General features: G+C 35.9%; 5 protein-coding genes and 3 pseudogenes across 9 annotated transcripts in view; 4 read left to right on the top strand and 4 right to left on the bottom strand.

Moving 5' to 3' along the window:
• Positions 1-14336: 14336 nt before the first annotated feature.
• Positions 14337-18316, top strand: LOC120114838 (beta-galactosidase-like). Its single transcript, XM_039135619.1, has 16 exons — positions 14337-14508; positions 14599-14694; positions 14791-14903; positions 14994-15297; positions 15493-15581; positions 15672-15777; positions 15869-15956; positions 16055-16169; positions 16248-16413; positions 16513-16688; positions 16776-16879; positions 16960-17064; positions 17146-17261; positions 17342-17452; positions 17543-17748; positions 17826-18316. Exons 1-16 carry the CDS (start codon positions 14338-14340, stop codon positions 17932-17934), a joined length of 2175 nt encoding a protein of 724 aa, XP_038991550.1. The 5' UTR covers position 14337; the 3' UTR covers positions 17935-18316.
• LOC120114839 lies at positions 18313-21185 on the bottom strand. The gene is made up of 5 exons (XM_039135620.1): positions 21036-21185; positions 20656-20845; positions 20157-20360; positions 19563-19859; positions 18313-19483 (listed from the first exon to the last, which is right to left on the bottom strand). Exons 1-5 carry the CDS (start codon positions 21070-21072, stop codon positions 18484-18486), a joined length of 1728 nt encoding a protein of 575 aa, XP_038991551.1. The 5' UTR covers positions 21073-21185; the 3' UTR covers positions 18313-18483.
• A 2677-nt stretch (positions 21186-23862) lies between these two features.
• On the bottom strand, positions 23863-30386 carry LOC120114837 (annotated as a pseudogene).
• A 3203-nt stretch (positions 30387-33589) lies between these two features.
• LOC120114782 (pathogen-associated molecular patterns-induced protein A70-like) lies at positions 33590-33988 on the top strand (the record flags this gene model as incomplete). The annotated part of the gene is made up of 1 exon (XM_039135566.1): positions 33590-33988. A coding segment is annotated over exon 1 (399 nt), but the record flags the coding sequence as incomplete, so codon positions are not given.
• Positions 33989-34484: 496 nt separating this feature from the next.
• Positions 34485-37068, bottom strand: LOC120114763. The gene is made up of 4 exons (XM_039135555.1): positions 36887-37068; positions 35589-35820; positions 35082-35122; positions 34485-34828 (listed from the first exon to the last, which is right to left on the bottom strand). Exons 1-4 carry the CDS (start codon positions 36924-36926, stop codon positions 34554-34556), a joined length of 588 nt encoding a protein of 195 aa, XP_038991486.1. The 5' UTR covers positions 36927-37068; the 3' UTR covers positions 34485-34553.
• An 11769-nt stretch (positions 37069-48837) lies between these two features.
• LOC120114836 lies at positions 48838-56486 on the top strand (annotated as a pseudogene).
• A 998-nt stretch (positions 56487-57484) lies between these two features.
• Positions 57485-61872, bottom strand: LOC120114835 (annotated as a pseudogene).
• Positions 61873-67278: 5406 nt separating this feature from the next.
• The window catches only part of LOC120114832, a 10853-nt gene continuing 6042 nt past the window's right edge, over positions 67279-72089 (top strand). For 2 of the 5 annotated variants that reach the window (XM_039135615.1, XM_039135613.1), the window contains exons 1-6: positions 67279-67399; positions 67736-67908; positions 68475-69012; positions 69081-69360; positions 69935-70233; positions 71777-71959. In XM_039135615.1, the coding sequence (XP_038991546.1) occupies positions 68597-69012; positions 69081-69360; positions 69935-70233; positions 71777-71959 (1178 nt within the window). In that variant the 5' untranslated portion in view covers positions 67279-67399; positions 67736-67908; positions 68475-68596. Of the gene's footprint in view, positions 67400-67716; positions 67909-68474; positions 69013-69080; positions 69361-69934; positions 70234-71776; positions 71960-72089 lie in introns of all 5 variants that reach the window. The other 3 variants (XM_039135614.1, XM_039135617.1, XM_039135616.1) reach the window with 3 other exon arrangements.

The following is a 72089-nucleotide window of genomic DNA, read 5'->3' as shown; positions in this document are numbered from 1 at the left end:
CCAGTTGTCTTTAATTAAGAAACTTGAAAGTTAAATTAAAAGGTAAAATGACGATCCAAGTTGCTTACCTCTGATAGTTTTAATAGTGTAATCTTACAAAAAGTCTCGAAACGTATTAGAGAAGAAAACAAGAACGATTAATAAAAGGACGAAACGAAAATAAACAATAAATATAAAATTAGAGAAAAGAAAATAAAGTAAAGACAAAAATGAACAAAATAAATAAAATGAGAATAATAATAATGACATATATACACATAAATAAATATTAGAAAAATGAAGCAAATAAATAAAAACATATGCCTATAAATGAGGGGAAATAACAATACTAATAGTTACAGTAATATATATATATATGAAGGTATAAATTTTTATACGTATATCCCTAATAATTTATAAACAAAACAAAGAAGGTAACGAAATAAGAATAAAAAAGTATATGTTTATATATAAAGTAATAATAAAATAAATAAATATAATTATATAAAAATAAATAGGAATAAATAATAAAAATAGCAAAATAATGGTAACATGACTGAATTGAAAGGAAACCATGATTGAAGGTCGAATTCAAGAGAATATTGACTTTAAAATCGGATTTGGGATTTAAATTAGGACTTTAAGAACTACCGGGGACCAAGAATGTAGTTTACCCCATTTAAAACGAAAACATGCGGGTCCCTTGCAGGTATGGGTCGAGTCATGGATCAGGCGCGGGTCCTTTGTTATATTTCTTTGTTGTTCGAAAAGGTACAAGTGCTTCCTCTCCTCTGTATTTTTCTAGTACTCTAGTAAGATTTCTGTGGTAATCTTTTATGTATTGTGGATTTTTGCGTGTCCTCTTTTCCAATGGGTTCTGATTACATATATTTATAGGAATAAAAATCCTATTTTTAGGTATTTACAACCGAATAAAACTCTAATGCAATCTTGTTTGTGTTTGTTGGTGATGACCGAGACTCTAGCGCCGGATGGTTCGGTAGGTTGAAACGTGTTGGTTGGAGTCCCACACGTCCACGATCTTGGCTTGGTTTGTTTTGGGTGTTTCATGTGACCACGACGCCGAGAAAACTGGTGTTGTTGAGAGGCGTACGGCTGTGGGGGCTCTCGTTGAAGCTTGCGGCGCTGAGGATGAATCTGCTAGGGTTCTGGAAACCCTACACATTTGGACTCACGCGTTTGGGTTGTGTACAGTTGGGCTTCGTGTAACAGGCCTGCAAATGTAACAGATTTGTGTGTACATACGTATGCACCATATGTAAAAAATATATATATATAAATTATAATGTAAATATATTATATAATGTTAAAGGATAAAATTTGGTGTCTTCAGCTGCCCCTCTTTGCTCATTATCGTGTAACGAAAATAGAGCAAAGATTAAAAGACACAAATTTTGTCTATATCGAACATTCTCTGTCGTAGAGTTGAAATTGTCGAAATGACTCCCTCTCCGTGAGGTTAAGTTTAAACTGGAAAATGCTGAGCACGAAATCCCTCGTCGTGAAGTTGAAAACGAGCTCAAAGCTTTTGACAATTGGTCTCTGAATCGTCTTCTGGCTCAAGATACTTCGTCGTGAAGGTGGAACTTGACCTGAAAACTTCGGTATTGATGTGTTGCAGATGACTCCTTCATCTTGAAATTGAGTCAATCTGTTTGTGAAGTTGGAATTGGCTATGGAATTGAGAAATTGTTTGCTGACAGTCAGTCGTCCCTTAGCTGGGAAGTCGAGCTTGTGCTGTTTTGAGTTCAATATCCTTCGCTGTGAAGTTGAAATTGGCTCTGACATTGAGAAGTTGTTTGTTGACAGTCAGCGGTCCCTTCGTGGTGAAGTTGAACTTGTACTGTCTTGAGTCCAAAATCCTTCGTTGTGAAGTTGAAATTGGCTCTGAGTTGGAGAAAGGTTGGTGACAACCAGCGGTCCCTTCGTCGTGAAGTTGAACTTGCGTTGTCTCGAGTCCAATATCCTTCGTTGTGAAGTTGAAATTGGCTCTGAATTTGAGAAATGTTTGTTGACAACCAGCGGTCCCTTCGTCGTGAAGTTGAACTTGCGTTGTCTGGAGTCCAATATCCTTCGTTGTGAAGTTGAAATTGGCTCTGAATTTGAGAAACGTTTGTTGACAACCAGCGGTCCCTTCGTCGTGAAGTTGAACTTGCGTTGTCTGGAGTCCAATATCCTTCGTTGTGAAGTTGAAATTGGCTCTGAATTTGAGAAACGTTTGTTGACAACCAGCGGTCACTTCGTCGTGAAGTTGAACTTGCGTTGTCTGGAGTCCAATATCCTTCGTTGTGAAGTTGAAATTGGCTCTAAATTTGAGAAATGTTTGTTGACAACCAGCGGTCCCTTCGTCGTGAAGTTGAACTTGCGTTGTCTGGAGTCCAATATCCTTCGTTGTGAAGTTGAAATTGGCTCTGGGTAAAACCTGCAAAGATATGCATATATGCGATGGTATGGATATCATGCTCTTAGGTATGCCTAAAATGTATGGGCAACATATGTTATTCTGGGCTCTGGAGAGAAATCTTGATTTCTGGTGGCCTGTCGTTGTTGACTCTTTGATTTTGAAAGCTTGAAGTTCCGATCTCTGATCTTGAATTCTTCAAATGTTTGAATCTGATGTGCACAATCTGGGTTTTTTTTTTTGGAGATGCTCCTCAACCATCTCAAGCATGTGCATGAGCCTTGATCGGCTTCTGGGTACCTGTACTTTTCAATGAATCTTTGTACAGTAATATGCGATTATCTTTCATAAAAAATAAATAAACCATTAGGTTTAAATCTAATTCAAGATGCTCGAAAGGAATTGGAGGAAAGATGGTCTTTATTCATAAGGGAGGAGAAGAACAAATAATACATGGCAAACATTCTAGAAGATGAATACACAATGATGTGTAAATGAATGTCTTAGATCTCGATAACGTGGGCACTTCTGAGCTGAAAAGCCGTTTGGTGACTTTGAATGCAGCCTTTGCCAAAGGATCTTTGAAAATGCGACAACGTTTGGGAGGGTGCAACATTTCTCCGATTTGTTGAGTTCGTAGAAGATTCATGTGCCGGGATGTTTCCACCGTTAATATCCAAATCGCCCTTTCCGGGTTTTCAACTTGGACCCATCATTGGTTGCAAGACGCCCTTTGCGGGTTTTCATCTTGAACCCACCTTATTTTCTCTTATTTTTTCCTTTTTTTCTTTTTTCAATTTAGGGCGCCCTTTCGGGTTTTCACCCTAAACGTTCTTCTCTTTTTGTTTTTTTGTTTTTTTTGTTTTTTTGTTTTTTGTGTTTTTTTTTCAACTTAGGACGCCCTCTCGGGTTTTCATCCTAAGCGAAGTATTTCTTGACTGCGTCCGAGTTAATGGGATGTGGCAGCTCATGTCCGTCCATTTCAGCCAGGATAAGGGCTCCTCCGGAGAAAGCCTTCTTCACGACATAAGGTCCTTCCCAATTTGGCATCCATTTTCCTCGGAAATCTTTCTGGACTGGCCAAATTCTTTTTAGCACTAGATCCCCTTCATGGAATATTCTCGGGCGCACCTTTTTGTCACGTGCTCGGATCATTCGTTTCTGATAGATTTGACCATGATGAATGGCTTTCAGTCTTTTTTCATCTATCAGATTAAGCTGATCATATCTGGATTGTGCCCACTCTGCATCATCCAGTTTGACTTCTGACAAGACCCTGAGAGACGGAATCTCAACTTCAATGGGTAGCACTGCTTCCATTCCATAGGCTAGTGAAAATGGAGTTGCCCCAGTCGAAGTTCGTACCGAGGTTCGATAAGCGAACAAAGCAAAAGGCAACTTCTCATGCCAGTCTTTGTAAGTTTCAGTTGTTTTTTCCAGTATCTTCTTAATATTTTTGTTTGCTGCTTCTACTGCTCCGTTCATCTTTGGTCTGTAAGCAGTGGAATTGTGATGTTTTATGTTGAACTGTTCGCAGGCAGCACTCATCATCTTGTTGTTCAAGTTTGTTGCGTTATCGGTGATAATCCTTTCAGGTAGACCATACCGACATATAATTTCTTTCTTCAGAAACTTGCAAATAGTGGATTGAGTGAAACTGGCGTATGATGCAGCCTCTACCCATTTCGTGAAATAGTCAATTGCTACGAGAATGAAACGGTGACCATTCGAAGCCTTCGGATGGATTTGCCTGATAACGTCCATGCCCCACACAGAAAAAGGCCATGGTGACGTCATTACATGAAGCGGATGGGGTGGAACATTTATCTTGTCTCCATAAATCTGACATTTATGACATCTCCTAGTATAGTTGATGCAATCGCTTTCCAGTGTGGACCAAAAATATCCGCATCTCATTATTTGTCTTGACATCATATGCCCATTTGCATGTGCTCCACAAACTCCATCATGTACTTCTTCCACTATCATTTTTGCCTCTTCAGCATCGACGCACCTTAACAGAACTTGGTTATGGCTTTTCTTGTATAAAACCTCTCTGTCAATGACGTATCCAGCTGCCAACCTTCTAAGGGTTCTCTTCTCGATTTCAGTGATTTTTTCTGGATAACTCCGATGCTTGATATACTGCAGAATGTCGTAGTACCAAGGCTTAGTGTCTTTCACTTCTTCAATTTGGTAGCAATGAGCTGGGTACTCATACGACTGCATGTTAATTGGCATCATTTCAGACTCCCCGCCAGCCTTGAATGTGGCTGCCAAGGTAGCTAGAGCGTCAGCCATTTGATTTTCTTCTCTAGGCACGTAGTGGAAGGTGACTTCGTCGAACTCTTCGAGCAGATCCAACACTAGTTTTCGGTACTCTAACAGCTTTATATCCTTGGTTTCCCACTCTCCTCGGAGCTGATAGATTACTAAGGCTGAGTCTCCATACACCCGTAAAGTCTTTATATTTTGCCCCAGTGCAGCCCGAATTCCCAAGACACAGGCTTCATATTCTGTCATGTTATTGGTACAATCAAAGTTCAGTCTGCTGGTAAATGGGTAGTGACTCCCTTCTGGGGAGACTAGAATTGCCCCGATGCCATGTCCTAGTGCATTTGATGCCCCATCGAAGTGCATTCTCCAGGAACTGTCCGTTGAAATGCTTGCTTTCTCTAAAGATATGGCCATTAAGTCTTCGTCTGGGAAATCAAAGTCCAGCGGCTCATAGCTCTCATCAGTTCTGCTTGCCAAAAAATCGGATATGGCGCTGCCTTTTACCGCTTTTTGGCTCACGTATTCGATGTCAAATTCAGACAAAAGCATCTGCCATCGGGCTAACCTTCCGGATAGAGCAGGTACACCCATCATGTATTTTAGTGGGTCTAACTTGGAAATTAGCCAAGTGGTGTGATACAACATGTATTGTCGAAGTCTTTTTGTAGCCCATACCAGGGCACAACAAACCTTCTCAATAGGAGGATATCGGACCTCGCAATCGGTGAACTTCTTGCTTAAGTAGTAGATGGCTCTTTCCTTCTTCCCAGACTCGTCGTGTTGACCCAGGACACACCCCATGGAGCTCCCGAATATGGAGAGATACAAAAACAGAGGTTTTCCTGGGATAGGGGACATCAGGACAGGAGTGCGAGATAAGTACTCTTTTACCTTCTCAAATGCAATCTGACAGTTTTTATCCCATGCTCCAGGGCTATTCTTTCGGAGGAGACAAAAGATGGGGTCACATTTGTCGGTTAACTGAGAGATGAACCGAGCTATGTAGTTTAGTCTGCCCAGAAAACCTCGGACTTCTTTTTGGGTTCGTGGTGGAGGTAGATTCTGGATAACCTTAACCTTATCAGGATCGACCTGTATGCCTCTCCTGCTGACTATAAAGCCTAGTAGTTTTCCAGATGTTACCCCGAAGGTACACTTGCTAGGGTTTAGTCTCAGTTGGAACTTTCTCAATCTCTGGAAGAGCTTCCTCAGATTCTTGACATGTTCACTCTCGGTCTGTGCCTTGACAATCATGTCGTCGACATAAACCTCGATTTCTTTGTGCATCATGTCGTGGAACAGGGTCACCATAGCTCTCTGATATGTTGCCCCAGCATTCTTTAATCCGAAAGGCATCACTTTGTAACAGAAAGTTCCCCACATTGTGACGAAAGTGGTCTTCTCCATGTCTTCGGGATGCATCTTGATCTGATTGTACCCCGAAAATCCATCCATGAATGAAAAGTAGGCGTTCCCGGCCGTATTGTCCACCAGAGTGTCTATGTGTGGCAGAGGAAAGTTGTTCTTGGGACTGGCCTTATTAAGGTCCCGGTAATCGACACACATGCGTACTTTCCCGTCCTTCTTTGGCACAGGCACTATGTTGGCCACCCACTCAGGGTATTTGGCTACTTGGAGAAAACCGGCATCAAATTGCTTCTGACTTCTTCCTTGATCTTAAGGAGCATTTCTGGTCGCATTCTTCTCAGTTTTTGCTGCACAGGTTTGAATTCTGGTTTGATTGGCAGTTTGTGAACTACCATATCTGTGTCTAGTCCCGGCATGTCTTGATACAACCAAGCAAACACATCTTCGTACTCCTGAAGTAAGACTATCAGGTTTTTTCTTGCTTCAGTCGAAAGAGTCGTGCCGATTTTAACCTCCTTTCGATCTTCCTCAATGCCTAAATTTAAGATTTCGATCGCCTCCTCATGTGGCAGTATTTGCTTTTCTTCTCTTTCTATCATTCTCAACAATTCGGTAGGCAAGTTGTACTTTTCTTCATTATCGCATTCATCAAATTCCCCAAGACAAATGGTTGATTCAAAATCCACCTCCGGATCAGGATCATCAGTGCCCACATTATCGTTATCTGGGAACCTGAAAGGAGGAAGATGTGTATGTGTGAGAGGATAATATCCCACACGGAACGGTCAAGAACTAACTTTGAGAGTAACTGGAAATGAAGTACTGGAATGAAGGAGATAGATAATGAATAAAAGAAAAATTTGTTTGCCATGGAGAAGAAAAATGCATCCTTTATTAAACTTAAACAAAACATTTATTCACCCTTACAAAAGATCACCTATTGCCCCGGGTATAGGCAAATAGGGATAGTTCGAATATTACTCTGAAAGATTCTTGTAAACCACAGGTAGTTCTTCCACCAACCAACTGCTAGGCACGAACCCATGTGGCAGAAGGCATATCCCGGATCTATCTCCGTTGTCAACATCTTCTGTGGTCACGACATTAACGTTTAGATCTTCCAGAGCCGTTTCTAACTCGGATATGGTGCTCTCAAACACATAACCACCTGACTTGAATGTTCTGAAAAGCGGCGGGAATGTCATGGGCTTCCATTGAAATTCGTTCCCAGTCAATCTGGCCAATCTTCTCTCCCGGTTCTTTTGGATCTCCTTTCTCTTTTCATGATAACTGGGCTGAAAACCGAGCCCAAATTGGTCTAATTTTGAGATAGGAAGGACATGATTGATCATCCCTTGCAAATATTTCCCAAAACCTTTCCCGGTTCTGGCGCCTCGGCCTAGGGTTTGCTTGATCTCCATCCTTGTGCATTTGGAGAGTCGAGGTCTTAGGATTCTCTTTCCTTCCGCCACGAATGTGGCATTCACAAACTCCAAGGAGCGGAACGAACATTCTACCGCTTCCTCGTCTACTTCGATGTATGGAGCCTCCGTGGTCACGCTTGCCACGATATCTTCCTCAGCGTTGATAGTTACTAAGGCTCCGTCAATAACAAATTTAACCTTTTGGTGCAACGTGGAGGGTATTGCACCTGCTTGATGAATCCATGGCCTTCCCAAAAGACAGCTATAGGACGGCATGATATCCATCACAAGGAACTCAACATCATAGGTGGCTGGTCCAATGGTCAATGGTACCTCGATTTTTCCGATTACCTCTCTTTTGGTCCCATCAAATGCTCGGACCACATTCTGACAAGCTCTTATATGAGAGGTATCGATTGGTAGCCTCTTCAATGTAATCGAAGGCATCACGTTCAGGGCTGAACCATTATCGATTAAGACACTTGGTAAAGCGTGCCCCTTACAGTAGGTAGTAATATGTAACGCCTTTGTTCGGCCTCTTCCTCTGGATGGAATCTCATCATCTGAAAACGAGATGAGATTATCAGCTTGAATATTGTTCACCAGTCGATCCATCTTGCTGACTGGTATGTCTTGTGGCACGAACGTTTAATTAAGGACATTCAACAACGCTTCTCGGTGTGCTTCCGAGCTTAAAAATAGTGCTAGCATTGAAGTACGTGTAGGTAAGTTGTGGAGCTGTTCTACAATGTTGTATTCGCTGTGCTTCAAGATCTTGAGGAACTCTTTAGCTTCTTCCTCCTTTATAGGTTCATTGACAACTAGCACATCTTCCTTGAACGGCTCTAGTGGTCTTTGCCCCACTTTATTATTACCTCCTCCGGAAGTACTCACCTGACACTCGTACTTCCATGGCACTTGCCGATTGTCCTTATATTGAAAAGGGCGAGGCGCGGAGATTACCACCTTGGCTGGTGTCGTTACTGTCATGCTTGCCTTAGGGGTAATTATCAAAGGACTACCCCTACCAAATTTTCTATCTGATGATTCTCATGTGGCACAAACATCTGCTTCCAAAGAATCTAGAATTTCTTCGTAAAACTCCAGCTCTTTCTGGTTCATCATGAGTTGGACTAACGATCTGAACTCTGGGCAATCTTGTACTTTATGTCCTTCTTCGTTGTGGTAACAACAATGGTTACCATCTTCATTTTCTGTCGTATCTGGATATGGTGCAAGAAGCCTTGCCTTCACCATTTGGCTCCATACCCAAGCCAAAGGAGATTTGATCTCTGAAACACTCGATTTAACCTTCCTGCCCCCTTCGGTAGTAACGGCATTGATTCCTGTCTCCTGATGATTGGGCAAGGGATTCTGGGCGACGTTTGGTGCTCCGGAGTTGAAAGTGATCCAATTCTTGTTACGCATTCGTTGCACAAGTCTCTTGAATGCGAGACAACTTTCAATCGAATGCCCCTGCACACCGCCATGGTATTCGTAGTGGGCGCTCTCGTCATACCATTTCGGGTAAGGGGGATTTATTGGATTCATAGGATAAGGCGACACTGCATGAGTGTCGAAGAGCTGTTGGTATAATTCTTTATACGTCATGGGAATAGGGTCAAACTGCTCTCTTTCCCTTTCTCTTCTTGGTTCTCTCTGGTTCTGTCTAGAAGTACCGGATGGTACAGCTGCTGTGGAACTTGAGCTTGAGATTGTAACCCCCTTGCTGACACTGTAGGTGTTTACATTGTTGATCTCTCGCTCTTTGTTCTTCATGGGGGGTTTTTTACTGGAGTCTCCTCCCTCAATCTTTCCTTGTTTAATGGCCAACTCGATCATTTCACCGGCCATGACTAAATCTGAGAAACTTCCCGACGTGATTGCTACCAAGTGCCCGAAGTAAGGTGCCTTCAAGGTCTGTACAAACAGCTTTCTAGTTTCCTTTTCATCCAATGGTGGATGAACTTGCACAGATAAATCCCTCAATCTCTGTGCGTACTGTCGGAAACTCTCATTGTGTTTCTTCTCTAGGCTTTGTAACATGACCCGGTCTGGTCTCATATCATTGATGTGCTTATACTGCTCCAAGAAAGACTTGGCTAAGTCTTTCCACGTCTTGATATGAGTTCGGCTAAGCTGGTTGTACCATCGAATAGCTGAACCGGACAGGCTCTCCTGGAAATAATGGATCAGGAGTTGGTCGTTCCCGCCATATCCTGTCATCTTTCGACAGAACATAGCGATATGGGCTGAAGGGCAACTGTTCCCGTCGAACTTCTCAAACTCAGGAACTTTAAACTTTGGTGGAAGCACCAAGTCTGGAACTAGGCTCAGCTCCATTGCATCCACTCCATAATAATCATGGTATCCCTGGACCATCTTTATTTGATCTTCTAATATTTTTATCTTTTCTTCCATCTTTTTAGCTTTATCTTCCTCATCAAAGTCTGGGACATGATAATCATCCGGATGATCATCAGGGACGATTGTAGAAGTTTGCATCTTCGCAGCATGTGCAACTTTCGCTTTGGTAACGAATGAGTCCCCGGGTAGTGCGGCTTTCCCTTTAGTAGCAGATGCGTCCCCGGGTAATATTCTGGGTGAGATAACCACTTTCCTCCACGAATCGGCTGTTTCTTTGATCATCTTCTTATAGCTGTCGCCGTGATACTCAAACTCTGACCTAGCTAACCCGCATGTTGCTGGGACAAACTGACGTGCTCCATACTGTCTAAGTGCTAATAGCGGAGCATACCCGACTGCTCCCTAAAGTCCAAGTAAGGTCACAGTGTCAGAGTCACCACATCGGAAAAGAACGTCACTGAGAAATAGCCAGGGGGCTCTCCAGACAATATCCTGATCCTGAAGATGCGTAAAGACCTTCATCCATTTTTCTTTCGAAGCGCCTTCATGTCATTTCAAGGTGATGAATTCACCTAGAGGTGAATAGGTGGTGCTGAAACGGCGGTAGGCAACCCCGTTAGTCTTCCAGAAGTGGCTGTGAATCCAGACCTGAAGGAGCTGAATACACCCGGTAAATCTTCCTCCGCCAGTTCTTCGGCAATGGTTGAGCGATCGAAAGGTCTCGGCCAAGATGGCTGGTGCTGGGTTAACTCGTTTAGAAAGTTGCTCAAATAGTTCCACCACGGCAGCGTCAATGCACCCCAAAGCTTTCGGAAAGATAATCAAACCGTACAGACCCAGTGCAAAAAGGTATATAGTCTTCCACTCATCAGGGTGGTTTTTCATTAGTTGCTTTATGTAGATCCATTCAATTCCTTCTCCACTGCCTCTACGCTGAGTCCGATCGATTACCCATTTCTCATCTACTCCTGCAACTTTGGCCAGTGCATTCTTGAAGGGCTGGCTTTTGATGTGTTTAATGTAGGCTCGCTCAAGCTTGATGCTTTCACAATGCAGCAGTGTAGTGTATTCTTCGATGGTAGGCACCATGTCCTCTTGGTTAAAAGTGAAGCAACTATATCCCGGGTTCCAGAATTGGACCATGGCTCTGATTAAGGGCTCATCAGTTTTAACATGAAGCAAGAGTGCAATGTCACCGTACCGTTGGCTGAACTTCTGTCTCCGATCATTCTTCCAACTATCCCAGATATCTCGAAGCTCTTGTACATTGTTTTGTTTTAGGCTGATAGGGGTGTAGCGAACCAACTCTGACACATAGCTTCCTTGAAGACTGTCTCCCTTTTCACTTTGAGTCTTCTCGGACCATAGTCGTGCCTCAGCGTTTTCAATCTCTTGTATTACGACACCTTTGTCCATAAATTCAGATTATTTGAGTTTTAATAAACACTTTTTTAGGGATCAATGGCCTTTTGTTATGATGCAAATGCTAAAAACAAACACAAAGGCAAAAAGGTTAGTAAAATAGAAATAGATAAAAATAAATAAAAATAAATGGTAAATAAAAAAACATAAAAAATAAAAAGGTTAGGAAAGAAATGTCCTAGGTTTTGGAATGTGGTTTTGGGGTAGGCTCTATTTATTCAAAGCCTCCTGGTTTGGGTTCTAAAAACGGTACTCGAGTTCTCCTTGCTGGCGCCCCCTTGGACCGACCAGACCCTTAGTCCGAAACCCATCACAGGCTTGTGTGGACTAAGTTAAACTCGAGAGGACTCATTCCCTTATGCCCATACGGAGAATAAATTCACACGAAGGCATAAGGTATATGAATCCCGAAAGCTACTTGCTAGGCCCATACGGTGAATAAATTCACACGAAGGCGTCGCTTTCACCCCCACTTAAAACGGGTTCGGAGCTCGGGTATAGAGCCTTTGGATGAAAAATCTTTAAGGGCTGAAATCATTAAAAAACGGTCAGTACAACTATTTACTCGAAAATATAATCAAAAGTAAGTAATAAGGATCGAAATGTTACCTTAAAATTTAAACTTACCTTTTCATTAAAAAGACAACTGGAAATTACCTTAGCCTGACTCACTTACGTCCCCAGCGGAGTCGCCAAGCTGTCGCAACCGTCTTTCGGTTGGGCCCCGGAATTGGGCTTCGACTTGAAAAATGGGTTGGAGTCGCCACCGATCATTTATTTTAAAACAAATGGGTTGATCGGATACCCTATTTCTTACCTGATCTGCGTCTTACCAAAGATGTGTCGGATTCGGGAGTCGGTTACAACCAAGGAAGGGTTAGCACCCTTGAATTGCCCTTTCGGTACTGTGCAATTTCCAGTTGTCTTTAATTAAGAAACTTGAAAGTTAAATTAAAAGGTAAAATGACGATCCAAGTTGCTTACCTCTGATAGTTTTAATAGTGTAATCTTACAAAAAGTCTCGAAACGTATTAGAGAAGAAAACAAGAACGATTAATAAAAGGACGAAACGAAAATAAACAATAAATATAAAATTAGAGAAAAGAAATAAAGTAAAGACAAAATGAACAAAATAAATAAAATGAGAATAATAATGACATATATACACATAAATAAATATTAGAAAAACGAAGCAAATAAATAAAAACATATGCCTATAAATGAGGGGAAATAACAATACTAATAGTTATAGTAATATATATATGTATGAAGGTATAAATTTTTATACGTATATCCCTAATAATTTATAAACAAAACAAAGAAGGTAACGAAATAAGAATAAAAAAGTATATGTTTATATATAAAGTAATAATAAAAATAAATAAATATAATTATAATAAAAATAAATAGGAATAAATAATAAAAATAGCAAAATAATGGTAACATGACTGAATTGAAAGGAAACCATGATTGAAGGTCGAATTCAAGAGAAAATTGACTTTAAAATCGGATTTGGGATTTAAATTAGGACTTTAAGAACTACCGGGGACCAAGAATGTAGTTTACCCCATTTAAAACGAAAACATGCGGGTCCCTTGCAGGTATGGGTCGAGTCATGGATCAGGCGCGGGTCCTTTGTTATATTTCTTTGCTGTTCGAAAAGGTACAAGTGCTTCCTCTCCTCTGTATTTTTCTAGTACTCTAGTAAGATTTCTGTGGTAATCTTTTATGTATTGTGGATTTTTGCGTGTCCTCTTTTCCAATGGGTTCTGATTACATATATTTATAGGAATAAAAATCCTATTTTTAGGTATTTACAACCGAATAAAACTCTAATGCAATCTTGTTTGTGTTTGTTGGTGATGACCGAGACTCTAGCGCCGGATGGTTCGGTAGGTTGAAACGTGTTGGTTGGAGTCCCACACGTCCACGATCTTGGCTTGGTTTTGTTTTTGGGTGTTTCATGTGACCACGACGCCGAGAAAACTGGTGTTGTTGAGAGGCGTACGGCTGTGGGGGCTCTCGTTGAAGCTTGCGGCGCTGAGGATGAATCTGCTAGGGTTCTGGAAACCCTACACGTTTGGACTCACGCGTTTGGGTTGTGTACAGTTGGGCTTCGTGTAACAGGCCTGCAAATGTAACAGATTTGTGTGTACATACGTATGCACCATATGTAAAAAAATATATATATATAAATTATAATGTAAATATATTATATAATGTTAAAGGATAAAATTTGGTGTCTTCACTAATAATACATAAAATGATAATCTATAAAGAATTATTATTAGATTACATACACTATTAAGGAAACACAACCCATACTTTTTTTCTAAAAATTATATATATATTTTTAATTCAATTGATAATATATTTACAAATTTTAAATTTAAATACGTTTTAAAAATTAATTATTTTTATTATAAAATTTAAAATTATGAATGGAATATCTATATATAATTAAATAAATAAATAATTATTGTCCCCTGTTGGTACTGGGAGAATCTTTATGTCCTAGAGTGAAAGCATCATTTTGATGTCCTATTTTTACACGTACTAAGGTTAGATACTTGCCTTAAATGCTTTCCTCTAGTAATTTTAGTCCATAAATTAAATTAAATCAACTCGAATTCGAATCAATTTGATTTAATAATAAAGGACTAATAATATAAATTTATCAATATCGAATATATCGAATTTGAATTAACTCAAATCTATAAAATTTAAACTTAAAATGATTTGAACTCGAATCGAATCGAATCTAACATAATAATCTGAATAAATAATTGTAAATGACTCGAATTAGAAATGACACGAGTTTGAAGCAATAAGTAGGGAAAAGGATGTTGAAAGAAAAGTAAAAACGAAGACAGATAATTTAAGAATGGATGTTGAAGTTTCGTGTAAGAGCTGAGTCTCCCATTTGATCAGGAATAACCTATAAAAAAAAGTTCCAGAGGGAGAAGACATAGCTTCACTAAAACCCAAAACTCCAAACTCTCCCTCCAATTTGGTTTTTTTGGTTTCTCGAAGACAAGAGACAAAAAGCCTCATTGATTTCTTCGAGTCTTGTTGTTCATGATGTTGTACAGGAAAAACATGTTCGTGTTAATGTTATGGCTGTTGTCTTCTTCTTGGGTTTTTTCAGTTTCAGCCACTGTTTCTTATGACAGCAAAGCTATCACCATTAATGGCAGAAGAAGGATTCTTCTCTCTGGTTCTATTCATTATCCCAGAAGCACCCCAGAGGTATTTTCTTAAAAGCTTCACCCATTTTACCTCTTTAGCTTTCAAGATTCAACCTTTAACTCATCCATTTATGTATGTATGTATGTGCAGATGTGGCCTGATCTTATAGCAAAGGCTAAAGAAGGTGGATTGGATGTTATACAAACTTATGTTTTCTGGAATGGACATGAGCCTTCTCCTGGAAATGTAATACACTTTAAAGCACATCATTCATAACTTTTTGTTCTCTTTTTTCCTTTTCTGTATGAATTTTTGAAAATTTGGTTTCTTTTTGTTTTGCAGTATTACTTTCAGGACAGATATGATCTGGTTAGATTTGTTAAACTGGTTCAACAAGCTGGACTTTATGTTAATCTCCGGATTGGTCCTTATGTTTGTGCTGAATGGAACTATGGGTATTTAATGTTTTGTTTTTTTACCAATCACATCTTTGGTAAATTTCTGCAGATTTTGACTGATATGCTCTGTGTTCTTTTGTGGTTCAGGGGGTTTCCTGTGTGGTTAAAATATGTTCGTGGCATTGCTTTTAGGACAGACAATGGACCTTTCAAGGCTGCAATGCAGAAATTCACAACTAAGATTGTCAACATGATGAAAGCGGAGAGGCTGTTCCAGACTCAAGGAGGTCCAATCATTATGTCTCAGATTGAGAACGAATTCGGACCGGTTGAATGGGAAATCGGCGCTCCCGGTAAAGCCTACACCAAATGGGCCGCACAAATGGCGGTTGGACTCAAAACCGGAGTCCCGTGGATTATGTGCAAGCAAGATGATGCTCCAGACCCTGTGGTAAGATTTTCATGCCGTGTTGCTTTAAAGATTTTGTTGGTATGCCTTTTGGATTGGTGCTATGTGATCCTCCTTTCTTGGTGGGGTTTCCAACAGCGTTTTTGGTTGATTCCTATTCATTTACGACTTACTTAAAGTCGATGTTTCGACTCGTCCCGGGAATTCCGGAAACCTCATCTCTTTGTACTGTCACAGATAAACACCTGCAACGGATTCTACTGCGAGAACTTTACTCCCAATGCAAAATATAAGCCAAAGATGTGGACCGAAAACTGGACTGGTTGGTAAGTCACAACGTTTTTGCTTGTGTTGTCTATTGTTTCTGTTATGCAGTTTAAGTTCACTTAAAGAGTTCCGGGTTGTTCGAATGCTAGGTTTACTGGCTTCGGTAGTGCAGTTCCTACAAGACCTGTCGAAGACATAGCGTTTTCGGTTGCAAGATTCATACAGAACGGTGGTTCGTTTGTTAACTATTACATGGTATATTATGTTTTGGTATCTTTTCTTTTCCTTTCCTTTAAGTTCACTAGGTTTTGTGTTTTTTAACGTTTTCCATACCTTTTTGCGTCAGTACCACGGAGGAACCAACTTTGGCCGGACTGCCGGTGGTCCCTTCATTGCTACTAGCTATGATTATGACGCTCCTCTTGATGAATACGGTATGTAGTTATGGGCATTACAGATTCCAACTACTTAATTCGAGAGCACGCTGTCATACCGTTCGGCTTCATGAATGGTTGTTTTCGTCTTAAATCAGGGCTTAAAAGGGAACCAAAATGGGGACATCTAAGAGATTTGCATAAAGCAATCAAATCAAGTGAACCAGCTTTAGTTTCTGCAAATCCTACTGTGACATCTCTCGGACGTAACCAGGAAGTCAGTGTTTTTCTGTGAACTTAACTCCCCCGTTGTTTCGGTTCCAGAATTAACATTTCGCACAATCGATGATTGCAGGCTCATGTCTTCAGGTCGAGGTCTGCATGTTCTGCATTCCTTGCGAACTACGACACGAAATACTCTGTAAAAGTAATGTTCGGAAAAGTTCAATATGACTTACCGCGTTGGTCTATCAGCATCCTTCCTGACTGCAAAACTGCTGTTTTCAACACTGCCAGGGTAAGGAAAAAACTTTGTAACATGGAATTCAAGCTTTTGTTCTGTTTTTAAGTAGCTCTTTAATGAAAATGTCAACATTTGAACGCAACTGTTGCACAGGTTGGGCCCCCGAGATCTCAACCGGCAATGGTGCCGGTAAACAGTGCATTCTCATGGCAGTCATACAATGAACAAAGCCCCACTGCTGATGATCGAGATACATTTGTACATGATGGGCTCTGGGAACAAGTATATCTCACAGCAGATAAATCAGATTATTTGTGGTACATGACAGAGTGAGTAATCATACCTGAATACGTATTACCATATTTATGTACCTTCGATATCATATTCGATTTCCCTAAAATCTCTCGTTCGACCAGTGTACAAATCGGCCCTAACGACTTGAAGAATGGACAAGATCCTCTTCTCACCATTTGGTCAGCAGGCCATGCTTTGCATGTTTTCATCAATGGTCAACTAGCAGGTAGAGCTGAAAACCCCGGTCAATCGGAGATAATCAAAAGCTTTCAATGAACCTCATTATCAACTTTATTCTCAATTCAGGTACCGCATATGGTGGATTAGACAATCCAAAACTAACATTCAGCAAAAATGTCAAGCTAAAAACCGGGATTAACAAGATTTATTTATTAAGTGCTGCAGTCGGACTCCCGGTTAGTGCAATCAGTTTTCTGATGTTAGCTTCAATCTTTCTTGACTTCCAATGAAATAATGTCGAATTTCGTATGTTTCAGAATGTCGGCACTCATTTCGAGACATGGAATGCCGGTGTTCTAGGTCCGGTTACATTGAAGGGTCTAAATGAGGGGACAAGAGACATATCTAAGCAGAAATGGTCTTACAAGGTTTGTTTTATGAATTTTGAGAATCTGCACCTACAAGCATATCGATATACTAATAGACAATGTTGGCATGATGTTTTCAGATTGGTCTGAAAGGGGAAGGCTTAAACCTTCACACTGTTTCTGGAAGCTCTTCTGTTGAATGGGTTCAAGGAGCACAATTGGTGAAGAAACAACCTATGACTTGGTACAAGGTTAGGGAGTTTCCATGTTCGATTTTAACAGATACCATGTTCGGAAAAGATCGAATCAGATATCAATATTTATCATCTGTTGCTTTCCAGACAACTTTCAATGCACCGGGAGGCAATGAACCATTAGCTTTAGATATGAGTAGCATGGGAAAAGGGCAAGTATGGATAAATGGCCAGAGCATCGGACGCCACTGGCCCGGATATATAGCTAGTGGCAGTTGCGGTGGTTGTGATTATGCTGGAACTTACACTGACAAGAAATGTAGAACTGGCTGTGGGCAGCCTTCTCAAAGATGGTGAGAAACTATAATCGGTTTATGCTATTATCTGTTTTATTGGATTCAAATATTCATGGTAGGTTTTGTACTTACAGGTACCATGTTCCGCGTTCATGGGTTAAGCCGAGTGGAAATTTTTTGGTCGTGTTTGAAGAATGGGGTGGTGATCCATCTAGAATTGCTTTGGTTAAAAGAACTGCTTGAAGAAGCTCAGTTGAAACTACCTGCAACTGAAAACTAAAGAGAGAGATTTGTGGTAATGAAGTTCAAGCTGGTTCATATTCAGTACATACATACAGTCACAGCAAAGAAGATAAACAATAAAGTAAGAAGAGAGTGAAAGAACACAGTCTGTTCGAACAACAATAAACATTGGTCGTGAAATGGTCGAAAAAGAACGTTTTAACGTACATAGAGAGGCTACTATTTGTCTAATACAGCTTTATAAAGCATACTTAGAATCATTAGGATTACTCTAGCTTTTGCTGGAATCATATTATGCATGTCAAGTCTCTAGAGGCAAGCAATTTTATTGCTTCTCTTTGTAAAAGTAAATGTAAAAGTAATAAATCCAAGCATTTCAATAGTTTTTCTCATGATAAAAATTTACATGCCGAAAGAGGTTACCAGGTTGCTGTATAGATGCGACGCCGAAGAATACACGATCCAATCTATTGTCTGCAATTTACTTTTTACAACATTGAAGAACTCTCCCCTTGTAAACATTTACATCTTTATAAAAACCTATATTCATCACAAAGATAGTTTCTGATTCAAGTCATTGATGATATCATCTACGTCTTTCTGAACATGTAATATTTCTGGCCCTTGATGCCTCCATAGTTCCAATCTATTGCGTAGGTCCCTTAACGTCGAAACTCCTCCTTCGCCGATGTTAAGTTGGGTTAGTCTCTTGATGCACTTCATTAAATACTTCCCGGATTTTACTTTCACCTGGTAAATGAAATCTAACCCACTCTCTTCGTTCTTGAAAAAAGAAGCAGATATACTATCAACAGCATCTGTCAAACCAAAAACAGTACAAGAACCTGCTAAAACATCTTTGTCACCACATTTTTCAATCCAGGTAGTTAAGTCATCCCTTTCAGAGTTCTGTTTTACATGTCTTGGTCCGGCGAGCTTAGTTTCCCTTGGCCGAAGAATTTTCCCAGTTGCAGCATAGTGCAGTAGAAGTGCACATCCATCCTCTGTTATGCTACCGGGGGAACCAATCAATATGCCTAATAGGATTCTCCTTAAAAGAACATTTTGCTGTAAGCGAAGAACATTGAATGCATTTAAATCAGCAGATGCAGAACTGTCGATGGTTGTATTACTAGCATATCTAAGGTATATGGTTTCAAATTGGTCAAGCCAGATCTCAATCATATGACAATCATATTCTTTCTTCAGAGAAAAATCCTCCCTCTTGTTATGAACTTTTGGTTTCTTAAGTTTCTTCTTGAAGGTAGATTCTTTGCATTGCGTTGCTAAGTCGAACTGTTTCAGAGCCCAAGACTCGGATATTTTAGTCAAAAAATCAACTAACAAATCCTGATTAGATTTACTAGTGGGGCTCAAAATCCATCCAATATACCTTGCTGCAAACGTAGACAATAATTCCTTATCATGTACTTCTCGGACTTTAGGTGATAATGAGAATTTAATTTGAAAATTCTCTTGGGAACTTTTCCCAGAGAAGAGTAAAACAGAAGCAAAATAGAACCAATCTGGAAAGTCTATTGCCAAAGCCCTGCAAGACAAAGAATTCATCATAAATCTTTTCCAGTTAAGAATAGGGTAGGTAGTAACCACTTAGTGTTGGAGTTTACCAGAGAGATTTGTGATCTATGCTCCGAACTGCTGCTGGTGTCGGCTTGATTGGACGGAGTTGTTCCACACCAAGCGATTCGTGTAAACTTGTGGCATGAGTTAAATGTATAAAGTTCTCGACAGAGAAGGCTCCAACGAGAATCCTCAATAAGTGGTTCTGATTTGGGAAATATGCATCGGAAAATGGTAGCTTAGATCCCAATTCCACAGATAATCCCCACCATGTTGGTCTCGAAATTACATCCAAAATTGCTACCACTAACCCAACCAGAAGCTCTAGCACAAAAGCCAGACCCCTGTTATAAAACTAAATTAATGATGCGAAGATGTTTGTTAATTAAGTTGCACTAGATGAAAAAATACAAATAGTGATATAATGTATCTTACATGCCATCTATTAATCAAAGCATCTTGTCAATGGATGCAGCAAAACTTAAAACGAGTGCCTTGGAGTTGGCCATATATGAATAACATGTTTTCAATACAATACTCAACGTATCATGAATCATGACCATCACAAAGGCGGAAAGAAAGGCACACCAGATACAGTGACAAGAACCCGAAATATGTGAGAATATGAAATGGGAACTCACGTCCTGAGAAACCAGTTATGCAACAGAGCTCTCGTCTCAATAAACATAACAGGAGAAAGCACTGAGCATATTATGATAGCATGCCAATCCATTCTCCGATGAAATTCTTCGCTCAAGCAAAGGAAAGGCCTTTCTCTGGTATCTTGTAGAATCTTTGAAACATCTTGCTTTAGAGTTAGTGGGTCAAGATACCAGAAGAGCAACCTGCTCGAAGAATAAAACATACATCTTAAGAAAAATAACTTACCAAACTCAACTAAAATTGAAACATTTGAGCACTGATAACTTTAAGTGCCTTGGAGTAGTGAAACAAAACCGAACCAAATCTATTATGGAAAGTGGTGAATGCTAATCAAAATTCTATTAAAATATGTAAATCGAGCACCACTATACTTCTCACTCTCCCCCTTTTCCCTTTATGTTAAATTAACAACAGTTAACTGTAAACTAAGTTGTTAACTTCTATATAGCATAGTAGCAATATTTGTTCACAACAAACCTCAATGGTAGTTCTTCATTTTCAAGGGACAGTTCATCAGGCAAATGACAATGCAACTTGGAAACAGCAGCACTTCTTCCTTCAATTGATTTTGCAAGGAGAACCGGTGTATGCGGGAATAAATACCAACAGCAAGATGCCAAAACCAGTACCCTTACAACAGCTCGTAACAGCAAACGAGAAGATAGCCCTGTAAAATTAAAAGAAAAAAATGTCACATGTAATGAAATCCACCAAAATCATTGAACAAACAGGTGAAATATTTCAGTTCCAAATCTAAATAAGGCATAGCCAAAAACATATTATTCAAAAATGGTTTAACTTTACTAACTAAGATTCCTGAAAATTCAATTAACAACAGTGAAGCATAAAAAGGCAACCTTTTCCTTCTAACTTTGCTTGCACATTGTTAAACATTTCTACCAATTCCACGCAATGTAGACCCAAACTTGAGCTACCTATAAGCAGAAACTCTTCATTTTGAAGCCGAAAGACCTTGCAAGTAGCCGAAGAGGACAAGGTGCTGATGATCGTCCTCACCAAATACTCAACCATCGAATCAAAAACCTAAGCAAAATCGCAAATTTAAAACAAAAGGGTAATGTAAACGGAGCATTATCTCCTAAAAGAAACCGTAACAGTTAAAACTTTTGCATACGAATTTACCTGAGGAGCCTTGAAACACATGAGGGAGAGAGCGGAATTCAAAACCCTAAGCTCAGAATTAGGTTTTTCATTGAGGTTGAGAGATTGATTTAATTTCCAAATTGAGAGCTTGAGAGTTTCCTCTTCGTTTTCACGTTCGCTGATCGATAATTGGAGGTGAGAAGCGAGTTGAGCGAAGAGCTCGGTGATTGACGGCTGTGTCCCCATGATTTTCCGACAATAGACGGCTTACAGTGGCGGGATGTTGATGACGATGAATATAACGGCGGAGGATAATGGGATTTCCCGCCATAATTGAATTGGTTCTGGGCTTCCCGTAATTTTAAGTGGGCTACGGCAGGGAGACCCGATTTGGGCATCAGATTATTTATTAATGGGAAAATACAATATAGGTCATTAAACTATATTCAAATGACCGTTTCAACAACCTAACTTTAAAAAGTTATAAAAAATCAGTCAATTTTATTAAAATTTACAAGTTATGAATTTATTTATGTTCTTTTAAGAGTGACGATTATAAAGACATAAATTTTTATATATATACTACATATGTATCTATATATGAGGGATCATTTGCACTTCCATTAAATATGCAATGTGGTATAAGCTTAACTCCTGATTTGGCAACCACCAATAAATGAATGACACTTGTATGAAATTTGTCTATGACTTGTTAGAATTCAACAATGGAAGAAGTGAAGAACAACTAGAATTTGTTCAGCTCAGCTGTCTGGAAAACATGACAAGGCTGAAAAATGGTCATTGGTCGGTCAATACGGCTTTAATCCAAAAGTGATCATTTTGAGTAAAAATGAAAACTTGAGGGTTAAAGTGTTTAGAAAATGGATTAAAGTGACTATTCAAACAAATATTAAGGGTGGAATATAGTTTGCTTGCATAGCACTTCTTCTCTGCAATATTTGATGATTGTAAAGACTTTGTGTATTTAGGTGGTCAGTGGATGGTGATGCACAGTATCAGCAGGTGACTTTGGTAATGGCTCGGCCATTGTGTCGAAATCGGCACCACTCCATCTGACTGCGATGTAACCGTAAGGCCCCAAGAACAGTGGATCACTTCCCCATTTGGTCTTGAAAACCTTACAGATCTCACTTCATTTTCACTACCATTGCAGAATCCATTGGAACCATTCTCGCTTCTCAGACTTCATTTCCCTGTGGGGTTTCGACTGTAAACTCGAAACCATTGTCGATACAACGTTCATAATCTCTTCGTTGCGAAGTGTTTCGAGAACACTTGAATTGTTGTAAATAGGGGACAATGAAGCTGTCCTTATCGACCATTGGATCTTTTTGTGCCTTAACTAAGATTCGGAATGCTGAGACACCATTCGCAACTTGCAAGGAAGGGAACTCGAACTCGGAACGATGAAACACCATATAGCATCTGTCTAGTAAGAAGGCTGGGGAGGACTGAAGGGCATACCTGAATCTTCACCGGCCTCGAATCATCTACTTGTCGATGATGATGATGATTACCTTGTAGTTTCCATTCAATTTTGTCGACTTTGCAGCCTAATTGGAATACACCGGGAGGGAGAACTGATGCAAGATATTCGATTATGCTCAAGTAGCCTATAGAAACGGTGATTTCTTGGAACACACGGTACTCGCTTTCTGCTTCGAAATCTAGATCCAAAAGATCACCCGCTGAAGTCCTTTGTGTGTTCTCAAGCATCGAGGCCTTGTCGAAGAAAAGCATCGACACTTTTGTTGCCGAAGCCGGCATTTCTCGAACAACACCATCTAGCATCCGCTACGACACTTTCTCCGGTAACCTTCCCTTGAGCAAAATCTACCAGATTCTTGAAAATAGTCGATACGGGGTCAACGACAGAAGCGTTCAGGTCGAAACCGCCTTCTGCAATGGTCTTCGGCTCATTGGGGAACCCATCCCCATGGCTGGTCAGACTCCAATGCATTGATTTCTCTATCAATTTGAAAACTTTAATATTTTTTTTTCTTACATGATTCAATCTGCTGTCATAAAGACAGGGCTGTACTTTTGTTGTTGAAACTCTCCACCATCTTCTTCTGGTCACTTGGCCTTGATTCTCGGCAAATAAAACAAATGGTGGAATTTTGGTTTTAGTCCCTGTATTATAATTGCAATTACAACCAACATATTCAAATGGCTAAAATTAAAATTCGAGTGAAATCGATTGATTTTAATTTAAAATATTCGATCTGGGCTAATCAATTAACTGGTCAATAGTTATAAGAAAAAAAGTGTTAAAGAATATTAGAAGACGAATTCAGAAAGATTATGAAAATTCCTTATTATGAAACACACACAGCCCCAACTATACAACTTGTGGTGTGTGGATCATGAAACTCTTCATTCATACAAAAATGAATAATCCGCCTTATGCTCGTCGTGCAGCCGCGCAACGAAAGCTCCTCTGGTTTCGGATTAAGAATCTCACCGCACATTTTTTTATCCATCGAGAGTTTCCATGTTCATTTCCCAGTTCCGAAACCAGCACGACTCTTTCGAGGGCACGCCATCGGTTGCTATTCATGTACATGCATGGAAGAATGGGGTTTTAATGCGAACCTGTCCAGAACCTCATCATAACGCCATGTTCACTGATGCTGCCCCGAGATAATCTTTGCATCTTTTGCCAAAAACGACTCCCCCTCCCCGTTCTCAATGGACCCGAACTACCATGCCTCCTGAATGACTCGGATGACTGCCTCCCGAATCTTGTTGATGAACTGAAAAAATCCGAAACCGAAAGTCCTCTCTCGGTATCAAGACCCGATACATCATAGTTGTGAATGGAATAATGGCTTTGCAATGGTTCACTCAACTGTCCCGAGCCGGTACCGACTTTTCCATCCATGTCAATGGAGAAATCGTCACGACTGGAACCTCTTGAGCCTCCCACTTCTTTAGCCTCATCACATTCATTACATACTAATTTTAAAGCCTGCACAACCTCGCCCATAAAAGGTCGGTGTGATACCTCGGGTTGAACACACATTGAAGCAATCGCTGCTACCTTCGCCACACTATCGAAAGCTACATCAGAGCCTAGAGATGGATCGATAAGTGTTTCTAAGCCTTCTTTGGTTGCAAGAAGCGGACGAGCCCATGCAACTAAATTCTCCTGACCAGGCGGCTGTGTCATATCTACGGGTTTCCGTCCTGTCAGAAGCTCGAGAAGGACTACACCGTAGCTGTAAACATCACTTTTCACAAGAAGATGGCCGGTCATTGCATACTCAGGAGCCACATATCTGGACCAAGTTATTCATCACAAATAAACGTCAAATTACGAATAGAAATTAGCATATGCAACTGCAAGGATAACGATTATGGACATGTTCAACGTACATGCCTCACACATACAACAGGCCAAGCACACACAATAACATGGACCGGAAAAAACTAAATCCAATAGAGTACAGAGATTTTCATACCCGAACGTTCCCATGACACGTGTTGATATGTGCCTGCCTTCCTCATCCATGGCAGTTCGAGCCAAACCGAAGTCGGATACTTTTGGTGTGAAATCATGCTCCAACAAAATGTTGCTCGACTTGAAATCCCGATGTATGACACGAGGGCTTGAATCTTCATGGAGATAAGATAGTCCGCGAGCAGCACCAAGAGCTATCTTTATCCGGGAATCCCAGTCGAGTGGTGCGGATTCCTTGTCAACTCCTGAAAACAAATAAAACAGAAAAAAATATAACCATTTCCTGTAGAATGTAACGCTAGGAATGCTTAATATTAAAACCCAGGAATCAATCAATGGAAAGCACGCAGTTTAACTACCATGCAAGTGAGATTCGACACTGCCATTTGGAATGAGTTCGTAAACCAAACAGCGGTTGCGCTCCTCGGTGCAAATTCCAATCAACTTCACCAGGTTTCTGTGGTGAAGACGGCTAAGCATCTCTACCTCAGCCAAGAATTCCCTGCCACCTTGTTGATCATCTCTCTTCAGAACTTTGACAGCCACTTTAGTCCTGTCGTCAAGAACACCGCTGTAAACACGACCAAATCCACCTTCCCCGAGAATTCTTGAATCATCAAAATTGTCAGCAGCTCTTTCTATTTCACTTGCAGTAAAGGTCTTAGCGGATCCCGTATAGGGTGCAATGCTAGAACCAAATGAAAGTGATATGGAACTTAGACCACTTCCAACCATCGACCCAGCCGAACCTGAAAATTCAACAACATTTTCCTGATTTAATTGTGATATGGAACTAATAAGCCCAAATATTCAGCTAAATATGACCTGAAGGTTTGGCATGAGATGTTAACGGATGCCGTGGAGTTGTCACACGTTGACTAGCTTGATCCCTTTGTTTGAAAAGAAAAACCCATGCAAAGCCAGAACAAAGCACCACAACCACCAAAACGGACAGAACAATTATAGCAATCACACCCCACTAAGCACATTTTTTTGCCGCTTCCCGTGCACATCAACACCGAGGGGCTTTATAGCCCTTGCATTGTTGTCGTTACCCGGATATGGTCCGCTATCAATCATACCAGCATCAGGTGGCAAAGGTGGAGAAGGAGGCAAGCCTAGAAATCCACTGTTACTACGTATTTCAAGGAAAATATATGCCAAGAGTGAAAAACAAAAGGTAAATCCGAATAAACGAGCATGAACATACCAAGATAGCGCACATATAGTACTTCATAATCCCCGAATAATGAAGTTTTTACAGCAACTTGTTTATGCCAAAATCTGTTAAAAGTTATAAAGGCTGTTGTATTATCAAATATTTCACCAAGCGGTACCAAGTCAATAAGGACAATCGTCTTCTCTGGTTGCTCACTAGCAGCATTAGCACCCATGATGCGAACTTGACTTAATTTCATAAAAACACCAGCAGCAATTTCTCCAGCCAACTTGGAAACCAAAGGGAAGAAAGTATATAGTGCAACACTTAGGCGTAATCCAACTTGCATCGGCAAGACACAGCCACAAGGTGATCCAGGAGGTGTATTTGTATAAGGATCCGTGCAAATAGTTGTTGAACAATCTACATTTACAATCCAACATTAGTACAATATAAAATATCTTCGGAAATGAAAGTAGAGCATACACCGGAAACTCGAAATGTGGAACAAAGAAACTAGTCATTAACCTTCATTGGGAGGCGGAGGTGGAAATGCCATAACTTGTGGCAGTGGTGGTGCCGCCTTGGGACTCCTCGGCGGAGAGACGGATGGTGAAACTTTTGGGGAAACATGAGGCTCTATGCAAAAGTAACAAATCATGAATAAGAAGAAAATAGAGAAAATGAGGGGATATCACAAACATATATTTAACAATGAAGCATTTTAGTCTTACTTTTGGTCTGCCTAGATGCAGCCACTCGAGATGGTGAAGGAACAGGAGAAACAGTGCCTCGTGGTGGAGGAAAGAAGGAATGGGAAGGGGACACTGGAGAAGCATAGTGTCTTTGCTTTCTGCCGGGCAGAGATAGGACTGGACCTGCATAAATATTGCGATGGAACATTAACAGGATCTGATAAGCCCGTATGATGTTACTATGGCAGTGGCATAATTTATTAAACCTTGCTGTTTCGAAGGAGGAGGTGAAACCGGGTCTGATGGTGGTGGAGCGGGACTGGTTCGTTCATTTCTTTTATGTTGATGCTTGTGAAACGAGGTTGAAGGAAATGCTGAAGAATTATGCCCTTCGTTCGAAGGAGCAAGGGACGGTACAAGAGGATTACGATGTTTCCTCCTAGCAGTTGGTGCAGGAGGAGATATGGCTGGGGAAGAACCTGGAAAAGTATCATCAGAACGACTGTTGGTAGTAATAACCAAATTATAAATTAGTGTGATGTTTGCAGATTCACGACACACACCATTTTTCAGGGTATGGTTCACAGGTGGCACTGGCTTGTGTATCTCGTTTGAAGGTGACATAACGGGTGTTCCATCATTGCTCGATTGTGGATTTGAAACAGGAGAAATATCACGGTCTGCATTGCAATATGATTAAAAAGTGAGGAAATTAATAGACATGGAAAATTAATCATATGTTCAACTTCCAAAAATTGGTATAATCTTCTAAGTAGAACCTGGTAATGGAGATAGATTTCCTACTGGCACGTTTCGGTGGACAGTTGGTGAGCTACGAGGTGGTTCTCCAAGTGGTGATTTAACTGGAACTGCATTATATAAAAGGATAAGAAACTCTTAACAGTCTCTTTGATTGAAATTCATACAAAATACAAAGTAAATAGACTTACCGGGTGAAATGGACGGTGGCACGATTGGGCGGACAGGTGGTGGGGTCATTTCTACTTTCCTTGGGGGAGATGCAACTGATATTGTGTTTCAAGTAGAGACGGCATTGTAAAGGGAAAGTAGAATGAGAAAAAATAATAAACGTTCCAAAACAGCATTTACTGAAGATCTACAAAATGAGACGTTAAGCCATGAATTATGTACCAGGAATGGGGGGCTCTGGAATCGGAGCACGTGGTGGTAAAGCCGTTGGCCCTTGGGAGCGAATTGGTGTATGGTTTCGTGGTGAATTTCTCGAAGGTGTAGCAACTGGACCTATAAAATAGAGTTGAAGCAGCAACATTAGAACCTATCATAGTGTTAAATCTATGGACACATGACACATCAAATTAATATTTATCCACCAGGAGCGATTGGCTCTATAACAGGTGCACTGCTATTCGATGAATTTTCTTGATTAGAACCTGGGGTTGGGGCCAAAGCTCTAGGACTACTGGGTTGCAAGTGTGGAGAACTTTGTGGTGAATTAATCACTCGTGGTGCAACCGGAGCTTCAAGATAGCAAGTAAAAGCAGCAGTGTTAGAATCAAAGTCGGTTTTAAATCTATCAGGAAATGACGCTTCAATGATCGAACTGCTGATTATATACCTGGAGCAGTTGGGGGGAAAGTGCTTGACCTACTGGTGTTAATGACTGGAGAATTTTGTGGAGAATTTCGCAACGGTGGTGCAACTGGAGCTACAGATTAGAAGGGGGTGTGTGGGATAAGTAAGCTGTATTAGAACCAAACTCAAGCAGCAGTCTAATTATTTAAGGAATGCCTTTAGCATAATATCCAGCTTACTTTGATGGACAACCGGTGAAGTTTCTGGAGAATTCCGTGACGGAACGATTGCTGGTACTACAAGTTAGAACAAGTGCAATTAGAAGTTTAGAACCATACTGAACTTCAAATTTACCAAACTATTTGATGCATTCCTTTAATTAGCAAACATACATGGGAGGATATCCGGTGAATTTCGAGGCAAAGTCCTCGAAGGAAAAGAAACTGGAGCTGCATATCAAACCAAAAAGAGCAGCATTAGAGCAAATGCGAATTTACATTAACTTGAAGGGAACTGGAATTGCTTTTAGTCGTTTACCTGGAGCATCTGGCACTGAGACAGGAGGCTTACTAACTGGTTCCTTTTCCTTAGGAGCAGTCAGTGGTTTTAATGGTGCATGTACCTGAACGAGCGGAGGTGGTGGAAACACCAATGGAGTACTTGGTGCCAAGGATGGTAAATGTTCTTCAATAGGGAATGGTGGCGGAGCTGTATTTTGGGTTTGCACGGATTGAGGAGATGGTGGCAACACCAATGGAGTACTTGGTGCCAAGGATGGTAAATGTTCTTCAATAGGGAATGGTAGCGGAGCTGTATTTTGGTTTCGCGCGGATGGAGGAGGTGGTGGCAACACCACTGGAATGCTTGGAGCCAAGGATGGTAAATGTTCTTCAATAGGGAATGGTGACGGGGCTATATTTCGAGTTCGCGTGGATGGAGGAGATGGTGGCAACACTACCGGAATACTTGGAGCCAAGGATGGTAAATGTTCTTCAATAGGGACCAACAACGGAGCTGTATTTTGCGGCATTGGTTCCACTGAATTAATTGGCGAAGAGGAATGTGCATCCCCTTCGGTCGTTTCAGGCACTGGGACTGGCATTAGTGGTGGCAAAGCAGGAGGAGAATGTAAATCCGATTCTGGATTGTCAAGAAAGGAACTTCAATAAAAAGCCTCGAGAACAAGAAACGTTTGGTATCGCGAAATGAAAGCTACCGTTTGGCTGAGGTGGCGTGCTTGTTGCAAAGCTTCTTTGTTTAACAGCACCAGGGATTCCTTCTGTAGGCGGAAAACTCGAAAACTCTGCTGGAGATGAGGATGCATTGTGCCCTAAAACAAGCAAAAAAAGACGAATATATTCGGCATATATTCAACCAAATTGCATTTCAACATGCAACAATTGGTTTTTACTTATTACATAATCATGACTGAGGATTGTAATCATGAGATCAAATTGCATTTCATCCTCAATCTATAAAACCGATCATGTCGAAAGAACACTTGATTCCACATAACATGGCACGATGATCTTTGTTGCTAATTATGCTATAAAAAAACATTTCTTAGATAAAGCTTCAAGTTCAGTGGATTATGCAGATCCATGAAGATGTTGAATCCAAATTCAGTGGATCTAGAACTCTGGAACTGAGATTTTGCAGACAAAATTCAGCAAAGAAGTAGACAAGATAACAGTCATAGTAAACAACAATATTTCCAAAACATTAAATGTGATTAAAAGATTGTTCACTTGCACAAATTAGAACACAAAACTCATTAAACCAAGTACAATTCAATAGCTTTGAGCAAGAACTGGAAGAAAAAAAAGATGGAATTTTTACCTGAAGATCCACGAACAACCAAAGCAAAGCCAATGATGCAGAGTTTGGCAAGCTGAAGAATCAGTGGCATCAACATCCCCATCCCATACAGCACCAAATCTCACAAATTATCTAAATCAACCTCTCTCAGTGATGATGTTAAAGAAATTTAAAAAAACAACAAATAAAAAATATGGAGCTGTATTATATTAAGAGATGGACGGGTAACTTGAAGCAAGAACAAACGGAAGATAGATTAACAAATAACCCCCACACAAATAGTGCAAAACAAGCAAAGATTGGTCTTTTTTAAGTTGTATTTGAGAAAACCCAGATTTGGGTTTGGTGAAAAAAGAAGCAAACTAGCAAAGCAATATCCTTTTTTTATCTCTCAAATTCACAAAGTTTCTGTCTTTATGCTACCATAAGTTGCTGGAACACAAAATAAAACTGACACACACACACAGATAAAATTAAAAACAAGCAATTGAATGAAAACAAGAAACAAAGACACCTCACAGGGCCACAGAGACAAGTAACTGACAACCTTTTCTTTAAGAGAGATGCAAATTATATATATATATATATGTAATATAAAGAAAAGATTTGGATAGTTTGGTGGATGTTAAGCATGTGAGAGAGAATAAAACAAGGAAAAGAGAAACTTGGTTTTAATATTAGTAAATGGTAGCTTAGTAAATGGTATTTTTAATGGGGGGTTTGAACCAACTTTAATTACCTTGTTGGGATTGAATTTTTTCTTAAACTATTGTTTAATGAAACTCATTTTCTTGCTGATTTTTCTCCACCTGATGTTTGTTATCCAGTAAGAGAAAATGACTCCCATTGAAAGTGAGAGACTTTTGTGACACATCAACCAAATCTTTCTTCTTTCTTTCTTTCTTTCTTTCTTTCTTTCTTTCTTTCTTTCTTTCTTTCTTGATGATCTTTGGGGTAAAGCTAAGGTCCCACCATGAAAAAACAAGTTCAAAAGCATTCAGATTATTGGGGTTTCATTGCCATATTCCATCTTTAGACTGTTGAAAACTTCATAAATTCATACAAAAAAACAACTAAAAAACTGGGTTTTTTTATGTTTTTTCTGGGTTTTTTTAAGCTTTCAAACAAATTCAAAGGCTACCATTCTGTTAGATGAGACAATGGACCCACTAAAAAGATAATGTGATTGACAAGAAGGGGCCTACCAAGCTAGTAATGGGGTCTCTTGTCCCACCACCAAACCACCGTAGCCATGGCCATGGGGTGGAGGGTTTTGCTTGGAACATAGCTAAGGACTTGCAATTTTCATAGCAAAAAGCAATAATGACCATCGCCGAGTATTTTGATAAAATAAAAAGCAAAGAAACTATGGTGCATGTGACTACATAGTGGACCCAACATGCTTGATTCTGCATTCAATTTTAGTTGAATAATTTATTTAACCTAATTATTAGCGATTAATCCGGACTATTACTATTGAGGTTTGTTTTGAGGATGACTTTCTCAATCGATTTTGTTTATTAAAAATATCATGATTCGAGTTTTTTTAATTAATCACTAGTTTCTTATCTATTGATCGATTAATTCAGATATGGTACCGCAGAGACGAGGGCAATCCTTCTAACCCAGTTTGCTCCGTTTACAAACGTAGAGTTCGTTGATTCAAGTCTTTAATCTTTCATTTTTTGACAAATTCTAAATAGGGTATACTACGCATTTAATACCTAAACTATCAATTTTAGTCTGTTTCAGTACCTAAACTTCCAACTTTTTCAAAACTATACATGACGTTTAGTTGTAGTTTCATTTTAGTACCCTTATCGTTAAAAACTTACAACATTTAGTACTTAAACTATCAGTTTTGTCCGTTTTAGTACCTAAACTTTTGAAAAAATCGAAACTTAACGTTAAATTTTAAACGAATACACTAAAAAAAGCTAAACTTTAGGTATAATTTTGAAGAAAAAAATTGAAAGTTTAAGTGCTAAACGGATAAAAATTGATAATTTAAGTACTAAACGCATAATTTACCATTCTAAATATAATCATAATCCAAGAGAGGTGAAGGAGACTTTATGAAAAGGAATTAGAGTACTCCTGATGGGTCTAAAACTCATTACTTAAGAAAACACGAGAGAATAAATATGTGCAAATTAACCAACGGACCAAATATACTTACTCATTCGAACCTTTAATCTTTTCTAAAAAATTTAGTGTCTTATCTCATTGAACCAACTTGTCGTTGGTCATAAGTCTTCATTTTTTATGAGCACTTAAAAAAAGCTTTTAAATTTCTATAAGAAGTCATTTGAAAGTTGAATAATATGATAAAATATATTGAAAGTTATTAAATTATATTTAAACTATCATTTTAGTTATTAATTTGTTATAATTTATGTTAAATTAAAGAAACTATATAAATTTTATATGATAAAAGGATTAAAATTATGATTAAATTGATATTTTGCCTTTTAGAAGAAGTGGAAATTTCTTTGATCTAATAGTTTTCTTGCATAACAATCCTTCCAAATTTTGTTCCCTAACATCCCTACTTTTGTCTGAAGATGCATCCTTTTCATTTTTTGCACCAACACCAAATGCCATAGGGTTGAGAGGCAGGGACCATTAGAAAAGTATAATGGTCATTGGTGGGATTAGATTGAGGTTCTTTACCCACCCGGATTCGATTCAAGTATAACAATTTTTCATCTGTCACTTGATTTGATTCGAGTTTAGAGGAGCTCTGCTAACTAAAAATTTAAATTGATTTTTAGGGTAAAAAATTATATTCGGTCCGACCTGACATAATATATATCTTATTTTTTATTAGGTAAGCAAGGACCTGATTAAAATATACATAAAGACGGATATTACAAAAATTATCCATAAATATATAACGGTAAGTTATATTATTATTTCCGAACTGAGTATTTTTTGCCTTAAACTTGAACCAAACCTCAAACGATCACATCTTTAAAACAACACAATCTGAAATCGTTTAAAAAAACTTGACTAAATAAGCTCGAGTCAAATTCGGGTCAAATGTACATCCCTAACGATAAATAGAAATCTAACATACACATTATAGATTCGTATTAAAAACAACTTTCTTAACTTAATTTTTTCATTCGCAATATAGAATTCAAACCATAAACTTTTTAAAGGACATTCATCTTATTAGACCAACCGATAATATATAAATTCTTTTTAGCAATGTGATTCGTTTATTTGTGCATATATTCTATTGCTTTACTTTACCTATGTTCAAGCCTGAAAAAGAGCAGCCTTTTGAATGATATTCCACCAAATGTGTTTTGGAATTTGAACCCCTTTTACCTAATATAACCAACGAGCAACCTTTCATGACCATATATGTATAACTAATCTTATAATTATTTGAGACCCCATTAGCCATTAATGTCACATTGCCAAAAGTTGGTGTACAAGTAAAATAAAGTCAAAGTGTACAGTACTCGAAACGTAAGGTAAATTACAGACTCTTGTTCAAGGTATAAAAATAGTATCGTCACTCGTTTGGTTCATTTGTTATATAATGGTGGGCATTTTACCTATGTTCATTTGTTAAAGGTAAATTACATGTCGGATTTTATGGCGAGCTGGTTTACGCCGACGTCTCTTTTCCTCCTCCTCAACTTCGTCATCGGCACCGTCTTCCTTCTCTCCCTCCTTACTCCTCCCAAAACGCCGCCTCACTACGGCGGCAGATACCACTCAGCTCCTTCCACTCTCCATCGAGCTCCGTCGCTACTCGACCGCGTTAAATCTAACAACTTCTCAGCCTTCAAATTCGAGGACGTCCATCAACAACATGTGGATAATAACTTAGAGCGAGCCCCGTCGATTCTCGAACGAGTCAAGTCCATTAACTTGAACCTCTACGAATATCCTCCTCAAAACCCAGACCCGGTCTACGCCGAACAACCACCCCTCAACCGGCCGCCGTCGTTCTTAGAGAGTGTTAAGTCCGTCGTTTTCAAATTCATTCAAATATATAATTATTTTTTAACCATAATTTAACCTAAACTTTATTTTTTACAAACATATAATGGTATAACTTGACCTAACAAATATATTAACATAGAATGTGAATACATATAATTTGGGATGAAATTGAAATGTTGAAAATGTTTCAAGACCAATTTAGAATGAAGGATATATTTTGGAGATGAAACTAAAATGTTCAAAATTTTGAGGACTAATTTAGAATGATAGTCATAGTTAAATGATGAAATTAGAACATTTAGAAGTTTAGGGACTAATTTAAAATGAGAATCGTAGTTTGAGGATATATAGTGCAGTTAACTCAAAAAAATCAAAATTATATATGTTTTAAATGATAATAAATATAATTATAGTAACACTCTCCAAGCCATTTGCCGTGTCGAATCAAATACAAGAAAAAGAAGGGAAAAAGACGATAGATTCGCCACACTCTCCCACCAAACATCAAAGGGTACACCAGTGAACAAATTCATAACGTTTCAATACCATTTCCAGGAAACAAACATGACAAGAACCAGAACATGCAACACTTTTTGCCTTAATCTTTCTTGTTACCAAAAGGATGGCATACATTTTCCAGCCCCGCTCCAAGACAATGTCTGAACCCTCCTTCGTCCCTCGACGAGGGATCGGAATCGTTCGATCCGACAATATTCGGCTGGATAGTTCCGATGATGGCTTCGATTTCTTCTTTAGCTCGTTCAAACACGTTGGGGGCTTTTACTTCATTTAGTGGGGTGGTTTCATCTATGTCGTCGTTTCTCCCATGAGTTTCTTTATGGTGATGGTTTGATGATTTCTCATTACCATTTTCTGGCAAACATGAACTCAAAATAAGCACAACACAATGTTCATGCCACTTTCAACTTATGTTACTCGGATTTAGATGTTAGTGTCAGATACGAGTATGTATTAGATACGAGTATAGTTCTATTTTTATAAAATTTTCAATATATTTGAAAGATTCTTGGAAAAGTAACACAATTACTTCATGAATCTTACCCTGAGCTTGGAAAGAAAGATATCTAAGAAAATATCATATAAGAAAAGGAAGTAGCAAAAGAACCTGGTTGGTCATGTTTCGTTTGTTCCTTGTCAGAATAGTCCCTGAAAATTCAATGTGATGTGAAATAAGTATACAAAAAGGCCTTCTGATTGATCCTCATACTCAATTGGTAAAATTGTAGTTTTAGCCCCTCTAGTATGCTCAAATTTGAAATTTAGTCCTTATACTTTGTCTTTGACATAATTGATCCTCTACTTTTATAATGTTTAGTTAACCCAAGTAGTCAATATCAGTTACTATTCTACTTAAAATGTTGGGTTGATTTTTTCTTAAAACTTAAAAGCACCCCTTCCTATCTTTACTTAGATTGGGGTTCGATCGAATGTTCAACGGACACCACATCCAAAAGGTTTCCCAAAAAGGTCGAGAGATCACTCGACGAGAACGTTATAAAAGTAGATGACCAAATTATGCTAAATCGAACTATAAGAACTAAATCCAGACTTCGAGCATAACGGAGAGATCAAAAACCATAATTTGACCAAATGAGAAAAATTAGAATCCAACCTTTCATGATCATGAGCGTGGGACTCTTTCTTTTGATGGATTGTTTCAACGAGAGCCTCAATTTCCTCCTTTACTCTTTCAAACACATTGGGGGCTTTCACATCATCCAGTGGGGTGTTTTCATCAATATCTTTATGCTTTCCATTAGTTTCCTTATGAATCGCGGTATGAATCACAGCTTCAATCTCTTCCTTTGCTCTTTCAAATATATTTGGTGCTTTTACATCCTCGTCTGCTAGCATTACACATAGCACCAAAATACATTTATTTGATCACTCAAAGAACCACTAATCTAATCACACGCTTTCATCCATTTAAAGGTTAAGAGCATGGAAAGCAAAGATTAACCCCATAAAATTGGTCAAGTTTAGTCCCTGCACTTTTTGAATTTTGAAATTTCAATCTTGATCCAAGCAATATACAGACAATACGACTAAATTATAGGGGCTTAAAATATCAAATCAGGGAAGAAGAATTAAATTTACAAGTTTTACATATTATAGGGACTAATAAAATAATATGATCGAAAAAGTACACCCAAAGGCAGCAAAATTTCCAACTTTTACTCAAATGTTTCCTCAGAATTGAGAACCAAATACTACTATGAATTCGGTATATCGTTTCCATTTCTTGTGATGAACTCTCATGCTCAATAAGAATTGAAATACATTTCATTTGATCACTCAAAGTGCCACTAATCTAATAGCACACATTCATCCATTCGAAGGTGAAGAACATACAAAACAAAGACTATAACGCCCATAAATTTGATCAAATTTAGTCCCTGCACTTTTCGAATTTTGAAATTTCAGTCTTGATCCAAGCAATATTAAGGGCTTAAAATATCAAATCGGAGAACATGAACTAAATATTCCACTTGTGCATATTATAGGGACTAAAAAGTACACCCAAAGACAGCAAAATTTCAAACTTTCACTCAAATGTTTCCTCAGCAGTGACAACCAAATACTACTATGAATTCGGTATACCATTTCCATTTCCAGTGATGAATTCTCATACTCAATTCGAATTGAAATACATTTCATCTCATCACTCAAAGAACCACTAATCCAATCCGAAACATTCAGCCATCGACAGGGGAAGAACATGAAAAGAAACAAAGATCGGAGATAAACTAAAGAACCCCATAAATTCACAGAATGACAACATATATTACATCCAAAGATCGCAAAACTTCAAATACTATCACGAATTCAAGATGCCCTTTCCTTTTCTTTCCCGGAATTTCTCGAAAACCAGACAAAAAGGGAATTGATGAAGAAAAGAGAGAATCATACCTGAGGAGTAGTACGATGAATTTGATTTGGTTTCCGCCATAGAACCGGTAGATTCTTAAACTGGGATTCGTCTGAATGCGATGTGAAAGTTGGGGTTTGATTCGACGTTTTGATGAGAGGAGGCGCTTGCTAAAAACCACCGATGGGAATCAGAAGTTTTCTTTCGCCTCCGCAAGACTGGAACTAAGCATAGGCTGCGTTGTTGTTGGCCAACTTGAATTTAATACGGATCATTATATCATCCACTATTCACATGTTGACAACTAAACGTTCATGGGCCAAGGATTGTTTCGAAACTAGGGTAAACTACGCATTTAGTACCTAAATTATAAGTTTTGTCCTTTTTAGTATCTACACTTTCAATTTTTTTTGAAAACATACATAAAATTTAGTTTGTGTTTCATTTTAGTACCCTCGTTAAAAATTTAACTTTACGTTTTGAAAAAAATGAAAGTTTAGGTATTAAAATGGATCAAAACTAATAGTTTAGGTATTAAACACATTAAATTTTTAACGAGTTGGTACTAAAATGAAACAAAAACTAAACGGAATGTATGTTTTAAAAAGATAAAAGTTTAGATACTAAAACAGACCAGACCAAAATTGATAGTTTATGTACTAAATGCGTAATTTACCCTTGGAACTAACGTTGTTATTGACTTATATTATAAATAAAGGTAAAGTACACAATCAGTCTATCGACTATAGGGTATTATTTTGTTGAGTTATCTGGTTATTAAAAGTTACAAATGATCCCTTGGCTATAGGGTGTTGCTTTGTTGAGTCCCTTGTCCCCGACTATTAGAATTTTCAAAATGATCATTGGACTATTCATATGTTCCAAACTCATATTTTTCATTAAAAATTGACAGTAGTGAGCTGGATGGTAACCTGTTGACTATAATAGGATAGAATATAAGTTTAGAATCTCTAACGACTATCATATCTTAATTAGTATGTTAACATCCCAATTTTATTATCAAAATTTGACATGAATATCATCCTTTTACAAAAGGGTAAATTTTAGCTTTGGTCTTTCATATTTTGCAGTTTATGCCATTTAATCCAAATTAGCATTGCAATGTTTTCACTTTCATTCATGGTACTAATTATTTCAATTTTCTCATATTTTGAATTTCGTATATTTATTTTAATATTCGATTTAGTCTACAGTAAATATCTTTTGTTTTTTTCTTAGTTTTCACTATAATATTTTAGGGTAAACTACATAAATAACCACCTAGTTATGGGTTTGATCTTGAAATGACTATCATTTTCAAATATGACCACTTAAATATTTAAATAGTTTCAATATAGCCCCTTATCGTTAGCATTCAAGGAAGTATTTACGTAGCAGTTAACAAATTTGATATAATTAGGGTGTTGGTCCTTGTAAAGTTATGTGTTCTTGGCGCCAGAACCCTTCTTTGTTTTCTTTCATTTTTGTCACTACTTGTATATGAGTTGTTTCCTTAGATTTTCATTTAATGCAATATGATCTTGATTATATTTTTAATTTACCTAATGTCTTAATTTGAGCATTAACTTCAACATCTTTTATTCTAGTCATGTATTAAACTTATAGATTAAATCCCATAGATTTTAGAATTAATCAATTTGATCATCAAGATTAACTTTAATTCTTAATTTTTAATTTAATTTAATAAATTTATTTCTCCAATCAAATTGTGCACATGTAACAATCTGATTAGAGGGTTTTTTTAATTTTAATTTAATTAATTTAATAAATTTCCAATCTAATTGAAAGTTGACACGAATAATTACACCATGATATCAATGTATAACTGTGTAATTACAATTCGTACCATCAAATATGACATAAAGAACTGAGATGTAATCACACCCTATTTGCCAAACATGTTTAAGATATATAATTATTAAGACCGAGGATTTTATATAAAAAATACGAACTTTTAAGAATTTATATTAGAAATTTAAGAGATGAAAAAATAGATATTTATAAAAAAAATTATTAAAAAATACCTAAACTATATTAGAATTTAAAATTTCATGAGATACAATTGTTCATCGATGCCTATTCGATCCATCTCTATATTCGATTCATCAGTACAAATGATGGTTATCTTAGATATAGTATTGGAATGGCTTAGGCTTGGGCTTTCGAGTTATCTTTATTGGCTTAGGTAAACCGTAAACGGTTTTGTTCTTCTTTTTAAAAAATGGTTGTCCCTTGTTCTCATATGTAATAGGGTAAGGGGAGGTAAGATAGTAGGCTGCCCCTAACACCAGGTTGAGAGCAGTTTCCGTAGAAGACCTCCGAATTATGAAATACCCTCCGTGAGACTCGATCTCACGACCTCAAGGTTAAGAACCTTGTGCTCTACCAACTGAGCTGAATAGTCATCTCAAAAACTGGTTAGAGCTTTCCTTGAATTCCTTTGTTGCCTCATAATATCCCCTGTATTCAGCATATCGTTCTCATGATAACCAGAAAGGAACATATGGATATCTGCAACCGTTATGCTATGCTTATTGGTCATGGGAGTCGAACGAAATCTGTTCGGCTAACCTTATAGTATGTCTGAAATTTGGAACTGGTTTTGCTTTATCTATTGTAATAATGCAGCTGCAAAATGGGTACAAAATAAGAAAAGACGAGTTGTTCGGAACGAAGACTCCGGCCCCGAAACGAAAAGGCATGCATCAGCCTAAGCAGTTCCAAAACACCGGTCGTATAACCTGTGATGCAGTTGAAGAAGCTGCACTAACCGCCGCCTATCTGATTGCTGAAGCAGAAAACAAGTCATTTCTTGCCGCTGAAGCAGTTACAGAGGCGGAAAGAGTCTCGAAAATGGCTGAAGATACAGATTCACTGCTACAGTTGGCCAAAGAGATTTTCAAAACATGTAATGTTGCTCCGACTGTTCATTTTTTTACTCGATTACTTATTCCGTAAACATGATTGATCCATATCCGGAAACTTAGCTGATCCTATTCTCATATCTAATGGGATAAGGGGAGGTAGAGTAGTAGGCTGCCCCAACACCAGATTGAGAGCAACTTCCATAGAAGACCTCCGTTATGAATTGCCGTCAATAAGACTCGATCCCACGACCATAAGATTAAGAGCCTTACGCTCTACCAACTGAACTAGACGAGCAAGACCATATCCGGAAACGAGTTTAAAAATTCGCCTCTTCAAGCGCCATTAAAAGGCACAGGCATAATGTCCCCATTCTTAAATATGTTGCATCTTTCATTTGTGTTTTTGCAGGCTCCCAAGGAGAAATTGTGCTCATAGCATAGGATATGATAGAAATGACCCTTCAATTAGGAAATGTCAATATTGGTTTCACTTGTTTCTTTTCGGATATAACTCGATTAATTTGTATTCGACTCGACTCGACTCGACTAGACAAACATGATGAAATGGTGACAGATAGATTGTTTGGTAAAATTAAAAGTCTCGATTGACACTCTCATGGTGATTCATGAGAAAATTTCTGATTTATTCAGAGTACTCTTATGAGAGACATTTCTAACCCTCTATATTCTCATGTAATGTATTAGTAAATTCTCCAAGCTTATAAGGCTTCTTTTTATTATAAATATATTTTAGGTATAATTGTAACACATGAAGGGTGAAAATTGAATATATTGTTATCTATTTGTTCTCAACAACCGTCGATCTTGATAAAGTAATTTTTAAAAAATGGGTAAAGTACACAAATGGTCCTCGACTATAGGGTATTACTTTATTAAGTTCTTCGACTATTAAAAGTTACAAAATGGTCCTTTGACTATAGAATGTTGTTTTGTTAAGTCTCTCTACTATTAAAAGTTACAAAATGGTCATTTGATTATTCATTATGGTCCAAACTCATCCTTTAAAAAATCGACGGTTGTTTAAGTTGGACGTTAATATGATGATTGAGATGATAGTCGTTTGAGATTCTGGGAACATATTTTATCATATCACAGATGACATGTTAACGTTCAATTCAGAACATTGTCAATTTTTTAACGTAGTCAAGTGACCATTTTATGGCTTTCAATAGTCGAAGGACTCAACAAAGTAACACTCTATAATTGAATGTCCATTTTATAACTTTTAATAGTCGAGAGATTTAATAAAATAGTACCTATAGTCGAGGGACCATTTATGTACTTTACCCTTAGAAAATTTACTTTTTAATTTTTTTTTTAAAATCTAAATTGAAATTTTGAAATCTAATAAGATTTCTTTAAACAATGGTCGGTCATGTTTATATCATAAGTTATGGTGGATTCATTTCCTCGCATAGGTGGGTCCATTTTGTGCATAAACCATTAAACCTTTTAATTGAATGGGACAGCTTTGATTACTCAATCTTTGTCCATAGTTTTGATTCATACCGCTGATTATAATTATTATATTTGGTAAAAAAAATGATATTGAATGGATTTAATAATAGTTTTAATTTTTTCTATATTTAAATTTGATAATTATTTTTTATTTAAATGGATGGAATTTAATCATTTTATTTTAATAATATTATTTGTAGATACATATTGATAATACTAAATGAATGTTGGGAGATCATAACCCATGAAAATTTTAAATTTTTATATAGTTTAATTATTTTTTATATTTTTTATTCCTTAAATTGATAATATAACTTTTTAATAGTTTGTATCCCTTATATAAAATCATATGTTCGTCTCGTTTATATACCTTGCTAATAAGATATGTTATGGTTTAATTTTGTTGCAATTGAGCCAACTCTGTACTAGCTTACTTTATTAATTAGAAAAGAAAATACAAGGGTTGAATTGTAACGAACTAAAAATAAAAGGACTAAACCAAAATTTTCAACATAAGAGATGAAACTGACCAAATAAACCTATTAAATGACAAAAATAAATATTAAGGGATATAACGCCTTTTTATTGATTTTAATGTTTGATTTCACATAACGGTAACCGTTACGTAAATGTCAAAGAAATGACGAGGATGACTAAAGAAACGGTTGTCTGTTGGGGATACATTTTTTGTTTTTCTTTGTATTTTTTATTATTGTGAGGGTAAATTATATGATTAGTATAAACTATTAGTTTTGGTCCGTTTTAGTATCTAAATTTTTAATTTTTCAAAATTATATCTAAAATTTAATTTTTGTTTCGTTTTAGTAACCGTTTAAAATTTAACGTTAAATTTTAAAAAAATTGAAAGTTTATGTATAAAAATAGACCAAAACTGATAGTTTAAGTACTAAACGAATTAAATTTTTAACGATGTGATACCAAAATTGATAATTTATGTACTAAATTAACAAATTACCCTATTAGGAGCAAGATGGACAGAAGAAATGTGTGGAAGCCATCATCATCTAATTTTTTTAAATTATATATTTTAATTTATATTTTTTATTAATAATTCATTTTTGACCTCTAGAATTTTGTAAGTTCTCTCTCTTGTATTATAAAAGTTCAATCTCTAACATAAAATCATGTGGTCATCTTTGATAAAGAGTTTTGTTATTTTCTATTTTAGATATTATTAACTTAATATATTAAAATAATTAATATGAGTGATATTAATGTTTTAAATAAAAATATTAATATCACATGTCACATATATAAATAAATACAAATAAATGTATTATATCAATAATAATTATTGATAGTTAGTTAATTAACCATTTTTATAAAATATTATTATTCTAACCTAAATTGATATATAAAATATCTAAATATTTGAAAAATCAAAATCAAAATAATTATTTATGTAAATATTAATACTTTATATAAATAATACTTATCGTGTCAGCACTAAACGTTAACCTTTACTCAAATACCGTTTTCATTTTATTATATCTAATAATACTTTTATTTGGACAACGTTGTTGGCAACCCCTTTCCTCTAGGTATGTAAATGAGTTAAATGTTGAGTGAACTGTTCGTGAATCATTCAGCGAGAAGTTTATTTATGTTCATATATTTATTAAACGAAAGAATTTGAACAAGATTTTGCGTTCGTTTAATTAAATGAACAAACACGAACAAATGGCTCGTTCTCTCATTTACGTTCGTGAACATTCTGTAATATGTCGTTCATTTTTGTTCGTTTATGTGTGTTCATTTATGTTTAGCTCAATCTTTTTAGATTCATTTAAAATATTAAAACCCAATAAATTTTAATATAATAACCATAAATTTTTTAAAATTAAATTAAATTGAAATACGAATAAAAAAGGCCCAAACAATTAAATAAAATATAATCCTAAAATTGTTAGGAAAGAAAAAAAAATATTTTCATTTATGTTCGTTTACGTTCAGTTATTGTGTTCGTTCGTTTGTGTCTGTTTACATTCGTTTATGTTCGTTCATTTGTGTTCGTTTATCATTTAAATAAATGAACATGAACGAACACGAACAAACTACATTTCTTAATGAACGAACACGAACAAGAAAAATTTTGTTCGTTTATGTTTGTATTCGATCATTTATTTGGTTAAAGTTAAACGAACGGGTACGTTCGTGTTCATTCCGTTTATTTACATGCCTATCTTCTTCCAATGATTCTTAATTGTGCGAAATGATAGTTAATAACTGTTTTTCCCCCCGAAGAGATGCAAATAATATATCTAATAATTATATAATTAAAATCAAACAACACAACAAAATATAGTCAATATTCATTTTTTATTATTTTATTATATCATGTTTTTATTTTCTTTAATTTTTTATATTTATTTTTATGACACGTTTTTTTTATCTTTATAACACGTTTCTCTCTATCTTTTGATACGTTTTCGGTTGTTTGTCCACCCATTTATTCTTTTGTCTCATGGTGTGATTTGATATCATCACAACTTATTAAGTTGATATTTATTTGTTATCATGTTAATTTTTTTTTGTTTAGACCCTCATATTAAATTTGGATACGCATTTTTTTGTTTGTGAATGATTTTCTCACGTCACTCGATTTTGATTTGCAATTTGTCGATATCTTTCAATAGATTGATCCTCATTTTGTGATTTATTTATCGATACGAACAAATCTATTTGTATATACTTTTTAACCCTTAAATTCATTGTTTTATTTTATTATATATTTTTTTATTAAAAAAACCTTTTAATCTCTACAAGCTAATTTTCTTTCAAATTGGTCTAAAAAAATGCAAATATATATGTGTATATATATATTTATTTTAAAAATCCCCCAAAAGACGCCTACAATAGATACAATTTTGGTGGTTTGAAGAAAAATTTACATGCTTAGGTTGTATGCATAGACGACGACTGTGGTGGGATTTTACTAAAAATATCAAGTGTGAAGTACACAATTTGTCCTTCGTTTGTAGGACGTTATGTTATTGAATCTCCTTATTATTAAAAGTTATAAAATAGTCCTCTAACTATAGAATGATGTTTTGTTGAGTCCCTCGACTATTAAAAGTTACAAAATGATCACGTGACTACACAAATTGATCCAAACTCATCCTTTTTCGTTAAAAATTTGATGACGATTTGAGTTTGACGTTAATCTGCTGACTGTTATATTATAAAATCTTATCTCATAATCTCAAACAACTATCATATCTCAATCAGCAAGTTAACATCCAGCTCTAACTGTTATCAATTTTTTAACAAAAAATAACAAATTTGGAACATAATGAATAATCGAGTGACCATTTTATAATTTTTAATAGTCGAGGGACTCAACTAAGCAACATCCTATAATCAGAAGACTATTTTGTAACTTTTAATAGCTAAGGGACTTAATAAAACAATACCTTGTTATCATGAGGTCATTTGTGTACTTTATCCTAAATAAGTCATTTGTGTAGCTAAAAGTTTTATATTATTATTAAATTATCGGTCAATATTATGAGATAAAGTATTATGTCTTTTAAATAGTTTAAATACATATAGAGTTTGGATTATAAAATTGTAGACTAAATTGGATTTGAAGAGTCTCAAAATAAATGTTTGTGATACTCTATTTGAATCAATTAATCGACAGACTAGTCGGGGCATAGTTAGGGATGGGAATGGGATGGTTTGGGTCGGGTCGGATTTTCGTCCACTTGACCCGATTTGAAAATTATAAATTTTTCACCTGACCCGAAAAATAAACACCTTCCACCCGACCTGAATCTTATCTGATCCGACCTAAAATAATATATTTATTAAAAAATAATATTTTTCTTCGATAAAAATATATATTTAATTGAAAGGAAATAATATATAAAGGAGTATTATTTTAATTATCTCTAAATATATAAAATAAAATTAAAAATTTTTGGGTCAGGTCAGGTCAAATATTTTCACCATAAACTCGAACCCAACCCATCCCAAACATAACATTAAAAACTCGACCTGACCCAAATATGTTTTTTTTAAAACCCGACCTAATCAAATCAGATTCAGTCGGAACCCATCGAGTTCGAGTTATATGCCCATCCATAACCATAGCCAAGATGAAACAATAAGAAAGGCTAAATTACTAAAAGTAAAAAGAAATAAAACTTATTAAATAATTAAATTTAAAATTTCATAGATAAAGAATTAATTTATATGATACTTAAACTTTAATAATTTAAATTATAATTATAAAATTAAGAAACAATTTCTTTAGCTCATTCCTGAAATCAACTATCAAGTTATATTAAAAATATATATTTTTTTTTGGTACATTAAAATTTAGGTCAAATGTGACTCCCTTAATCTAAGGCCAGGGCATATTTAAGATACAATTGAGATTTACATAGGAATTTACAAATTGTCCACCAAGAGTAATGGTAATAGGATTTAAACTTGCCCTTACAAATTTAAATTCCTGAATCCCAATCACTCGGATCAACACTCATTAAAAAATATTTTTTTGTACATTAAAATTTAGGACAGAGGTGACTCCCTTAATCCAAGGTCATGGCATACTTGAGACACAATTGAGATTTACATAATAATTTACAAATTGTCCACCAAGAGTGACATTAATAGGATTCAAACTTGCTCTTACAAATTCAAATTTATAAATCCCAACCACTCGTACGAACACTCATTGACATGAAAATTTTAGGCAAAAGGATAACTTTTGTCCCTATTGTAGACCCAATTTATCATTTTCGTCCATCATATTTTCGCATCAATTTAGCCTCGAAGTTACTCAATTGCATCATTCTATACCCTAACTTTAACTTAAAACCCTAAATTATAAAGTTAAACCCTAAACGATAATCTCATAAACCTCTAACCCATAAACACCAAATCTTAAGTTAGGATTTATAATTTAGGGTTTTAAGATAGGAGTAGGGTATAGAATGATGTAATTAAACAACTTTGAGGACTAAATTAATACAAAAATACGATAAAAATAAAAATGATAAATTGAATATAATATAAAGGTGACAATTAAGCCAAAAATTACTATTAATGTATGAAATTAGTATTATACGTATGATTATATATATATATAGAATGATAATGATATGAAAAGGAAGATAGAGATGAATAAGAAATCAATTAAAGGAAAAAGAAGTCATCAAGTTGCACTTGAAGTCCTAACATAGTAATATACGTTTCGTTTCACAACTAAGAAAGAGGCAAATTGAAACTGAAAGTGGGGTGCATTAAGAAACACGTATTTTAGGTCATTTTGACTTTTCTTAACTTGTAAGCAAAACGGGAAACAGCTCCTCACCACTTACAATTTAGGCATGGCTGAATTTCTCAAATAATGCAGTTGAAAAAAAATTTATTCGAATAAAGCATTCTCGAAATTATTTCGTGAAATAGAGTGAATGTTATAGTAAATCCGAAGACGCATTGAAGTCCAAGCGACTTATACATAAATTTGGGGGATACGAATGGAGTGCCATGCATCTCCCATATTTTTTCACCCAATTTTCATTCTTGTGTAAATGTACAAAGGGTAAATTACACAATTAATCATTAACTTTATTCTCTCTCCAAATTAATTAAATACAACTGCACTGTTTTGGACAACAATTTCAATTAGAAATTATGTAAGCACGATGTTGGTTTCTTTAGTACACAAATTCAATGCTATAGCTGATGGATCAAATTGGCTTCCATATAACAACTTGAACAATGGTCGATGAGTGATCAAAATAGGAGTAAAACAAAAGTTGAGTGATTAAATTGAAAAAAATTAAAAGTACAATGAGTGAATTTGGAGAGAGAGTAAAGTTGAATGTTTAATTGTGTAATTTACCCTTTGAAAATATGGGAGACGCATGGTAACTGACCTTATTCCCATATGTAATGGGATAAGGGGAGGTAAGGTAGTAGGTTACCCCAACGTTAGGTTGAGAGCAACTTCAGTGAAAGACCTCCGGCAATTATGAATTGCCTACCGTGGGACTCGATCTCACGACCACATCATTTTCCGTTAAAGATTTGTCTATTGTATAAGTTGGACGTTAACATGATGACTGAGATGTGATAGTCGTTTGAAATCCTATGATCAAATTTTATGATATCACAGTAAAAAAATTAACGTTTAGCTCAGAATACTGTTATTTTTTAACAGAAAATGATGAGTTTAGAACATAATGAATAGTCAAGTGACCATTTTATAACTTTTAATAGTCAAATGACTCAACAAAGCAACACTCTATAGTCGAATGACCATTTTATAATTTTTAATAATCGAGTGACTTAATAAAATAATACCTTATGGTCGAGATCATTCATGTACTTTACCCGAAAAAGTTTATCATTTGGTTATGTTATATTTTTCTAAAAAAGTAACAAATCAGTTGATATAATTATTTTTAATAATCATAATTTCACTCTTAAAATGATGCAGAAAATAGTTATTTTTTCCTTAAAAACGTATATATCAATTTATTGACGATATCTTTTAAACGATTATAATTAATTTAGTTAAGAAAAATTATAGGGTGAATAGTGTATTTAATACTTAAATCGTCAATTTTGATCTGTTTTAATACTTAAATTTTTAATTTTTTTCAAAATCATACCTAATGTTTAGTTTTTATTTCATTTTAATACTTCTTCGTTAAAAACATAATGTGTTTAGTACCTAAACTTTCATTTTTAAAACTTAACGTTAAATTTTTAATGGATACTAAAATGAAACAAAAACTAATTTTTTTAACGGTGTGGTACTAAAATGAAACAAAAACTAAACTTTAGATATGATTTTGAAAAAACTAAAAATTTAGATATTAAAACAGATCAAACATGATAGTTTAGGTACTAAACCATAATTTATGCAAGATTATATCATAGAAAAATAAGGTAAACTATGCAGATTGTCCCCCTATATTTAGGGTCTACCCAACTTTGATCTCTAATTTAAAAAAATTAAGAGGAAATAATCTCTAACATTATCGATCTGTTCGATTTTAGTATCTTAGTCATTAATTTTTGTTAATCCCTTTTGTTTAAGTACTTAACATGCTTGAAGAACTAAAATTAAACGAGAGTTAACGAACGAGAGACTAAAATCGAACGAGAGACTAAAATCAAACAAAAGTTAACGAACGAGGGACTAAAATCAAACGAATTAATAATGTTAGAAATTATTTTCTTTAATTTTAAAATTAATGATCAAAGTATATTAGACAAATACTATGCATAGTTTACCCGAAAAAAAATATTCTTAAACTCCGATAAAATGAAGTGATATAATAGAAGAAAAAATTGGCTCGAATATGAGCATCAGAATACACGCGGCAAAAGCTAACTTTCCATGTTCATGTTGCAACGTCTCCGTCAAAACACACACAGAAATCTGAGGAGCAAACTTCTAAAAGCACCGAGGCGGCTAATTTTGGCAATTTCTCCCCCCCCCCTCCCACCACACCGCTTTACGTAATTTTTAAATTTTCTTTAAACATTTTTGTTTTTTGAGTTTTGATTTATTGACATCGGAAACCGTTTCAACTCTTCACTCATTACTTCGCATGATTTCGCTTTTGTCTCTTCGCTTTCGCAGCTTTTTTCTTTCAATTTTTTCGAATATTTGTTTATTTATTTTGTAATCTTATTTGCATGAATGGATTACTTGTTTACGATTATGCTTTTTGATTTTATTCTGATTCGTTAAACCTTTATTCCTTCTAGATTTCTCTCTCTGTTTCTGGTTTTTGTTAAAACTTTTTTGTGTGTGGAATGGCGATGTCCGAGTCACCGGAGATTTCATCGGGTACGGCGACGGTGATCGGAACCTCTCATAGAGAATCGGATCTTAGCCGCTTTCAACTTCGCCGTCGAGCTTCGAATGAGGCCGGTGATGCCGCCACCGGAGTTCCGGAGCGTAATGGCCCCGTGAATGGCGAGGCGGTGGACGATAGAGATCGGATGGAATCGGCCAATTTCAGGAGCAACCACGGGGAAAACGTGCACGGGAATCCAGCTAATTCGGATACGAGGTTCACGTATCGGCCTTCTGCTCCAGCTCATTGGAGGATCAGAGAAAGCCCTCTCAGCTCGGATGCCATCTTCAAACAGGTTTCGTTTAAGCGTGTTTTTTATTTGAGATGTTCATCTCTTTCTCTGCTATGAAACTTGTTAAAATATTATTTGACAATTTTATTTTTATAAAGTTTTTTTTTTGCTGGTAACCTGGTAGCGGTAGTTAGCCTAGGTTTGTAACAATTAATTACAAGCCTGATAGCTTAAATGAACAGTAAAATGTTTGAATTTAGTGGAATTTAATATTTCTACCTCTAATTAGTGATTTTTTAAACGTGATGGCAGAGTCATGCAGGCCTGTTTAATCTCTGTGTTGTGGTGCTTGTTGCTGTAAACAGCCGGCTTATTATTGAAAACCTGATGAAGGTTTGTTTTCAAATTTTAGCTCTCTTGCTGGTAGGCTATGAATTTATGATTCTCGGATTAAAGGCTTGTTATCGTGTTATTGATAAATGCTGCAGTATGGATGGTTGATCAGATCTGGCTTTTGGTTTAGTTCGAGATCATTGAGAGATTGGCCTCTTTTTATGTGCTGGTAATGCTTCTAATCCTAATTTTAGATTTTCCTAAGAATACATGAGGGCGAGGCTTGTCTTTTAGGATTACTATTTCCATTTTGGTTATTTGGGCTCGAGCATCATTTAACACGTTATCTTTGCTTGCCGGTTCACATTGCAGTCTTACTCTCCCAATATTCCCACTTGCGGCCTTTGTAGTTGAAAAGTTGTTGCAGAAGAATATATATCGGAACTTGTAAGTGGATCAATTGTAGGCTGAATCTATTGCTCCTCTTATTTCATTACTTAAAACTTCAAACGGAAAAGCTGGCAATTAAGAACTTCCTTTGCTTTCTAATGTTTGGTTCAAACATTGTTGAAGTGCACTTGTTCTTCCTAGAGAAGAAGACAAATTGATGTTTTATTGATGTTGCTCAAAGGTTGACTGTTAATTTATATATTGCAGGCTGGTATTTGGCTTCATGTACTAATTAGCACAATTGCAGTTCTATATCCAGTTATTGTTAATCTCAGGTGAACATTATTTTACCTTTTGTTTTCAGTTGATTTTCTACTTGTTCCAAGTGTCTTGTTATCGCTTGATGGTCTACACAGCATTGGTAGATGTTATGGTTGTCAAATTTTCCAATACTAGGATATATATACACACACGCCATAATTGTTAACTGGGCTTAAGAGTATCAGAAACGAGCACGTGTTCGACACTGTATACTCATTTTTAAAAGAAAAATGCACATGTGGTTGACCATACATACCTTTGCCAAATAAATATAAGGACAGTTGTTGAAAATTCTGTATTGATTGATCTTACCCTGATTGAGCCCGTCTAGCTCAGTTGGTAGAGCGCAAGGCTCTTAACCTTGTGGTCGTGCGATCGAGTCCCACTGAGGGAAATTTATAACGGAGGTCTTCCACGGAAGATGCTCTCAACCTGGCGTTGGGGGCAACCTACTACCTTACCCCCCTTACCCCATTACATATGGGAATAGGGTCAGCTAATTTTTTTACCCTGATTGGGCAGGTGTGATTCTGCATTCTTATCAGGCATTGCATTGATGCTATTTGCTTGCATTGTATGGTTGAAACTGGTATCCTATGCGCATACTAATAGTGATATGAGATCAATTGCCAAGTCAGCTGAAAAGGTAAGCTATTTGCTTGTAGTAGCATGTTTGTATTCGTTGATATAAAATGAAAAATCATGCATTCTTAATGCAGACAAAGTATGTAGCTCTTTTCATCCTTCCAAAACAGCTCCTGTTTCTCTTTTTACAGCTGAATATGTGAAATTAATGATTTATTAGTATAAAATGAAAAATCATGCATTCTTAATGCAGACAAAGTATGTAGCTCTTTTCATCCTTCCAAAACAGCTCCTGTTTCTCTTTTTACAGCTGAATATGTGAAATTAATGATTTATTAGTATTGTTTTGGGGGATTGTTTGGGAATTATGACCTGGAAAATAAGTTGATCATAGAATGCCTCTTGGACCGCATGACTGTTCTTGTCAAGTATTAGGTGCATATTAATTTTCATTAGATAGAATAAGAAAAGAAATGCAGGGAGGTTTTTTTGCTAACAGCTTTTTACCAATTTCATTTTTCAACCAAGACAAAAACTGGATAGCTGAACCATGTAGGGAATTAGCTGTCTGATATCCGGGCAGGGTACAAACCTTGTTGTATTTTGGGTGGGGCTTCCCTTCCACGAGCAGGGAATCTTGTATGCATCATTTGAAGGAAGCCCCCGAGTCAATGTTAGAGCTTCCACACTAATTTCCATTTGTATCTTCTCCCTTGTTTCAATCGATGTTATATTTCCTATTTAATTATTATTCTTTATTCAAATGATTTTGTTGATGTTAGGGAAGTGCGGCTTGCATGTATGATGTTAACTTCAAGAGTTTGGTATACTTCATGGCAGCTCCCACTTTATGTTACCAGGTAACGATCATATACATTTTGCTGCATTGTAGCATGTTTTACTGGCCAATGCTTAAGCCGGATTCTATTTTTCTATGTACACATTTACCAAAATAGGCTCTCTTTTTTTCATTACTTGTGTTACCATTTTTGTAATTGTGATTTATTTTAGTATTGAACAACATTAATGCATAAATTAAATTGATAATCTCTTGTTTTGAATGTTGATGAATTCCATGCAGATAAGCTATCCTCGTACTCAATCGATTAGAAAAAGTTGGGTGGTTCGTCAATTTATCAAGTTAATAATATTTACCGGGCTCATGGGTTTCATAATAGAACAGGCGAGTGTCAATTCTTAAATTTATAATACTGGTGTTCATTACTCTGCCCCCCAGTATTCTTTTCATCAGATGGTAAATATTTTTGGTGTTTGTATTTAATTCCACAGTATATCAATCCAATTGTTCAGAACTCTCAACACCCATTGAAGGCGAACCTTTTATACGCAATAGAAAGAATCTTGAAGCTTTCAGTACCAAATTTATACGTTTGGCTATGCATGTTCTACAGCTTCTTTCATATCTGGTACATTTGCAGTTATTGTTTCTTGAAAATACAGACTTTTTCTCTTCTAATTTTAAATAAATGTTCTTAAGTATTTCATATTTTGATATCCATAGCGGTGTCCACTCTATATGCATAACTCCATTTAATTGTTGCAAGTTATTCATTTCTGCTCTAAACTATGTACATGTGATTAGCTATTTGCATGATCGTGCAAATGACTAACGAGAACAAGGTGACTTTATGCTAATTTAACTCCATCTGACACCTAATCGCTGACTATTCTCAAACACATCATCTCTTTCCTTCACAATTGTATGGGTATTAGGAAATGCCACTGATGTTGTCCTAACCGTTGTGCGTCTAGATTTTTCTTCAGCAATTTTTCTAGAATCTGCTCCTTAAGATGGAGAGTTAATGCAAAATATTGCACTTGCTGTCATGTGGGACTCTTAGGCATGCACATGCATTAGGTCACATGCACAATAGACAGAGATCAACCTTTTCTGACTCTTAAAAAAACTTTGGCAGCATAATACATTTATATTGCATGCTGTATTTTACCCTTACATTTACGAATACAGGTTAAATATACTGGCTGAGCTCCTTCGTTTTGGGGACCGAGAGTTCTATAAAGATTGGTGGAATGCAAAAACTGTTGAGGAGGTGAGTTCTTGAATCTGGAGCACCGTAAATATTTTCTTCGGCTATATCTTACAAATTGCTGTGGTGAAATTCACTATGAACTTTTTCTGTTTCTTTCATGGGCTCTGTTTTTGGCTTTCATCAGTATTGGAGAATGTGGAATATGGTACGTTTCATTTTACTCTTAATTGCTTTTGAATTATAGTGGTTTGATATGGGCCAAAAAAACTATTCTATGTTTGGAAGATGAATTTGAGTGGGTTTAGATTTTTTTTACTAAATAAGTTGTGACAAGGAAATGCACAGATTAATTAAGATGCAGTATGGCTAATTTGCTATATTTGAAAGATATAAAAAGGTGAATTTCAAATTCACCCCTAAATAGATACTTAAAAAATCTATATATTTGAAAAGTAATATCTTCACTTATCACACTGATTTTGAAATTTAAATACCTTACCTAAAAGATTTTATGACTTTCTTGTTTCCAACTATAGCAGTCAATGTTATTGGGATCTTCAAGCATTGTTGAATCCCTTTCGTTGAAAGGCTTCCAATGTGATATCTCCATTCTTCTACTTTTTTTCTCCTTTTCCCAATTTCCCTTTTACATTAAGAAGCAAAAAATGACAATTTCCATTGCTGACTGTATTTTAAATGATTACAGCCTGTTCATAAATGGATGGTCCGCCATCTCTATATGCCATGCTTAAGGAACGGTATACCCAAGGTGAATTCCCGCTTCTTTTGTAGCTCTAGTTTTCTACCGATGGAAATATGACTACTTTCCATCAGACATGCTGTTATCCTGTCATTGATTCCCAATGGTAATGTTTTTAACTTCAATCTTTTCTAATATATATATATATATCTCAGGGAGTTGCCATTCTTATTGCCTTCTTGGTTTCTGCTGTATTTCATGAGGTATGTAGTTTCACCCCGTCTTTATTCATAACTCACCTTGGCGTTGATGGAGAAGAGAGTTGAGATTCTAGTAGTTGTTTAATTTAACTTGCATTATTGTTTATCAAATCTGCTCGGTATGCACCAATTGTTGCCCTTGCTTTTCGACACTTGTCTCTCCATCGTTTTGTCATGAAAACTTGACGGATATTGTTATTCATCGCCGTATAAAATTGCGTTTGCCACTTTGATTTTTGCTTGTATAGTTTCATAATCGTGTTTTCTTCATTACAGCTCTGCATTGCTGTTCCTTGTCACTTGTTCAAGTTCTGGGCGTTTATTGGCATCATGATTCAGGTACCAACATTCTTGTTTCTTGTACATTAATATTAGCGGAATGAAGATCGATAATCACTCAACTACTAATATCAGACTTGAGATTTACGGAGACTTTTCCTTTTTTCTCTTTTAATATTTTATCAGGTTCCCTTGGTCTTGATCACAAGTTACCTACAAACCAAGTTTAGGAGCGCAATGGTATGTTTCGTTTTTCTTTTCTGGTTAATTTTTTCGGATATTCCTTTAACTGTGGTCTATATTTTAAATTGACCTCAAACTTGGTAATATTCTGAGTACTAAAAGTATAGCATCATATCAGCCAAATCTCTATATTAGTTTAACCATCAACTTTGGCGCTAAAAAATAGTTCGAATTTGACATAGAACATCGTTAAAAGTCGCGATGTAATAAACTAAAGGCAAAAAGAGCTTAAGAGGTCCTGTACAAAAAATCAATGTAATTCCGTATTATTTTTTCTTTTAATGTAGCCCTCCGACTCAGAAAATAAACCCAATGTGACCCTTTGACCAATAATTTTCGTCGTTTAACCGTTACGATGCTGACGACGTGGCAGTCTATCTGTCATGTTTGAGTTATCAATTTAACTCATCTGTCACGTTAACAAGCACCGTGGATTGTCACGTCAATATCGTGGACTGTTATGTCGGCAGCGTAATGATCAACGACGAAAAACATTGATCAAAGGTTCACATTGTGTTTATTTTCTGAGTTGGAGGATCACATTGGTTTTTTCCTAGTACATGGACCTTAAAAAAAGCCTCCCAAAATTTTAATGTTTGTTTCAGTTTAAGTTGTCCATGTATGAAATACGCACAAGTCTAAATTTGTTTTAAGAGTGCCTGAAGTCCTCAAATGTTTGAAAAAAAATCATTTGAGTCATCAACATTTTCTGTGCACCCAATTGTATCCTTAAACCGAGAAATTGAATTAATTACTTTTGACTAATTTTGATCGTTAAATCTTTAACAAATTTTTTCTAAAAATATTATTGTATTTGAGATATTGTGGTTGTCACATGAAATTTGTAGATTTTTCAAAAGAAAAATTAAAAAGAAAGTATATATTAAAATTATATAAGAATTTCATTTAAAAAAATAAAATTTTGGAAACCCCTCATCTATATATATTGTGAATTGATTAAAAGAACTGTTAGATATTTGGTGTAAATAAAAGTAATGTACTTCATTGATCTTCTTAAGAATTCGAGGTTTTCTGGCACTTCGAAGCTTTTAAATTTTGACCACTTGTTGTTAATATCTTATTAGTAAGTTTTCATTCAAACGGGTATTTAATGCCTAAACCGATATGATATAAGTAACTGTGGTCTAGTTAGAATATTTTGAAGTTTGTGAACTGATTTAGATTTCAGTTGATAGAAAATATCTAGTGCAATTAACTTTTATTTATTTATTGGGTAGATTATGTATTTAGTATCTGAATTATCAGTTTTTGTCCATTTTAGTACTTAAAACTTTCAAAATTTTCAAAATTATACCTAAAGATTAGTCTTTGTTTTATCTCAGTTTTGGTCCATTTTAATACCTAAACTTTCAAAAAAATTCAAAACTTAACGTTAAATAAAACTATAGGCTGATGGGGTGCAAGGAGTGTGTCCTTGCCCCTGTTGTTCTGGCGCTAAGCTGGGCTCAGCTTAATTGTTTGATTTGTTTTGTTTGTTTCGGTTTGGTGCTGCAGTATAGGCTTACGTTCTGATTGTATCGTTTTTTTGGATGAAATGAAAGTATATTGATTATCTAAAAAAGGGAACAAAATTGATAGTCTAGGCACTAAATGTGTTAAATTTTTAACGCGGATACTATAATGAAATGAAAGCTAAACATTATATATGATTTTGAAAAATTAAAAGTTTAAATATTAAAATGGATCAAAATTGATAGTTTAGGTATTGAATGCGTAGTTTATCCTTGTTTATTTTGATTCACGTACATTAATTTTGACTTTTCTTACTGGGTAATGGCAGGTGGGGAATATGATATTCTGGTTCATTTTCTGCATTCTTGGGCAGCCAACGTGTGTGCTTCTATATTATCACGATTTGATGAATAGGAAAGGGAGAGCAGATTAAACTTTACATATAATTCCCCCATGACAACACCTTAGTGCCTGATGGGAACTTAATTCAGTAAGATGCTTACTAATTACCATAACAACACTTCAATGCCCGATGGAAACTATAATACTTTCGCTGCTGAAGATTGGTATATATATATATTCCTTTTTAAATTTCATCATCTCACTTACTGTTTCTATGCTGGAATGTTTGGTGTATTTTGCTTGGGTGAATATTTTATTAATTCCATTAAATGCATAACCTATTTGGAGGTGGTTAAGGTGAATACGGAAGTTGACTAATTATTTAGATAAATAGGCTTAAATGAATAGTAAAGGGTAAAATCTTTTTTATTTATTCATAATTTTGACTAGTCATTTGGTAAATTAACACTATCTAATCAAATGGTAAATGAATAGTAAAGGGTAAAATCGTTTATATCTGTTCATATTTTGTCTAATCAAATGATAATAATGGTTTTTATTTGGTTTGAATAGTTTTTATTATTTTAGTGCTCGTGTTTGGTTTGTGGCTGAAACAAACCATCATGATCAGCAAGAGCCTGCACGCCGAACCCACGCGGCTGCGCAAGAAGCTGCCTTACCCGGATCCATGAAGATAATAATCTCAGTTGGTTTTAAATGCCAGCATATAAGGAATTTAGCCCACAAAATGGAAGTCAACTGTTGAAATAGAGTATATTGATTCCAACGAATGATGTCATAATCGACTCGATGATTACCATAACTGGCTCGTTGACCAGCAACACCATAAGGGGAGGGAAAGCGAGGCAGCTTGTTTTGTCAGGGGAGATAACATGAGGCGAAAAACGGTTTGATGAGAGGCTGAGAAGAAAGTTGCTGCAAGGATGAGGGTAAAACCTTATGAAAGGGGCAGTAGCTACGAGCAGCTCTTGACCTAAGGGCACACCACCGACAATGGGTTTGGCTCATGGAGACAGTTTGGTGAAGCTTTGATCACAACCTCCAACTCAGACAACCCACGGATACAGTTTGGTGAAGCTTTGATCACAACCGCCCACTCAGACAACCGATTGCTACCTCGATGGACGAAGAATAAATCCTGCATTCTATATTCCATTAATGAAAGGAGAATCTATAAATTCAACTTCTGAGCAATAGACAATAGTACACAAACAAAAAGAGAGATAATAAGTAAAACGATAACAGTAAACAATTTACAATATCAGGAGGAAATTAACACCACAGAAACAGGGAGTTAAAAACCGTTAACCATACCACAACACTTTTAGACTTTGACAGCTAACATCGAAATCGAAGCACTCAAATTTTAACTTCACAAGTTTTCTATCATCAGAGGATCAGAAATTTATGCTTTGGGTGTGAACCGCACCCGGTTCCAAATCAAGAGCTCCAGTCACAAATCCCTTGAAACTCGACCTCCCCCCAAACGCTGTTGGAAAATGTATTAGTACATCATCCATTTCATGTTTTACAACAGTTTTTATAGCTGAACATTTAATAATGAATTCTCTCATCGGTTTCAAACTGCAGGCCCTCAATTCCCTTGAGGGCGGCTTCAAAGTTCTTGACATGAGAGGTATTTTAGCAGACATTGTCCGCTTAGGGTCAACAGATTCAACAGGACTTCTCTGTCGGCTTGAAGTTTTTTGCAGTGCTCCAGGGCTAGCATAGGCTGCATGAGAACGTTGTGGATTGACCTCACTACCAGCAAAAGCATCACGACTGCTAGAAACAGCAACTCGCCTGGAAGAAGCACCGGACTTCCCCACAAACTTGGTCCAAGTAAAATCCAAGTTAGTTAGCACTTAAGAATGGAAATATAAGATGATAATAGGCTACTTCACAGGGTCAGTTCAAAACCACCAAATATATATTGCTAATAGAATTATACAGTATCTGGAACACATATCCATCTTTCGTACAAGTCCCGTTCCATCGAACAGCTATATACATGTTCACAATCATAAAAAAGATTGCCAGACTCTTTTAGTACTTACAGGATCATTTGCAACTGGACTCTTCTGTTTCGCATGATTTCCAGAATTCATCAAGGGTCCCGATGTTCTCCGCCGAGAGGAATCCATGGATAACAAACCGTGGCTCGCATGTCCTCCCCAGCTGCAAGCAAGAGATGTAAATGGTATATTTCCAATTGTAACTTGATTTTTAAACAGATCTCCGATTCCATTTTCTTGTTAAATATCAAAGAGAACTTCGGAAAGAAAAAACAGAAAAAGAATAGCATTCATGTGCAAACTTTGCATGTGCGCGTAAACACACTCGAATAACCAAAATTTCAGAACACGTATAGTAAAAACGAGCTATTTAAGATAGATTCAATCATATGAAAGGAGCGGCAATGACCTGTGTGTCTGTCAGCATTGGCAATAGCAGGAGGCATGGGAGAACTTGTTCCAGCACCAACTCCCTAACAAGACGAGCATTAAAAAGATGAATTCCACAACGTTTACAAAAAGGTAAAACATTCTACTCACACTCACAAGGGCTCGAGCTGGAGGAGTTGTCAATTGTGATTGCTGGTACTTCAATATGGTCCAATCAAATACATAATCGAACTGGAAGCCTATTTTAGCAAGGGTAAAAAAGAATACAGAACAGGTGATGTCACTGTGTAGATTAATACAAACTGACAGAATGTACTACTAAAGAAAATGTAAATTCAAACCTTCACGTATAAAGAGGTCACGAAATATTCTTTTGAGATAAGCATAGTCTGGCTTATCATCAAATCTTAGTGAACGACAATAATGGAAGTATGATGCAAATTCTGTAGGATAACCTCGACATAAGGCCTGCAACAACCACAATTTCGCACAAGAAATCAGAACCTCAAAGCCATACATCTACCTCTTTCTATTAACTCAAATTCCATTTACAGAAATTTATTGCAACTGCAACATTCAAGACCTCATTACCTCAATTGAGGTAGAAACCTTCTTCTCACTAATTTTTTCGTACTTCTGTTTCTTATTTCCAGCTTTCAGGCCTTGCCAAGGAAGGCTGTAAAGAAAGTGGCATCAGAATAGAAAACTATCAAGCAAATGAATGCAAGACAAAAAAGAAAGAATGTAGTAGAGATGGCAAGAATCACCTTCCTCTCAGGAAATACATAAGCACAAATCCAAGTGACTCTAAATCATCCCTACGGCTTTGCTCTAGACGGTATAGGAGTGCCAAGGATCAAAACTAAGAAGACTTGTAGAGCAGTCTACACGTTAAATAAAAGACACCATAAATAAGATTGACCATACATACCGATTCCCAAGTGTGTATTCATGCTTGCATATCTTGCAGTTCCAGTCAGATTCTTATTTTCCCTGAAAGAACCATGATCATGTAGAATATAAGAAAATGGCTTGGCACATCGAAAACCATCAACAGACTAAATCAGCAAAAAGAATACTGAAATAGACATGCCAGTGTTGAGTTTGTGAATCATCATAACTATGAATGTAAGTAATTTGTTGTGTGCAGAAAAAAATCACTAGGAGTTGAGAGAAGAAAAATAGGGGTATAGAAATAAATCAGGCCTTGCAAACTATATACAATAGATCACATGCAAGCAAAATTCTGTCACCTGTATGGGATGTGTTGATGGGTTGAACTGTCTCTATATTTCTTAGCCAGACCATAATCAATGATGTAGACCTATGTGAAAATAAAAAGGATGTAACACATCAAATCTCCTGAAATATAATATACAACAAGAAACATACATAACAATATTTTGAACAGAAGTCAGAAACCTGATTTGCACGCCTCCCCAAGCCCATGAGAAAGTTATCTGGCTTAATATCTCGATGTAGGAAAGCTTTTGAATGAAAAAATTCAGCACGGTTGATCTGGGGAGAAAAAGTAAAAAATGTATGAAGTGACAAGATATTAATGGAAGAGGAACCACAGTTGCAAATGTATAAGATTCTCCAAAACTACCATTTGATCTGCAAGCATGAGAATTGACTTTAATGAGAGTTTCCGATTGCAAAAATTGAATAGATCTTCCAGACTGGGTCCAAGCAAATCGATAACCAGAACATTATAGTCTCCCTCAACTCCGAACCATCTCAAATTTGGAATCCCAGCTGCCAAAACAAAAGATTGAGAAGGGGAAATTCAAAAATCGCAGTCAAAAGAAACAAAAAGATAAACAATAATGAACGTGAAATTTACAAACAGCCACAGTTTGAAACAACCACTTCATATTTTAGAAAGACAAAAATAAAACATATCATTACTTCCACCCTGCAGGATCCTGTATAACTTTGATTCATATAACAACTGAGGATGCTTTGTCTTCACATTTTCCTGATCATTAAAGAAAAGGTCAGTAACTTCCTTAGGTACCAAAAATAACATATTAAGGTCAAAACAACCACAACACAGGAGAAAACAACTACCAATACTAAATAAAAGCAAGCAATTCTTATATAAAACAACAGAACTTTGAAGTATAACTAATCAAGTCAAACAATAATTCTAGCAGAAAGTCAATTTCTTAATGTCACCCAAGCTGAAATGACAATTGACTAAGACTTATAAGCATCATTGATTGATTAACATTAAATGAATATGGAGAATAATGTGCATTTGATGGTAAATTGGTAATCAACTGTATTAAGAAAGTCACCCCATTCAACCAGATAATCACCCCTCGTATATTGTCCTCGTCCACTATGATGCAAATATTCACTTAGGAACAAAGTTGATCCTCCTAATGAGACATGATGATCTCACCATTTAAAATCACAATTAATAGTTTGCTTTCCATTGTTCCCTCTGAGGGAGTTTGTAAAAACCATGAGCACAATGCCAAGCGGCTGCCAACATCAGCACAGTTTTCGTGCTTACCCCAAACCACCACAAAGGAAATTGGAATACAGTTTCTGCCACACATGCACAACGGCTAGAACAAAACTAAGTGACGAATAAAAGATTTCCACAATTCCTTGCTGTACAACTATCCTAAGACTCAGCCACATCACTAAGTTATAAATCGATTGTGTTAGCGATGAGATTTAACAGAAACAATCTCAGATTAAACCCTAATCAAAACAGCAATTGCGTTGCTATTTTTTTAAAGAAAGTTAATGCAATAAATCACAGTTACAGACAGGCAAACAACCAAAATAGAAAGTGAATTGTAAGCGAAGACTACTCACAAGCTTAATGGCAACCTCTTCATTTGTCTGAATGTTAGTACCTGCAAAGGGATAAACAAAAAGAAAGCACCAAATTCCACTCAAATACACAAACAAAGAGAAGAAAAAAACAAATGAAAAACAATAATAAAGCAACGAACCCAGATAGATCTCTCCAAAAGAGCCGCTGCCGATCTTACGACCAAGCCGGAACTTATTACCGACACAAGGCTCCATCAATTCAGCTTCAAATAAGTAAAGAAATAATTAAAAAAGGTGGGAAATACACAACCCTGACTATAATCTAAACCCTAATTCATCTTATTTTCTATATCTCTAGAAGCTTTGTTTACTGATAGTACAGAGGATTCGGTCGTATCGAAGCTAACGGAAGTAATAATGCTTTAAACAACGGCGAAAATGCTTTTTCTAAAAATACTTTTTCTTTTATTTATTTTATTTTTCGGGAAAAAAATTCTGGGGGTGAGAGATGGTGGTTTGGTCACACGTGTAAAGGTCGCGAAGGTTCCTATTGAGCGTTTTTGGCGCCACTCTCAAAGTGGGCCCCTCCTCACGTGCTTCTTATCCGAGTGTAATATTAACATAACCTATTGTCACGTGATCTTGTTGCCTTTGATTTTTTTTTTTTTATAATTACATAAATGATTATTATTAAAGTTTGAGTAAATATATTTTATTGTTATAATGTAAAAAATAAGGTCTTACCGTATGTTCTTGTGTTATATGTATAAGGTCTTTATTAAATGTATAGATAAATGTATAATTTAGGGGAACTTACACATTATAGTGTTCAAATAGAGTAGCGTTCATGTTTTATAAATTAATTCTCACCAAAGCATTTTATCTATATTTTTTATACACCGCAAGGATCAAAATGACTTTTTAGCTCATTCTTTAATTTTTAACCTTTCAGATATTACTAAACAGTAGACTAACAGATTTTGTATAAAAAGGATCGATCGATTCTCTTTTCTACCCACTATATGTTTATATATGTATTTTTTGTTATATTTTGGCGACAAATGCTTTTGCTACTGTCTTTATATATGTATGACCGGTATTTTATTTTGGACATTTTTATACGGATATCCGATATTGGTATATATATATGTTTATCGTATAAACTTTACTATTGTATATTTTCGTATTTTCTACTGATATATGTATTTTATTCATCGAAAACATATTGTAACTACGTTTTAAATATAAAAAAGATTCCTAAATAAGATATATAACCGCCTAGCTTCGATCGTAACGTCAAAACTGGATCTAGAGGTTACAATATATTTTGAGAAAAATAATTTTAAACATATGTTTTGCACTTCCCAATTCAATTAATTTTAAACACAATATAATTTTAAGCAAAGTAAAAAATTAGTTGACCCTTATTCCCATATGTAATAGAATAAGGGGGAGGTAGGATAGTAGGCTGCTCCCAACGCCAGGTTGCGAGCAGCTTCCGTGAGAGACCTCCAAATTATGAAATGCCCTCCGTGGGACTCGATCCCACGACCTCAAAGTTAAGAACCTTACGCTCTACCAACTGACCACAATATAAATTTAGATATTATGACTGAAATAAATTAGATTAGGATAATCACTTCCATAATAACCTAATAATTGACTTATGTACTATTTTTTTGAATTATAAAGAAGACTATTACATAGAAATACTAAGTGCAAATAAAAGCAGGACCATAGGGGTCACGGTGTAGATGAGATATAATCTCTTGGGGGTTCTAGATAGGTTCGTGGTTGTTCATTTGTAACAACGGTAGATTTTGCAAGGAAATCTGCTGCAGATTTAGCTTCACGGTGAATGAGAATGAATTCAATCGTCCACTGTTTTGATATAAGATTTGCAATAGAGTGAACAAGTGCTATGGTGATGCAGTTGGCCGTTGGCGAAGACACGAGATTAAGAGCTTTTGCACAGTCTGTTTGGCATTGGAGACGTTCAATTTTATGGGATAACGCCAATTGAAGTCCTTTAAAAATTCATCAAAGTTCGGCTTGCAGTGGAGTTGAAATTCCAACTGGTCTATTAAATCCAATTATCCAATCACCATTCATATTTCGAATGAGGTCACTCATCGATCCGAGAGATGTAATGTTGTGTACCGCTCCATCCGTATTAAGGGTGTGCCAGTTAGCAGGCGCAGCTTTCCATTGGATTAGTTCTAGACAAACAACAACATAATCGGTTGGGGAAATGGTCTATTATTTATATTAATGATAAAGAAATCACATATCAATATTGTTAAACAATAAATTTGAGATAAATAATCTCTTTATATTTGACATAAACCATAAACTTTTATAAAATTGTTTCGAAATTCAAAAAATAAGAAAAATATTATATATAGATTTTTTAACTTAACTTACACATGGTTAAATCATTGTAACAATATTTTTTAAATTTAATGTTATTTGAAACCATCAAGATTTTGTAAAACAGTCAATATGGTCCCTAATTTTTTTTAAACTCAATGTAATCCTTAAATTGGTTTTTTAATCATTCAATTTTTTAGTATTTTTATATTTAATTTATTGAATATCTTAATCATTGTTAATATTTTATATTTTAACTTAATTTTTTAAATTAACAAGTCCTCAAACTTTCTAAAATAATCAATTAAGTTCATTTACCACATCATCGTCCATCGAGTACTGTCGAAATAGTATCGTGAACTGCCACATTAATATTGTAGATTGCTATGTAAGTTTGTGAACTATCATGTAAGTGTCGTGACAATCAACATTTAATTATGTTGTTCAAAGGGTTAAATTAATTTTTTCCCAATTTTAACGATCACATTTGGTGCAAAAAAAAGTTCATGGACTACACTAATTATTTTTATAAAAAGTTTAAGGTTTCAGTTGCCACTAAACATATTTTTTTTTTAATGACAATTTTTTCTGCTATTACTTATAACAATATTTTATTGTATTTTTAAAATTTAATTAATGTCTAATATGCATTAACATTATAGAGAAGATAACCTCAGTGACCGAAAATGCCTTATAATATACGATTTTAACCAATTTCTTTTGGATTTGCGAAAATAACCAACAAATTTGCAATGCGAACTCCAATTTCGCAACACAGGTTCCAAATTCGCAACGCGATTTTCTAATTCGCGATGCTAATTCGTAATTCGCGACACTAATTCCAAATTCGCGACGCTAATTCCGAATTACAAAATCGTGTTGCGAATCGCGAATTAGGAATTAGCGTTGTTAATTCGGATTTAGCGTCACGGATTAGGAATTAGCGTCGCGAATTAGAAAATCGCGTTGCGAATTAGGAATTAGCGTCGCGAATTCGGAATTAACATCGCGAATTAGAAAATCGCGTTGCGGATTTGGAAAATCGCGTTGCGAATTTTAAAACTGAGTTGCGAATCTGGAAAATTCGCGTTGCGAATTTGGAAACTGTGTTGCGAATTTGAGATCACGTTGCGAATTTGTTGGTTATTTTCGCAAATCCAAAAAAAATGGTTAAAATCGTATATTATAAGGCATTTTCGGTCACTAAGGTTATTTTCTCAACATTATATTCTTATCATAAACTAAAATAAATTATGTGTTATGAATTTTTTTACCAACTTTATTATTTAATATTTGTATAACTCATATGTTAAATTTATGTAATGACTCTTAATAATTATAATCTAATTTAATTATTTAATAACTATTATTTTATTTTTATTTTTATTTTAAAGAATTATATACCAAATATATATTTTTAGTATTTTAGTTTTGAATTCAATTTTTTCATTTATATTAACAAAATAAATTTGTTAAAAATTAAAAATGAAAACTATTTTCTTAAAACAAAAATAAAAAATATTTTCTAAGACCAAACGGACCCTAAATATATGTTAAAAATTATGTTAATCATGTTTAAATGTGAGGAATAATATTTAAGGTCAATTATATTGATCATAGTTAAAATTTTGGGATATTCTTATTTTAGTCATTAAACTTTTAAAACCTATACTACATTCCTTAAACTTATAATTCGCTCTTATTACGTCATCGTCGTTAAGAAAAGTTGACATGATACGTTTACATTTTCTTCCTCTTGAAAACCCTAAGGTTATAGATTGATAATCTCCACAAAGACTAAGTTTTAAATGAACAAAGCGGTTTTGGATCAATCTTAATGGTGAGAAAAATTATTTTCGTCAAAAGATTAACATAATTTTGTTTTAAGTTGATCCGACGGTTGACAATGTCATATCATAAAAAATTTAGTTTACAATTTCGATTGAGATTTAGGGATATTGAAAGGTTTTTTGACGAGTTTGAACCGAAAGGAAATAAAGAGAATAAGAGTAAGAAAAAAAAAATGAGTAGTTCAGTGATATTTTTTCGATCGACGAAACCATGAAAGATAATAAAAATAATTATGATAGAAGAAACAACGATTACCAATTTTTTTAAATGTTTTTTAACATGCTAAGTCAACTGTCGTTAATGGTTTAGCAACTCAGTGGACGAAATGAAAGTTTTTATTAACAACAATAACTCTAATAAAAGTTTTTCGATAATCAGAGTGAGTGCATCATAAAAAAGTCAATGATTATTAATGTAATCTACTCTAATATATATATATATATGAATAGCACGTGGTGATTACAATATAATATATGTTCTGAATCATTCTTAATAATTGACAATACACGTACATCTCGCATATACAACTACTGAATTCGAGATATTTAAAGAGAGTAACACTCTTTTTTTACTATTAAAATCGTTTGACGAGATATCTAAATTTTATATTAAATTATATAATTTTTGGATTTTGGAAAAAGTGAAAATGAACTTCCCCGTTATTCAAACACTTGAATCAAGTTTGATTTTAGAATCAACTTTACCTAAATATCGTTTTGGTCCTAATAAAATTACTCTCATACAATAAAATAAACGAAGACATGATGGATGTATTTTTACTAATTTTTAAATAGATTATTACTTCATTTTTTTTTATCTAAAATTAAGGAATTTATAAATTTCCTAATCGACAAGTCCAGCTATTTCCTTTAACTGAATATATGAAATTAAACATTTGGCAAAAAAGCATTAGAGATCATTGTACTTTTGAAAAAAAACTAATGTTGTCTTGATATTTTTTTCCTCAATGTGGTCATTGAACTCAGAAAATAAACCCGATGTGGCCCTTTGACCAATATTTTTTTCATCGTCGACCATTACTGTGCTGATGTGGCAATTCATGGTATTGTCATGGTAGTCAACGATGCTGATATGATAGTCTAAGGTGATAGATTAACGTGGTGAATACCATGGTAGACTGGCTAAATTGATAACTCAAACATGACAGATGAACCGCCAAGTCAACATTGTGAATTGGCACGTAGTACTGTAACAGTCAACGATGAAAAACGTTAGTCAAAAGATCATATTGGATTTGTTTTTGAGTTGAAGGGCCACTTTAAGAGAAAAAAATATGACAGTCATATTAAATATTTTTAAAAGTACAAGGAGCTATTATGTTTTTTACCTAAACATTTTTATGGTTAAATATGTTTCCACTCAAGAGGAACAAATTAACATCAACCGCAAGCCGTCTCTTGGGAGCCGGCTTAAATGCCTGCTATTACCAAAAGTCCCTGTTTAGTCAAAGTGACGTCTCCCCATCCAAGCACAACGGATTAGGGGCATAATAGTCAGTTGAGTTACCCCAAAATTTCAATTGCCGATCAAAGAACACAGGTGGGCTCTTTTACGAACCTCTATGGCCATGTACGAACTCTCCGCTTTCGATTTCGAGCTTCTCTGATCAAAGTTTACGTAAGCCAAGGTTTCGCATCTTCGTAATTTTAAAGAGTCTCTAAATTATTTGCTGAGCCATCGAATATTCGGTGATTCATTTGAAGGTATATTTTCTTAATCACATTCTATGGTCGCAAGTTCTAGGGTTTTGTTTTTGAAATTTTTTTATTGAAAATTTGAATTTCACTTTATTTTTATAATGTTAATCTTTGGTTAAGTTATCAGCGTTTTCCCGTCAGTTGTGGAGGTTCGACGAATGAAGTATGATTCAGATGTCAAATCGAGTAGTTGATTGAATTTTATTTTTATTTTAGCTTAGATTGGATTTCTACTTTGTAAAATAGAGAATGAAGCTAGGTTTTGTTGATTAGTCGAATAATGAAGCGACAATACTTACTTCCTTTTTCTTTTTTTGCTGTAGCCTTTTGATTTAATTTTAGATTGGATTTAACACTGAAGCAAGGAAAGTGAAGCTGAACGTTGGTATATTTATCCCTTTCATAGCGAAGAAAGGGAGAAACATAAAAGCAATGTTGATTTGGAAATAATAAAAATGGGAATGCTGTTCTTACTGACTGCTATTTACAAGATGTCCATGCCAGCTGAAATCAAAGTAAGTTCCATTATTTAAATAAGTTTTTTTCCACTTATGTCTTAATTGGGAGAAATAGGTATTTAAATTATTGATATAATATATAGAATCTTGTCAGCCGGATCTGTTAGTTAAATAGTGGCAGTGTGCATTGGCTCGAGTGTAATTAATGTGCGGACTAAGTTCTACATTCATTTATTTTTTATTCCTTATTTACTTCAGTAGTTCTAATTTGTCAACAGTAAGGTTATAAAATTTTCTCAAGATCTACTCAGATTCTTCTCTCTGTCTCTGTGTGCGTATATGTATGATTCATGATTCTGATAATGATGTGGTTACATACTCCCCATAAAAGATTTAGCACACAGGCTGTTGAAGGTAACGAATGCCATTTTAGTTCCATGAATGTTGATATTTCTCTACAACCACTAGGGATTACTTCATGATTTAATTTGAATCCGTTTTCTCTAATTGTTTTTTACATGTTCATTATGCTTGCAACAGCATGAATTTTGAGGTAGTATTATGTGGATTTGGAATCTAACATTCATATGCTCATCCTTAGTTTTTTTTTTCCTCCTTTGCAGATAGGTTGTTCTTTGTCATTAAGAGTTTAATTCAGCCTTCATGTACCGTTGCACAACATTTTTGTCATGCACCACTTTATTTATTGGCCTTGTAAGATTGTGGATTACCAAAACCTGATGCAATGGCAACATCTAGCAAGTTTGATATGTCTTCTGGTAGCCCAGATAGGCCACTGTACACTAGTGGGCAGCGTGGAGCCCACTTAGCTGCTCAATTAGACAGATCAGGCAGCTTTCGTGAGACTATGGAGAATCAAATCCAATCTTCTCTGTCAAGAATGTCAAGGAGCACTTCCTTAGTAGCCCAAGGAGACGTATCCAACTTCTTCCAGTGCTTGTGTTTTGATCCCAAGGTGGTTGCTGCTGAACATAAGCCTAGTCGCCAAGGAAACTTTAAGCGGCACATCAAAATTGCTCTTGGCATTTCTCCTGATGATTCTCCAACTCCGTTGTCAAAAGGCAAGCTGTTGCCTTCTCCCATACCGGAGGAAATTAAACGAGTTAAGGCTGGTCTACGTGATTGCACTGTCAAAGCAAGGTAGTTCTTTGTAAACTTTGTTTTTCGAGTTGAAGTTGTCATTAGTAATTAATGTAATTGGTTAACAGGGAGCGCATGAAAACTTTCAACGAAGCCTTATCAGTTTTCTACAAGTTTTTCCCTAACATACCATCTAAGAAAAGATCTCGATCAGAAATCTTTACTAGTGACCGCTCCAATGCCTTGTTATCTAGTGATCGGTCAGTCCTGGGGCCAAGCATTGGTAAGATGGGAATTCATAATCATTCCATTGCTGGAGGTTTTGATTTTGAACGCCAGAAGTCAGAAGAAAGGCCTAAAAGTTCTTTTCCTAATAAACGTACTCGAACTTCTCTGCTGGATGTTAGGGTTTGTATCTTTTATATCTTCCATCTCTATGCATTTTCTGCATTATGATATTATATCTTCTATGGTGCCTGATACAACTTGTTTAGTAAGCTTTTGCAATGGCTGTTTTATGTGCAATATTCAAGTACGACTGGAATCAAAGAGTTCATGTCCCAATGTAATTATTGTTGTTGATGTCTCTTATTTATTTATTCTCTCTAGCTTTATCTTCATTTCTTCTTTTCCATTTGTCAATGAATGAAACCTTACTGCTTTTGATCCAACTAGATGGTCTCATTCGTAGTTTGTTCCCTTTACTCTTCCTTTTGAACATATTTAATTATGTACTTCACTGTGAATTAGTACTTATGTGAGTGATTGGAATTCATTTCCTTTTACATGAACCTACATGATATTCTGTTTTACATGCGCTCTGATTTGAATTTTGTTTTATATTTCATTTGCTTACTCTTATGCATAGTCTTTATATTGTTAGTCTCATTTTGGTTGGCTGATGCCTAATTGGGATGCGTGTGCCACTTTTGCTTCACTATCTCTTGTAGAGAAGATTTAACACATGTTCTAATGAATCTAGATGGATGTGCAGAATAATGCTCTAGTCAGGCAGCCTGGTAATGCAGATAGGGATAGGGAAATGCTCAGGGTTTCAAATAGTGCTGGAGTTCAAGGTGAAGATCGAACTTTGTATGGCGGTGTCGATGGGTGGGAAAAGGCAAAGATGAAGAAAAAGCGGTCTGGGATAAAACCTGATGTGTCTCCAAGTACGGTATCAACTAAACCGATAGAAGGTTACCGGGAGTCTAAACAAGGCATACAGCAAAGGGCTGTCTCTGATACTCGATCAAGGGTAAATAATGACTCCCATGAGTTCAGGTAAGCCTGCTGAAAGTGCTACTATTGTGCATAACTGTGATTGTTTGAATGGTTGCTTAATTACATCTGTTAAAGGGCATGCACATGGGTTCTAGGAGGAGAACCACACTTGAGTATTAGTAATTTTATTATCATTGGAAGCTTCCACCATAAGAATCTTCAGTGTAATTCAGTGACACCCGAACTGGATTGGACTGGTTTGTCAGTTAAATCAGAGTGACTATGTATCAAAAGGGCTTTAGATATTTATTTTATTATTGATTTTTTATGGGTTGTGAAAGTTGAACACTTGACCGCATACCTTTTTCATTGATGGGTAATCCATTGAGTCGAATGTGTTCTGGTTTAGTAAATTATATTTGATTCTATTTAATGTCAAAATCATGCTTCTAACAATAGCTTTAGAGAAGTAAATTGAAAGGCTTGCACCAGTAACACTCCTGTTTATCCTCTGGTCTGATTATGAACATTGATAATGGTATGATCTATATTTCCAGCCTACCCACTGCCAAGAGAATTTTGGGATTAAGGGGCTTCAATTGTAATCATGATGTGGTAGCAGCTTTTCCCAATAATACTGCAGTATTTATTCCTCTTTGTTTTTAACTGCTTTTGTTGTGGAGGATATAATGAATTACAATGTCAAACTTGTATTTTATGCTTCTGAGGTTATTTTCTATTCCAGTTCCTGTTTTTTTTTTCATGGCGAGTATGATATTAATGACAGTGTCGAGGTAACATATGGTTAAACTAACCCTTTCTACACTTCCATAATTTTGCTTTACTAGCCTTTTATAATCCTTTTCTGTATTGTCCTTGGGCATGCCATTCTGCTTGAGATCTAAAATCACCTGAATGAATAATATGGAGCTTTTAGATTAAGGGAAATTGCTTTTGCCTTTGGTGCATAGGACATCTAACAAGTGCCCTAAAGGTGCATTTTTATTTGATATTATTTGTGGGAGAAGTATATGATGGTACATTTACTGATTTTTACTGATTCATATTTTTTAAGTATATAATAAACCAACACTAGGATCTGATCCATCTTGCGTGTATTGTTTGAGAGGCAGAGTGCTTTAGTCATGATCTGACCTAACCTATTGATTAAAGATACAAGTGTGTGCTAATGTAGAATTAACTCTTGCTTGCGTTCGCCTCACACTTTAGATGGATACTTTTTCCTTAATAGATGATTATAATGGTGGCTGTAGGGAATAGGAAAATTGTTTTAGTAATTTAGTCATGATCTGATCTCACATTATGAGTTTCAGTTAAGATCCAAGCACATCATTTTCAGACATTTTAAGAAGGAAATCTTATTGGAGCCTTCTCCTAAGACTTTAGAGGGTTGTGCTTTCCATAACAGAAGATCAAAATGGTGGATGTAGGGAAATTGTGTTAGGGTCTTCTTGAGTGCCTTTTCTTCATATCTTGTACTTGAATTCACTCTGTGAATCAAATCTTTCCTTATATTTATTCATTAAACTTTTGATGTTTCCTATTCTTGATTTTTTATTAATAAACAATTAACCTGTTATAGGTCAGGAATTGCTAATGGATCTGCTGGAGTTGGAAAATCAGAAGGTATATCGCTGCTGACTGGCTTGGGTCCTAGGTCATCTGTCCCTAGGACTGATATGGACAACAGTTCCCTTCGTAATGATAGGAGAGAGCGTCCTGTTCCTTCCGATAAAGAGAGAGTGAATCTAAGAGCTGTTAACAAGTATGCATTGTTTTTTTTTTGTATAAATTTTACTGACCCAGTCCTATTTTAAAAGCCTTGTTTTCTGTCCTTTGGGGTGTCTCCTTCTGTGCTTTGCCTTTTAGGGTTTTACTGCAGTAGGTGTACTTAT

This window comes from Hibiscus syriacus, unplaced genomic scaffold, assembly GCF_006381635.1.
Source record: "Hibiscus syriacus cultivar Baekdansim isolate YM2019G1 unplaced genomic scaffold, ASM638163v2 tig00110247_pilon, whole genome shotgun sequence".
In the NCBI taxonomy this organism is placed as follows: domain Eukaryota; kingdom Viridiplantae; phylum Streptophyta; class Magnoliopsida; order Malvales; family Malvaceae; genus Hibiscus; species Hibiscus syriacus.
This window is presented reverse-complemented; position numbering and strand designations above follow the sequence as displayed.

What these genes read in the sequence shown, in the direction of transcription:
- LOC120114838 (XM_039135619.1), top strand. Translation starts at nt 14,338, where the DNA reads ATGATGTTGTACAGGAAAAACATGTTCGTGTTAATGTTATGGCTGTTG. An exon ending in ACATCTCTCGGACGTAACCA is followed by an intron (nt 16,170 to 16,247) that starts GGAAGTCAGTGT and finishes CAATCGATGATT; the next exon opens with GCAGGCTCATGTCTTCAGGT. An exon ending in AGCAGAAATGGTCTTACAAG is followed by an intron (nt 17,262 to 17,341) that starts GTTTGTTTTATG and finishes TGATGTTTTCAG; the next exon opens with ATTGGTCTGAAAGGGGAAGG.
- LOC120114839 (XM_039135620.1), bottom strand. Translation starts at nt 21,072, where the DNA reads ATGTTTAACAATGTGCAAGCAAAGTTAGAAGGAAAAG. An exon ending in AGCAAAGTTAGAAGGAAAAG is followed by an intron (nt 20,846 to 21,035) that starts GTTGCCTTTTTA and finishes TTAATTTTACAG; the next exon opens with GGCTATCTTCTCGTTTGCTG. An exon ending in ATAGATCACAAATCTCTCTG is followed by an intron (nt 19,484 to 19,562) that starts GTAAACTCCAAC and finishes TTTGTCTTGCAG; the next exon opens with GGCTTTGGCAATAGACTTTC.
- LOC120114763 (XM_039135555.1), bottom strand. Translation starts at nt 36,926, where the DNA reads ATGGCGGAAACCAAATCAAATTCATCGTACTACTCCTCAG. An exon ending in TTCATCGTACTACTCCTCAG is followed by an intron (nt 35,821 to 36,886) that starts GTATGATTCTCT and finishes TAATGCTAGCAG; the next exon opens with ACGAGGATGTAAAAGCACCA. An exon ending in CACGCTCATGATCATGAAAG is followed by an intron (nt 35,123 to 35,588) that starts GTTGGATTCTAA and finishes TTGAATTTTCAG; the next exon opens with GGACTATTCTGACAAGGAAC.